Source organism: Spinacia oleracea, chromosome 5 (assembly GCF_020520425.1).
Source record: "Spinacia oleracea cultivar Varoflay chromosome 5, BTI_SOV_V1, whole genome shotgun sequence".
Lineage (NCBI taxonomy): Eukaryota > Viridiplantae > Streptophyta > Magnoliopsida > Caryophyllales > Amaranthaceae > Spinacia > Spinacia oleracea.
In genome coordinates, this window is record NC_079491.1 from 91,233,475 (window position 1) to 91,305,563 (window position 72,089).

Here is a 72,089-nt window from a genome sequence, read left to right on the forward strand (position 1 = left end):
AAACCGTCATGTCTCTCACATTCCACCCCCCAACCGCCCTTGGTAGACATAGAGTATGCCACCAAAGCCTTTTTAGAGGGAGTAGTGTTTCCAGTCCATAGGAAGATCCTGCAAACATTTTGGATCTCTCTTAGCACCTTTTTAGGCAAGAGAAATATCTGACACCAAAAGCATGTAAACAACCTAAAGCTCGAAGTTGAGCTTAAGCGATCGGAGCGAAGTTTTTGGATTGAAGACTCTGAAGAATGGATTTGACTAATTGTAATCTCCCAGCATAGGCAAGGTGTCTTGCAGTCCAAACTTTAGCCCTAGCCGTCACTTTTTCAATCAAGGGCCTACACTGATTATAGGTCCGCTTTTTTGTAGAGAGAGGTACCCCTAGGTACCTAAAAGGGAAATCACCTTCAGGAATCTGCAAGGTACTCAACATTCTGTCTTTTTCATGGCCCCTTATGCCTCCCAAATAAATATGACTTTTGTCAAGGTTAGCTTCCAAACCCGAAGCAGCAGAGAACTGGCAAAATGCTTGAAACAACAACTGGATTGACATATCATCAGCTCTACAGAACAAAAGAAGGTCGTCCGCAAACATCATATGTGTAATAGCCATTCTCTCACACTTTGGGTGGAAGTTGAAATCTGGAATATCCTTCAACTTATTCAACAGTCTAGTTAAAAATTCCATGCCTATGGCAAATAAGAAAGGCGCGGCTTGTCTTAACCCTTTCTTAGCATTAAAAGGTGAGCAAGGCTGCCCATTGATCAAAATGCTATAGGATACAGTAGATACACAAGCAAACACCCACTGCACAAAAGTCTCAGGGAACCCCAACTCCTTCATCACATCCTTTAAATAACTCCATTCAATGGAATCATATGCTTTTTTTAGATCTACTTGAATCATACACCTTGGCGAAATGTGTGTCCTATTATAGCCCTTGATCAATTCAGTGGCTAACATTGTCAGAAATATTCCTTTCAGGAATGAACCCGGATTGAGCTTCATTGACCACTTGTCCTATCACTTTCTGCATCCTTGAAGTCAAAATCTTAGAAATGATTTTGTATATAACATTACAACAAGCAATTGGCCTGAAGTCTTTCACCTTTGTTGGATTAGGAACCTTAGGAATCAAGGTGACAGAGGTACAATTCAAATGCCTAAACATCGCTTTTGTAGTCAAAAATTCCTTTACTGCATCATACACCTCATGTTTGATGATGCCCCAGCTCCAAAGAATACTGCATTCAACCCATCAATTCCCAGAGCCTTATCATCTCCAATTCCAAGCAAAGCTATATCAATCTCCACATTTGTAACAGGTGCACACAAACTGTTTCTAGCTTCAAGTGTAAGAGATGGCCCACTCCTTAAGTAGGGATATGAACAGTTGGAAGCAAGGGAGTTGCGGAACCAAGTCACTTTTTGTAGAAAGAGATGATTTCACTCTTAATATGATCAAGATCCTCAATTCTGTCACCAGCATCAGAATACAAAACTGAGATTCTATTGGTTCTTATTTTTTTTTTCAAATCGAAATTGTTATTATTTACCAAGAATAAACAGTACAACCAAGCACCAAAACACCTAGGCTAAATGGTAAAGCTTCCCCCCACCTTCTAGGAAGGGTTTGGGAAACCCCACAAGCCACCTAAATGAAGCACTTTTTCATCTTATCAGTGCTTCTACAAGCTACATTAAACAAGATCTTATGAGCTACTGTATCACATTTATCTAGTTTGTTGTTAAAGGCCTTAGCATTCCTTTGCAACCACACTGCATACACTGTTTCAGTCAAAGCCATGCTGTGAACCTTGTCTGAATCTCTAACACTTCTACTCTTCCTTGTTGCCCACTGAACTTCTTCTGGGAAAGCCAAAATCTATTCAATCCCACCTTCTGCATCACTGTACTCCAAACTTCCTTTGAATAGTTACAATTGAAAAACAGGTGTTCAGTAGTTTCAGGCTGCTGACAGAAAACACACATCAGAACTTATTTTCCAACTCATCAGCCTATCTTTAGTTGCAAGTCTATTCTGAATAGCCATCCACAGAACAAAGGTGCTCTTAGGACTAGCCTTGTTGTTACAGATAAGATAAGCCTCCTCCATTCCACTTTTGTGCCAACTTCCCTTAGGTGAGCATACATCTTCTGGATTTTGAATTTCCCTGACTGAATCAATTTCTCACCACCACCAGCATTCTGCAGAATGTCTCTACTATGCCAGATTTTCCTCAAAGACCAAGTAATTAGGAACAGGCATAGTCCAGAAATCTTTCTGTTTTATATAATACATGTGTACCCATTTCACCCGCAATCTATCCTGTTTCATAGACAAGGCCCAACAATGCTTGATCACAACAGCTGTATTCCAAGTAATCAAGTCTTTCAAGTTCCACCCACCACAACTTTTAGGTAAACACATCTGTGCCCATGAAATTGGTGCTTTCTTGGAATTTGAATCACATCCTGTCCAAAGAAAAACTCTGCAAATTCTCTGTATTTCTTTCAGAACCTTCTTAGGCATGACAAAAATCTTGCACCAGTAGAGTTGTATACCAAAAAGAACAGATTTGATAAGCTGCAATCTTCCAGCATATGATAGCATTTTTGCAGCCCAACTTCTAACTCTAGCAACTGTTTTCTCAAAAAGGGGTTTGCAATCAGTATAACTCAGCTTCTTTGTAGTTAAAGGTACTCCAATTAAAGGGGAAGGTACCTTTGGGAATACCTAGACTACTGATGATAATGTCTTCTTCAGAGGGAGGAATGCCAGCCAAGTAGACATCACTTTTGTTCCAATTAGCAACAAGGCCAGATGCATCAGAGAATTTGGTAAAAGCATCAAATATGACTTTTACTGAATGTTTATCAGCCCTAGCAAACATCAACAGATCATCTGCAAACATCATGTGTGTAATACCCATTTTCTGACACCTTGGGTGGAATTTGAATGCAGAATCAGATGAAGCCTTCTGTAAGCATCTAGATAGATACTCCATTCCAAGTGCAAAGAGAAAAGGCGCGGCTTGGTCCTTTTTTTGCTGGAATAGGATCAGTAGGGAAGCCATTAACCAAAATTGAATAAGACACAGTAGATAAACACTGCATAATCCAATGAACAAACACTGCAGGGAAGCCCAACTCATGCAACATTTAGAAAAGGCCACTCCAAAGAGTCATAAGCCTTCTTTAAATCTACCTTGATCATGCATCTAGGGGAGCTGTTTTTCCTAGAGTAGCATTTGATCAGCTCTGAGGCTAGAAGAATAGGTTCAGATGCGGGATTACCGCTGTTTGGAAGAATGACTTTTATCCTGCAACTAGTATAGGCCACTCTCACCATTGCTGATGAAACTCCTGAATAACGTTGTCAGGAAAGGGGCTTCCATTAGCATTAGTAGTTGGCACTCATCCCGCTCTTCCTTTCTCGAGCATCGATGCAGCAAGGAGTTTCTCGATTGAATCGTTAAGCTCTTAAAAAAAAGAAAACTCTACTTGTGGAAAGTAAGGTAGTGGAAAGCGTTTACGCTTTACGAAACAAGTTGTTTTCAAAGCTTGGTAGAGCTTCGAGCGGGAACTTATTGAAAGGAGTGTTGGCAGATCGACCTAAGGGCACGTGGCTAAGGTAATTGAAAAACAAATCAAAAGTCAATAAGAAGGAAGTTCAGTTGTCCATTGTTGGACCACAGGCCTTTCATGTTGAAAGGGTTGAAGAGTCCTTTCCTACGGTGTCTGCCGTTGGAGAGCATTTATCCATAAACAAAAGTATGCCACTGGCGGGGTCCTCCCCTGCAATGTATGTTGGAGAGTAGGTTTCCCTAGTCTTAGCGGAAAGCTAGCGATCGCTAATTCTTTTGTCATGGGCAAAGTTCTTTCAATCCAATCTCACGGAAATAGCTTATACATATCGGGGTACTGTAGGAGTCTTTCATTTCGTAGAGCTAAAGATTTGCATTTCCGACCATATTGGACTTGATGTTATGGCGAAGGGGCGCCAACAAGGTTCAAGGTCAGAAAACTAAGAAATTGATCCCGAGGGTTATGCTTGCTACTTAGGAAGAGCCCATTTCAAAGACAGGCGAGCCAAGACTTATTCTATTTCTATCGTTGTTAATATTATCATATATAGTTTGATTATTCGAAAATAGGAGGTAGTTGACTCGCTAAAGCTCTTCGAGCTTTTGAGCTTAAGCGATCGGAGCGAAGTTTTTGGAAAGGTAGAAACGGACAAGAACCTTTAGAATCTCTCTGCCTTATAATCTGACGATCAAAGGCAGGTCACGTGGAAGGCTAACGGCATAAGATAAGGGAGGGTGATGGTCAAAAGAACCGGCATAGTACCACAGACCGCACACGCTTTTAAGTAAAGTTCAGTGTGAAGCCAACCCCGTGATTGTCGAATTGACTTGATAAAGAGCTTTCTTCGATGCGAAGAATTGTAAAGAAAGTAGCCATATTCACAAGGAAAGGAAGCCATAGACCAAAAAAATGAGTTGGATTTCCTGTGCTAGCAAGAAGCAATTGGGAGGATTCGGGTAGCTCATTAGGATTCAACAAGCAGAGGTTATACACTCACTTAAAGCCAAAGAGGAGATAGTGCGCAATGAAGACCAATCCGAGTTCGTGCTATTTTATGAAACAACGTATTATAAGGATAAATGCTTGACCCTTACCTACCTACGAGACATTTCAATCGTGCCATTTTAGAGTAAAAGCTCCATCCAAGACTGAAAATTGACTATTTCAAGAAAGTCAAATAGATGCGAATCTTAGGTTGTAGATGTTATTTTCAACTAGTAAGCCTCTCCCAAGTGCTATGGCTTTTTCAAAAGTCTCTTCCAAAAGCATAGCTTTAGCTATTACAAATCCGAAAGCTTCGCTTAAGCTCAAAAGCTCGAAGAGCTTTAGGTTGTTTACATGCTTAAACTTCGCTTTAGCGACTTCTTCTCCTTAGAGCATGGGCTTTGGTCAAATCTTCTATGGCTATCTTCTAGTATGCGGTTAGGGCTTTCTTTTCCCATGGTTGCAGTAAGGATTTTTCTAGCACTTGAGAATGAGAATCAATTTTCGCTTTACCTCACCTCAAGCCTATAAGAAAGATACCTAGGAACGAATCTCCGTAGTGAAGGGTGAAGAGGAGTCTTTTATCAATTCATTTTTTCTGCTTTGAATAGCTGAGATAAATGGTAATGAGCTAAGCAAGCAAGTAAACCACTTCTCTTCCTTGCGTAGGCGAAGTGAGTTGGCTGTTTCGAGCTAGTTACCGCTCCGTGGGATAGAGTCGGAGAATCTACTTCTTCAAGGGCTTTAGAATCGCCTTCTTGTTACAGAATCCATTTTGAGGAAGAATCCGCTGCTTTCAATATCCGCTCTTTGTACGTAGTCGCTAAAGCGCAGCTTTTTTTTACTCGCTTAAGCTCGAAGAGTTTAAGCATGTAATGTAAACAACCTAAAGCTCGAAGTTGAGCTAAAGCGAAGCTTTTGTTTACACGCTTAGTGCGAAGCATTAAGAATGAAGCGATCGGAGCGAAGATTTTGGATAGATCACTATCTCGCCGGATGGAATCGGCTTGCCCACTAAACTAACAATGATTCTCTACCAGTATAATCCACAAAGATTCTATACCAACTAATAACTTATAATATAGATGTCGAATTCTATCTATTCGATATCTGTTCTCGAAGCCATCCTTTTGTTCTTGAAGAACCTTGCTATCGAGACCCTGTGAGACGGCTTCGTAACTATTAGTGTTGACCGCTGATATCCCAGTTCACATTGCGTGCGGGATGTGTCGACCGGCAATGCGAGGTCGTTTAGATCATCTCTCGTTCACAAGTTCTGGAGAACAGGGGGAGCTTCACATAAGGCAGGAACGAGCGTAGACAAAGAGGAGAGTGAAATAATATATCCAATATGACAGAAAAGTGCAACTGTTCATTTTCCCGGGCATGAAAGACCGTAAAAATGGCATAATCTAAATGGCAATCCGTGGGCAAAGAGGAACCCGAAAGCTCAGTCTCGTCTCCGGCGGTGGAAGCTTTGACTTTTTTTTTAGGCCGGTTTCAGTCCAATCCGTTAGAGTATGAAGCCAAGCCGCTTTCAAGCTTCAGGAGAAACGGAATTCAAATAGAACGATGTGAGCCAGTCAACTGATTTTAGAACGAGTGTTAGGTAGATAGTAGAGTAGCTCAAAGCGTCAACCATTCCAAAAGCATAGCTTTAGCTATTACATCCCTCTCAGCCTACTATCTATCTCTTTCAAGTATCAATGATAGTAAGTAGCTCACCAGTCAATTAGCAGGTTCAGGATAAACAGATTTTAGAGTGAATAGCCCGTAGCTCACTTCTGGAAGTGTTCCCGTATATTCATCGGCGGGAAGCGAAGCAACTACTCAACGGTGTGAGCCGGGTTTGTCGTTAGGTGTCGAAGTAGGGGGAGGAAAGCTAAACTAACTAGTAACTTAAAGTAAAGAATGGAGTAGCCCATAGTTCTCCTCGAGTAGTTAAAAACTATAGTACGCCCGTATAGCTGACTGAAGAAGAAGACCTTATATAAGAAGCAATTGAATCTGAACCAGCCCACCCACCAGCACTAGTAGCTGATTACCCACCAGGCGATTCATATCCATATTCAGTTTATGCCGCAGCAGATCGAAATCAAGGCCTATCTGCAGAAGGTAAAAAAAAAAGCATCGGTTGAAAGAGGGGCAGATCTGACCCCGGTTAGACTTATTTAGTAAGAAAGATTTTCATTATAGAAACCTTCTCTACTCAAAGCGAGCGCTAAACTTAGATTCTTATCAAAGCGGCACAGGAGGCAGAAGAAAAAGTAGAAGCAGAAGCTATTCCTGACTCCTTAATTGAGTATAGGTATAGGAAACTGGCCTTCACTCAAGATGCAATGTCTGACATTCCCTGGTATAGTCTAGTATACCAGGTTAGCATACCCTAAACTCATTATAGTCATATACTTTGAGAGCAATACATTCCCTTCTTGCTAGATATTTTCTTTTGACTGACAGTAGTCGTGGACTACGGGAAATTATATAGCACTTAGATCTACCCTACCTGACCCAACCAAATTCATTCATTTCCCTCCAAAAGCTTCGCTTAAGCGACTTCATACCTTTTATGTGGAAAGAATTTCGTGAAGAAGCCGATTCGAATGTTCTCAACTCCGCCCCGGCATCCTGATCAAAGGTCGTAGCGTAGCCTTGTTCTAAGGACGATGTGAACAAGGGGAATGCACGAGAAAGGGGAGCTCTATTCTCTTGGTTTGAGTTCCGTAGTTTCGTTTACTACTAGGATAGGTGAAACTAAATGATTATGTGATGTAGTTTCAGTCGTTACAGCTTGCTAGTCAACTTATAGTCGTTAGCGCTAGGAATTGCCACTAACAAGGAAAAAGTCGATGTTGAACAACCACCAAGATGGGTACAGGATCGAGAATCCATGAATGGAAGCACTGCTCGGAGAAGAAATGACATGAACGAACCATCTCGAAGGTCTCGGTTAGACCTGTTGGTGTACCGTATCACATGAAAGGATTGCTCGGGCTCTGCTAGGGATTGTTCATCCCCACCTACCTATGCCTATGGTCCACTTACTATCAACCCTCGAAATCCTTTTTTTTTTTTTAACGGGATGTGGAAGCATATTCAATCTATTACAGATGTAGATGTGAGTCGCTTTCGAAGCCTGAAAAAAGGTGTCCAAGTGTAGAAGCTAAGGAAGCTCCGGAAGAAGTTCATCGACAACACCAAAGAAAACGGATACCGAATCAGAAGTCAAGGCACAGAAGAAATTGTTTCAATGGAAGTCGTTTCTAGCTTACGCCACCCCCAGTGAAGTAGCTCGCTCAATGTTTATTTTATACTGAAGGAACATCTTTATGAGATGAACGTAATCTATATATCCTTTCTTTGGTTAAGAACAATTCAATAGCTTGCTTTAGGGGGATTAACATTGGTGAACCAAGCTATCAGCTTTCCAAAAGCTTTAATAATCTAGTACATACCGAAAGCTTTGCTTAAGCGACTACGTTCCTTATTAGAATTTACTACATATGGATGTGAATGATCAATAGGGCTCCCGTCTAGTCCTTGTGATAGACGAGGGCTTTCTTTCGTTTTCTTTACTGCTTCACTCCTTTCCTTCTCACAAATGAATGTATTTGAAAGAAAGTTGTTGACAGGGACTCTTTTTTAGAGCTTGCCTACGTACCTACACCATAAGCTTCGCATAAGCTACTTCATACCTCTCAAAAAGTGGGCAGTATGTATTCTGCATGAATATGCTTCTGTACTGGGAATATATCATAGTGAGAAGTCCTCTCGAGTCTCAAAGGGCAGCAGGAAAATTGGATTCCAAAGAAGGAAGATTGGCTTAGGTTACAGGAAGAAAGAAAGTGAAGGTCTAGGCCAATATAATGCTATTGTAATCCAATTTCTATCGCTTTAAAGAATAGCTAAAGCTATGCTTTTGGAACGAAGTCGCTTAAGCGAAGCTTTCGGGTTGTAATAGCTAAATCTATGCTTTTGGGTCGATCGAGCCTTGAGAAAGGGGATAAAGATTAGGAGTAATAAAAGGTAGTTTAATTACTTAGTGCTTGCAAAGCATTAAGGGCCTAACCAATCCAAAAACTTCGCTTTAGCGACTTCATACATCTATATACCGATCGATATCATCCAGATAAACATTCAATAGGATATCAGATAGGTATGGAAGATGGGGAATACCTGTACCAATAGAGTAGTCTTTTCCGCTACTATCATGGATAGGAATTTGAAGAAATAACTCTAAAAGTTTATATATATCTTTATCATGATTAATGATCAATTTCATTTTCTCTAGTAGTCTAGTACGAGATAAGTGTTGAACAGAATTGGAGCAATCAATAAGAATTAGACCTTCCAATTCACTCCATTTACAAATAGAAGAAAAGAAATCAACAATAGCATCTTTTTCACTGATACGATACGTATCATAGTTGCTACTAAGAAAAAAGGATCTTTTACGTATTTGAATCAATATTAACAGACCTAGTGTCATAAGCACCAATTCGTCTTCTTTGGTTGCTACTAAATAAAATTCCGAAGTATAGTTTGAAGGATCATCTGGATCTATCATAAAAGGATCGAATTCATCTGTATTACAGTACATACGTAGAGGAGATAAATTAGACGGATAGTAGACGCTTTTTAATATCAGCTGTCACATTCTCCGGTAGTTTTTATTGATTACCAACATCATTGGCTACATCAATAAAAAGTACTAAACTGTTTAGGGAACAATCATACTGCATATATTTCCTACTAATCTTCATTGTTCTTTCTTTTTCCTTTTTTCTTTCTGTAATAGAGCTAAAAGAGGGTATCTAAGTCCTTATCAGCCAGATTACCATGCCACTCAGGCCCCAGGCATAGGATATTCTTTCATTATAAATGGATAGAGTGAGTTCACATCATAGTAGTATAGGTTTGTACCATAATGTTTGTATGCGTCAGTATTACCTCCATAGTATCCACGACGAAGAAATGTGTCTTCATTCTTATTTGGAATGTGGATAGGGAATTTATCAGCATCGTAATACTTCATACGAAAGATTGTTAGAGCCATTGAGGAACAAGTTATCACGCTCTCTATGTCTACATTGTAGTGCTTCCAATATAACCTTTGAGCTTTTTGCATTACACCCCCAAGGAGAAGAATATCCTGCTTCAGATATTCGATCACTTCATCTTTCTTTTCCTTAAGGGTCTCTAAGTTCATTTATTTATGGTCCAAGGAGCCTTTATTTCCTAACTCCGGGCATAGATTCCTTGATAGGTAGTCGAGACTACCCGGAAGTAGATTTAAGGAGTCTCGGAACCGGAATTCGCTTCTTAAAATAGACTATCACCTCATATATTAATTTCTCATAAGAGGTCTTATTTCATAGGCATCATTATGCAGCACGAGGTGCCTCAGCATGATTATTCCATCGAAGCGAGAAAAGTTGTGAAAGTAGACAGTCTGAATCTCAGGATTCATCTTCTGAATAGAGATTAGTCGGCGAATAAAGTCCGTCAGTCACTTTTTCTTTCCTTATGTTATGGGTTGGGAAGATATTAATAGGATAATAAGAACTGTAGTAGTAATCGATATTACTCTCATTTACAGGCACACCTGGACGAACAATCATAACACCTATAGCAAAAGGCGAATGAACTTTGACTTTCTCATCCTTTTCATCTTTGACTTCGGGAGTTTGAGCTACTCCCATGAAAAACCTTTCCCTTGAAATAGGATCTAAATCCATCCCATCGTAGAGGATTGTCTCTGTATCAGCAACCATGAACGGACTCATACCTTTCGCACTGTTTTTAAGGCAGTGATACGATCTACTGTCCCTACAGGGCGAGGAATTATAGTCTCGACCTCCTTTAAGAGGGAAGCTGAATCCTTGCTTTCCAGTATGCATTTCACCCTCTCTTCTAATGAGAGAGAGGACACATTTTCTACTTTCCCCTCAACAAAGATTTGTAGAGTGAGCGCAGTCACTCTAGCGGTTTCATACTTCTCAGCATGGGAGAGTACCAAACTCTTAATGGAAGAATCTAAATTTCCCTTAGGAATGAGACTCCCATCTTTCCGCGTCAAAACGATTGCTTTTCCAAGCGAAAATCCAATATCATCTCTCTCTGAGACCTTAACACTCACAACTATTATGAATTTAGCGTATGAACCTTTTGCCAAGCATGGATAAGCATACTTTAAAAGAAGGTCCATAACACAAGTTATGAGAAAGTCAATGGAAAAAAAAGAAGGGAAAGGTTCACGATAGGTATGTGAACAGACAATAAGTCCTGGATGAGGATGCCGAACTAAGGATTCTTCTATCCTTTTCATCAACAAAGAGACTATTTCCCTCTGTTGGAAGCCCATAGGTATAATATATCTCATCTAATGATGTAAACAATACAGGCCGTTGAGCCGGCTAGAAAACATCTCCCATTTCTTCATATGATCGTTCCATTTCATATCTTTTGACCCACTGCTAGGATCCTCACAGCATACAAAGCGGGTATAGCCGAAGTAGAACGTTTTAAAACGACTGATGTTGGCACTCCACACTTTAAGCTTCGCCTTGTCCTTTTTAATGGTTTCTGGTACAATACAAGCAAATAACCGGTCTATCCAGTCTTCTGTAAGAAGCATCTGTGTGAACCGTTTTTCTTCCAAGCCAAGAATCTCTTGGTCATCACCACGATCTTTAGCGAGTCTAACTAGATTTTCATAGATAAATGAATTAATGAATCGAAGGGGTGGGCCCAGCCCTCTCAATACTTCCAGGTAAATGTGCGGTAAGTACAAGCTTACTAAGGCGTTACTAATGAAATTATCATGAACGGTGTAAATAGGTCCATTTACCTCATACAATTTGGAAATGACACCCATGGCTATTAAAGCATCTTTTTGATGGATGAAGTCGCTAAAGCGAAGTTTTTGTTTACTCGCTAAAGCTTCGCTTAAGCGACTACGTTTCATTGAGTTTTTTACGTGGCCTGACCTGAAAAGGGATCAAAGGAAGGAAGCCTTTCCAATTATTGCTAACAAACTCATCAAAATCCTCATGACTCAGCCATGCTGCTTGAAAACGAAAGGGCTTGATGGCCATAGGTAACGGAGCGAAGCCACACGTACTAAGAATAATAGGGCAATGATCCGATTTATTCTTTGGTAGGTGTCTCACTGAACCCTCATCAAATTTGAAACGCCAGTCCTCCGATAAAACGATCCAACCGAGCAGACTTGAAAGAATTAGCAGTCTCACCTCGACACCAAGTATAGCTCGAGCCTGAGAATCCCAAATCAATAAGGCCATTAGCATTAATCCATTCTGAAAATAACCGGCACCTCCAAAAGCATAGCTTTAGCTATTACATTCCTTTGCATTTCCGATCCTCCAATACCAGTGCGTTCCTCCATCGAAGCAGTATCATTAAAGTCACCCCCCAACAACCAAGGGCCTGAGTACGAGTTCTTGACATTCTCCAACTCCATCCATAATTCACGTCGAAGGGCCGAATTAGGACTTGCATATATGGCCGAGAATAACCATTATCCATTCTGCATTTTTTTTCCTTATTCCCCTGTTGTTGCCTATTCTGCACCGACTTATTTCTATTATTGACTCGTCTAGGAGCTCTCTGAACCAGCATCCACATCCTCTGGTCTCGATTGACCATGCTTGACTGTTACACTCCCTGGAATCATTGTTAACCCTTGGCGCATCCTGCCCTTCTCCATTTTCTCTAAAGATCGTGCAATCACTATCTTTCTAGGTGGCCGCACTTAAAGCAAATCTGGCGTAGTCCTTCGTACTGTATCTTCCACACTCGACCATTTAAATGAAACTTAGATAGCAGAGGCTTGGTTATATCCACTTCTATACACAGACGAATTCCCCCTATCCATGGATTCAGTATTCCTATCAATTCGCACCACTCTGCCAATTTTTTATAGGAATTGTTTCTCAAAGTATTCCACAGACAAGTTGGGAATTCTCACCCAAGTAGTTAGGGTTTTAATCGGGGACTCATCCGGCACAAAATATTTTCGAATAGTCAAATAACTATCCCCTATCATCCAAGGACCTTGAGTCATTACAAAATCATAGTCCTCCATTGAAGTCAATCTCACCACATAATAGGCACACCCAACGTCAGTTAGAGAGATATCTCCTTTCAGGCTCCATTTAAGCCTTAGACGTCTAAACCGCATAACTCAATTTCTTATAAAATAGCTTGATAATCAGGGCATTTTTCCATACGAAGCCGCTTTTTCTCTTCCTTAGTAAGGAGAATGGTAGGGCAGTTTTCCTCCGTTTCCCCGTCAAAAGCTCGGTCATCATCCGATACCACATCGTCATCCTCTAAGAAATTCCCAGCCCCATGCCCTAGAGATGAACTAGCATTTCCCCTCGCAACCATGCTATACGAGGAACCATTAATCCTCCTGTCTTCGGCACCAGGGGTATTGGAGACGTGGGACACATCCATTCCGAGGGAGGTTCCTCTTCATTCATCGAGTCCATGAATCCTCGTTTCACTTTCTTGTTCGATCGTAATTACATCAGGAATAGACTCAGAACAGATGATTTTGTCCCGAGTTACAAAGCTGTGTATCGAACCAGACGCACATCACTGCATGAGATGAACATATTTCCCGGGTACAGGCACAAGGAAGAGTACCAGAACTTACCTCCTCTTGACAAGTTCGATGGAACCGGGTATCATATCTTGCATCTATACAAGTTCATCAACACTTTCTCTCGGTGTGCCGGAAGAACACTTCCCTATGCTCTTTGCTCGCAGTCTAGAAGGACCTGCATTATCCTGGTTGAACATTCACGAATGCGTTCAAAAGGAAAATATATACAAGAGCGATCAAAATCTTACGCCTCAAGGTATGTTCCTCGGGCCATATAGACTCGCCCAACTACTGCAATAACTGCACGCCTTAAGAGTGACAGTCCCTTTAAATAATCTCTCAAAAATGATAAACACCGTAGTCCACCAATCGGCTACGGTTTCTCGAGAAATAATTGTTATTCACCAATCAACGGTGATCTCAAATGAACGGTTCGTTCCAAAAATTGAATCTCTAGAAGAAAAGAAAAAAAGAAAACGAACGAACAAGAGGCCAACTGTGTCATCAAGAAACCTCGCCAGAAATCATTTTCAGCGCCCAGAGCTGGGCGCCGAAATCTTTAACGCCCAGGCATGGGCGCCGAAAATGATTCCAGACCCAAAAAAGGCCCATGACTTCTATGGGGCCCTGCCGTATCCGTTCGACTTGAAAATTGCCGATTTCTGAAAGTCGCACCTCACGGCTTTGTTAAGAGTAGCACACCACTACAAAGGTCGCTCGCACTTACGAGCACAATCCCAAACACGATCAAGGACATTACAGAATGCGTATCCCCAAAGAACCTCTTTGACAAGAACTGACCGTCAAGCATGAGTGCTTGGGGGCTCGAAAGAAAATATATATTATGCAAAGGTAAAACAATATTTCCAGACTACGCTGTACGAAGTCCCGTGTCTGGATGTCTCAAAAGATAAAACTGGTTTACGACCTCAAGACAAAGGTCGCCATTGATACTTATACATAGTCCCCTAATCAAGGACCCAGGTAGTGGCAAAATTGAGCCGTAAAGACTAGCTCAAAACCATAGAAAGATGATGACCACAGGACAATGGTCCGTCTAAGCCCGTTGTCAACCCACATTCAGGTTGCAACTAAATCCGAGCATCCCTCGAAAGAATTCGCCCTGCGAGAATGAATAAGAAAAGAAATTCTCAAAAGAAATCACGATGAACAAAAGAAATAGGAACTTGCCCATCTTCAGCGGGCAAGATCGCGTCACGAACCACGCGAGTTCCAAATTGCAAAAAAAAAACGAATTCAGGGACGTCCACCCTAAGCGGACAGGGCTCGCCCACCTTCAGCGGGCGGGGTCTGCGTCACTAGCAGCGCAGGTCCTCAGTTTTCGAAAATCTTCAAAACAAAAAAACAGGCTCGCCATCTTCAGCCGGCGGGGTCTACGTCATAAATCGCGTAGGTCCTTATTTTCAAAACATCAAAACAGATTCGTCCACTTCTATCGGATGGGGTGTCCACCCTTAGCGGACAGGCTCGCCATCTTTAGCCGGCGGGGTCTACGTCACAAACCGCGTAGGTCCTTATTTTCAAAAAAAACAAACAAGCTTCAAAACAGATTCGTCCACTTCTATCGGACGGGGCGTCCACCCTTAGCGGACAGGCTCGCCATCTTTAGCCGGCGGGGTCTGCGCCACTAACCGCGCAGGTCCTTAGTCGCTGCAGCGATAACTTTTTCTGGTTTTCCCTTTTCCAAAAATTAAAGGATTGGTTTTCCGTTTTTCCAGAAAAGAGTGATGTGAGTAGTTTTCTTTTTTTCCAAAAATTAAAGGATTGGTTTTCCGTTTTTTCCAAAAAAGAGCGATGTGAGTAGTTTTCCTTTTTTCTAAAAATTAAAGGATTGGTTTTCCGTTTTTTCCAAAAAAAGAGCGATGTGAGTAGTTTTCCTTTTTTTCCAAAAATTAAAGGATTGGTTTTCCGTTTTTTCCATAAAAGAACGATGTGCTGGATTTTCCTTCGTTTTACGTCCCATAAAAACAAGGGGGTTTTCTCGTTTAGCTAACCCTGAAAATGAGAATCTTTAAAAAAAACATTTTTACCTCGTGATTGGGCTTAGCCAGGCCCAATTACACTTTATAGCTTTGATTTCGAAAACATCTGTAGCTACTCCCAATGACAAAGTGAGGGAGTTTTCTACGCCTCTTTAGATACTTCTAAAGACATAGTGAGGGAGTTTCTATACTATCCGTTGACAAATCCCAATGACACGTGAGGGATATGTCGACACTTCAAGTGATGACCCTTAAGTCAAATGTTATCACTCGGGGGCTCGTGAGACCCTCGCAAAACAAGTCACATACACTATGGCTTGTGTGACGCACTCCGTCTAGTACTTTGACCATCGTCTCATCCCGAGACTCAGTCAAAGAGGGGGCTAACTGTAGACACCTACTTTTGTCCCCATTCCCGAAAGGGAAGGTTCGATGATGAGAACATAAAATCTCCACTTGGAAACGCATCTCCTATAAAATAACGAATCTCGATCACCCTTTTTATTTCACCCGAAACCTGCTATTTATAGAAACCTGCTATTTATGGAAACCTGCTAAAAATAGTAACTGTCGTAATGGGTAGTTGTTAAAAGTGGCAAGTCATAAAAGATAGAAACCTGTCAGAATTAGGTGTTGCACTCCAACATAAATCCTAAATGAGATAGAAATTCCAAGAGGAATCCTATTCCTAATATGATTCGAAAATAAGAGTTACGTATTAATTAAAATCCTAACGAGCCTAGAGTTCGTAACGGGCCCAGACGCATTCCGTCATAAAGTTAATACGCGCTAAAGGACTCGGATAAGTCACAAAGACTCCGTATTCCACGAGTCCAAATCTGACAAGGAAATACGGCCCAGACCCTATTTTCAACGCCTGGCTCTGGGCGCCGAAATCTTTGGCGCCCAGCCCTGGGCGCTGAAATTACCTGGGTACGTGTTCTTTCCTAATTCTTCTTGGATTAGAGCTCTAAAATTCTATCTTTCCACGAACTCTTTTCTATAAATACAGCCTCAAAATCGACGTGAAGGGACACACACAATTCATATTCTGAGTATTGACTCCAACCCCTAAGCCTAAGCCTCACGCTGCGAAATTGATCCCGCGTTCTGTCGCAATCGATCCAAAAATCGAACAGAACGTATCCTGTCCCTTGTAGCTGAAGAATTAAGCCTGGAAACTTGAGATTAGTAAAATAAAAGGAGAAATAGCAAAGCCAAAGTGGTTAGTTTTCTGAGAACCGTGACGCACCTCTCAAGGGTGCGTCATAATGTGTCCCTTCGCATGATTTAATCGCTTTCCACGCCCTTTTATAAAACTGTTAAACTATTAAATCTGATTGTTCTATCACGCCTAATAAAGATAATATCTTGGGAAATTGAACTATCATGCTAGGTCCCTTCAATCAATCTAAACAAGATAAGCACGATCGATCTAGTATTATGTGTTGCATATTGCTAAAATCAATTTAGATTAGTTTAATAGTTAACGCATGTCCCTTCAATTATTTATGCTGAGCTAGTAAGGATATCCTGCCTCTGGAGTTATCGAAGAGCGAGTACTCCTCTCGGTAGTTACAGTCCCCCGAACCCTCAATCTCTGCCCTGCGGGTGTACGTTGAGCGATCCCCACACCAGGGATCACAAGGGAACCTATGGCCGTCGTGGTCAAACATAATTGCACTCCCTTTATATAACGATAACCGGGTTTTGTCAGTTTTTCTTATTGTCGTTAAAAACTGAATGGCGACTCCTATATTACTAGTCAATTGGGTGTAAACTCACAGGAATTCCAATTACACTTGATTTGACAAAAAGAAACGTCACGCCCACGAGGGACGAGGTCATGCATTAGCCTCGTGCTTTTTCGACCCCCTCACAGGGCTCGGGAACGAAAATGCTTATTCGGCGAGCTTTAGAAATATTCAAGTACGTTGGCACAACATTATTTCGAAAATAAACCCTAAGATTAGACTATGTGGGTTTGAGATTTAGGGAAAAATAGAATTTCTAATTGTACGGTGGTCACTTTGCTTTAAAGATTGATTTAAGGAACCTAATGCCGGTTTGTCCAAAAATATCTTCGTTAAGCGTGATGTAACCTTTGTATTTTGTGGTATTTAGCATGTTGGTGATGAAAGCGATAAAGCACATAAAGCAACATCACAATACTAAATAAAGTGCGGAATTAGTAAATACAAGACCCCCTAGAAAAGGACTAGGGAGTAGGTCCACATTGCCTAGAAATGGACTAGGCAAGTAAAGGTGCGGAATTGAAAGTGCAAAATTGAAATTGCGGTATTGAAAGTGCGATATTGAAAGTGCGATATTGTAAGGTACGATATTGAAATTGCGATATTGAAAGTGCGATATTGAAAGTGCGATATTGAAAGGTGCGATATTGAAATTGCGATATTGAAAGGTGCATAATTGAAATTTGTACTTGGGCACATGAGATTCGAACGCCAAGCGGCTCCTTAAAAATAAGTGCGCCCGACACGAATTCAAAGCCAAAAATCTCAACTTGGGAGAGGTTTCTCAACCCAAATATCCTAGATCTTGCATATTATACTTGAAATTGAAAGCTTGAATATTGAAATGTTTGAACTTGAAATGATTGAAATTTGAACTTGAAATGATCCTAGTTTAGACAGGTAGTTATGAACAACCCTAAACATGGTGGGATCTTTGAAATTTGAAAATTTGAACTTGTATATTGAAAAATGGAGTCTTGAATCTCAAAAGACTAAACCTTTAAATGCTAAAAAGGTGTCATCTTTGATTACTCCACACTTAAAGGTGATTCTAGTTCAAAAAGATGAATGTAAGCAACTTTGAACATCCTTGAATCTTGAAAGTTTGTATTTTGTATTTTTTAAAAATTTTGTATTTTTGAAAAAGCATGTATGATTGTTGCAAGTGGTGTTTTTTATGGCAAAAAACACCAACTTGCTAATCATTTGAAATCAAAATAGCATGATTGATTGAAATGGGATTCGGATTTACCTAGTTAGGCTTAGGCACGAGCTCCCATTTGCTTTTGAATTTAGGAATTTTGTATGTGTTTTTGAGGAGTTTTTGAGTTTGTATTGTGAGGAGTAATGTCGAAATTACGACGTTGTATGTGTTGTGCTCCCCCTTTTTCGATGGAAATGAGGGGTATTTATAGGAGGGAATGGTGCAAAATGCTAGCACACGCCAGCGCCTAGCGCCACTAATTGAGATTGTACTCGAATCTTGAAGTTGGATTTTGGAAGTTGTATTTTGTACCGAGTTCTGGGAGGGGAACGGCCTCGGGGATTGGATTTTGGACCTTGGATTTTGGAGGTGTTCTTAGCAATTGGGATTTTCTCCTGGAGTTACTCCAATCGCCTAACAAGGATAATGGTATCGTCATCCTCCCAAAGGGGAGACACAAATTAGGTGTCTACAACATATCACGAGTCATTTGTATTCTCATACAACAGCGTTTGTCCATTAACTTCATAAGATTGAATTGAGTGACCCACTTCATTAGTGACTAAACATTTTTTTATGGTAGATAATAGGGGTAAAGTTGAGGAGAATCAAAGAGCATGAGGAATATGTTATGCTCCTTTGTTCCCATAAAATTTTGTTCCTTGTTTGTCTATATCTTTATGGATTTTAATATAGTTTTCAGTGCTTCGATAAATATGAACATAAAAAAAGTTAGTGTCATGGGAATGCCCATATTTGTATACTTCATGTTTGCCCAATCAATTAAAAAATACGGGTTAAAACACTCAAAGGGGGAAAAATGGCCCAACTCTCGGTGACTGAATCGTCTCCCGAGGTTGCATTTGCACAACATAATGGTCATCACCCTATGTCAATATTTGTGCTTGTTTGTTTGCCGTGACAAATTAATTCCCCAAGTTCTACTTTAAGGGAAGATATTTCTCGGGTTTTTAAGGGAAGTTATTTTTTTTTTAATTATTATTTTTACATTCAGGAAAAGTACATGAAAATAAAATAAAAAAACTAAACTAAATCAAATCAATTAGGCTCTCTAGCAAAAATAGCACAAGAAAATCCCTCTTAAATTTCCTTGCACGATCATGCGCCTCCTGCACCTGTTCTCGATTAACCTTATAGATAACGGACCTGCAGAAAAACCTACCCAATTGTCATTTCTGGTCAATTGTCCACTGCTAAGAATATCATGTGTTTGATGCTTTTGTAAAGACGAGACTATGATTGAAAAGTCAGTTAAAATTAAGATCGAGTCAATCGAGCAAGAGATAGCTCATTGCATTCCATTTAGACACGATGTAGCTTCAGTCTAACCAACATGCATGTTAACTAATCAATTACGATAAATTGGATCGGGGCCGCAGAATGTGACATGTCCCAAACATAAGATTCAATGTGAGCTATTGTATACTCTATAGCTGATGCTAAACACCACCCTGTTCCAGTAAGGTGATTGTCTTTATTCTAGGCTTCATCCACCTGTAAATGAAAAGGAGTATGACTATCCGCCTGTCGCCCTATTTCAACCTTCCAAAAAGCCGGCGGGTGAACATGAGTTATTTCAGTAAGACCAATGTGCAAACCCTGTCGTTGTCTAAACTTGAGAAGGGTTGCCAACTCCTACAGACCATCTTGAATATGGGTGATCGCAATACCAATATTTCCTATCTGATTCAGGAACACTCTATTATTCCGAGTAATCCAAAAAGCCTATAAAGTGCAAATAAAGTAGGACAATCTTTGACCATTCTTCCCATCCAAGATGATAAACATCCGGATATACTAGAGAATTCATTCATGAAAGGAAAGATTCTCATCATAATTAGAGTGAGAACCTAAATATCCACACATCCAAACATGTTGTGCTAACGAACAAAAACGAAACACATGTTGCAAGTCTTCCTCACGCAACCCACAATGTGCACACATAACCTCAGTACATATTCCACGAACCCGAAGATTAGTGCTAACTACTAGTCCACCTAACAAACACTTCCAAAGGAAAAGTTTGCATTTTTTTAGGATTAAAATCCCCCACAAGATTCAAATTCGATGTGGATTCAGGGGTATCCCGAGACAGGTCTTGTTCCTGTACGTGAATCACACATGAAACTATGAAAGCATAACGTGACTTCACATTGTACTTACATGACTGATGTTTTTGCCAGAAAAGATAATATTCCTTCACGCTACTAGAAATTCCGTAGACAAGATATCCCTTGCATCATTCCATTGAAAATTTTCTCTCACCATTGCAACATTCCATTGAACTAGATTTTGATGCAAGAAATCACAAACTTTCTAGTGCAGCGCATTGCCTACGCTTATTGTGGAAGAGAAAATAGGTACACTACCCTCAACCCATTTATCTCCTCATGTTAATACTCTATTTCTCGAGCCAATTTTCCAAGCACAACCTTGCAACAAAAGGTTTTCTACCTTCCTTATACCCCGAAACTCCCAAGAAACACGACCAATGATACGAGTTTGAGCATCTATTGTTAACGAAGGGAAACCCTTGGCTTGATAAAATTTTTAAAGTAGAAGTTGGGGATGAGTATGAAGATGCCAAGCTTGTTTCATTAACACCACATAATTGAACATAACGACTTTCCTAATACCTAAGCCTCCCATCTCTTTTGGTAAACGGAGAATTTCATGTCGAATCTAGTGCATTCCCCTTGCTCCTTGCTTAGCCCTAAAGAACCGAACTACATCGAATCTATCTCATTTGCAATACTTAAAGGGATTTCCAAGCAATATACGATATGAGACATCATGCCGATGACAATTGAATTGATTAAAATATGATTATCTGAGTGGGAGAGCTGGATAACATTCCAAGAAACTAGGAGATCAACAACCTTGTCAATCAGAAAATTAAAATTCAAAGACTTTTTCCCCACAATGTTAACTGGAACTCCCAAATGCGTTTGAAACTGAGTTACTTGCTTCATTTGTAAAGTAGACCTGAAGAGTTGTTGGTTCTTAACAGACATGTTAGGATTGAATTTGATAAGGGAAGTGTTAAGTTATTAAGAATTCCATTAAATTGGTTTTTAGGGAAACTTTATTAAATTGTTTAATTGATAACATGAAAATTAGAAAATCTCAGTCATTTTGTTTGATTAAAAAGGGTTTGATAATTTATTTATCATGTTTTGCAGGAAGTCAAAATTTTCACAAATTCTCACTTTCTAACCAAATAAATACGCAACTTATGAGTTCTCATAAATTTTCACTTCCTCTATTTTTATTGTCAACCAAAAAACTTATGAGAGTAGGGAGGTGATAAGAAATCTCCACTTTCAAGCACAAGCATGTGTGTAGTGGCGGAACCAAGGGGGGCTGGGTTAGGCCATGGCCCCCCTTGGTTTTGGATATTTATCAAATAATTAAATGTTTCGCAATATTGTAGGGCTTTACAATTTAATACATAACATGATAACGGAATAACCCCAAATCCAGGAAGCATGTATAAAGTACAGATTAAGCATAACTTACGTTTGTAGCGTGTTTTCCCCTTAGTTCAACGAACACGAACAAGAAATCCAAATGTCGTTCCTCTACTTGGTTCACCGACACGTTCGGATCCGTCTTGAGATTGAGGGCTTAGATCTCCTTCAAGATATTTTTCTTTTGGGAAGAACACTCTAATGGAGCCACAAAGAGAATTAGGGTTCTCTATGTCCTTAGGTTAGAAATGGAATAATTAGGTTAGTTGGAAAAAAAATGTAGAATAGGTTATTGAAATAACCTATCTAATAAGCCAAGCCAACTGGCCAAGCAAGGAGCTCAATCGGCAGCAAGGCCCACGACAAAGGTTCCTGTTCCAAACTTGGAGGTCTGATGATATTTTTGCAAGAGTTGGAATTAAAGGACCATTATCATCCCATTTTTCATGAAGGAAACTTTTGAAAATTTCATGGGACAGCCAAGTTGCTTGAAAACTGAAGGGGCGATGTACAGCTTGTAGCGAAACAAAACCATTCGGTTAGATAAAGATAGGAAAGTGGTGTGAACCCACGGCTGGGAGATGGCGCACTTTGGCTTGCTCAAATCTCAAACCCCATTCTGCATTACATAAGTCTTGATCGAGCCTTCCACTCTGGCGCGTTTCACGGGACAGACCTCTGGCCCAGGTATGACCAGCCCCTACAAATTCAATTTCTACGAGTTGCATCTCATCAATCCAATCATGAGCAGACCGGCGGTTGGTTTCTTGACAGGAAGTGTTTCTTTCAGAGGTTGTACGAGTGTCGTTGAAATCACTGGCAACAAGCCATGGTTTATTGTGGGTCGAGGCAAAGTTTTTAAGATCATCCCATAATTCTTTACGTTTAACCGGGTCTAGGCTTGCGTAGACAGTAGTAAAGTACCAAGGGGTGTCCCCAACTCGAGAAATATCAATGGTAATATGCTGATTATGTTTGATTATGGGCTTTACTTTAACCAATTCTGGTTTCCAAAAGACCCAAATTCCACCACTGATCCCCATAGCATCCACCCGAGTATGGCCCATATAACCAAGAACATAAGCTATTTTTGTTGCTTGAGCCCCTCCCATGTGGGTTTCAACCAGTACCAGAACATTCGGGCGGTGTGTACGAACTAGTTCTTTGAGAGTGTTGACAAAGGTTGTGCTCCCTGCACCATGCATGTTCCATACCATACAGGATATGGGTAAGGGTATCCGACGCTAAGTTTGGTAATCTGTCTTACATTAAACTGGGGACTGAGGGAAGTATGTGTTAGGTTATGAATAATACAATAATATAATTCATGCGGAAGAACCATAAAGCCAGAATCCAGATTAATTGCCACATAGTCAATTAGCATAATTTAGGTTACATACAATGTGATGTGTTCCTTTCCTAGCTTCTCCCGAACTGAACAAGAACAAGTCTTTAGAGCCCCAAACATTGCCCTTCCATAGAAAGTCCACAGCACGTTCGAATCCGCTTTAGGTTTAACCAACTAGGATTTTACTTAAGGTTTTATGTATTCGGGTTAGGCTATATTATGTTCTCCCTTGAACATAATGAGAGTAAAGAATATGATTTTCTAATGTATAAAATTATGAGGGCCTAGCCTCATATTTATAGGGTAGGAAATAAGGAATTTGAGTCTTACTAGGAAAAGAATCACCAACCCTACTAGGATTGAAATTGTTATCCAATTATAATTGTAATATTAATTAAACTCTTAATTAAATCAATTCCAGTAGGACTAGGAATACTTAATCCAAATTTATTTGAGAATTAAGCAATCGGACTTTTATTGGAGCCCAAGACAAAGCAACCCAACGCAGCCACAAAGGGCCACGTTGGTGCGCGTGCCTGCCCAGGCCCAGCCGCAGCCGCAGCTGGCCGAAGGCCCAGCGCGCTACAACCTTTCTTGGCGGGCTTGCATTGCTGTTGCTGCCTTGCTTGCTTGGCGCAGCCCACGGTGTTGTTGCTGCCTTGCTTGCTTGGCGAGGCCCACTGTGTTGTTGCTGCCTTGCTTGCTTGGCGTGACCCACTGTGTCGCTAGCCCATTGGCGAGGCGCTGGCGCTGGGCTTTGTGCTTAGTGCTATGCGCTCGGCCTTTGCTTATCGAGCGATGGGCCGGCTTGCTTGCCGGCTTGTCGCTCGTCGAGCTTCCGTTTCGTTTTCCGATTTCACAATCCATTTCCATTTGGAACAAATATTTACGTTTTCGTTAATATTTCTTATTCCGGAAATAATTTCCTTTTCCGACAAAATTTTCGATTCCGGTAATATTTTCGTTTCCGGCAATATTTCCAATTCCGACAATATTTCTATTTCAGATAATATTTTCCGATATGAACCATGTTATGTTTCCGGCAACATCTATGACTTGGATAATATTTATATTTCCGTCATGAACCATATTTCTGTTTCTGGCAATATCATCATTTCCGGAGTATTCTTTATTTTGCCTTTTGATGATTTCAGCTCCCACTGTAACCGAGATCCTTCGTTTCCGAATGATCATAAATGGAGTACTAAATGAATAATATATTCTCTTAAATACTTGATTCGTTCGCGTACTATTTGTGTGACCCTACGGGTTTAGTCAAGAGTAAGTTGTGGATTAATGTTATTATTAATTCCACTTAAACTGAAGCGACCTCTATCTAGGCATCCAGTTCACTTGATCTCACTGAATTATAAACTTGTTAATTAATACTGAACCGCATTTATTACACTTAGCATTAAATACGTACTTGGACCAAGGGTATTATTTCCTTCAGTCTCCCACTTGTCCTTAGGGACAAGTGTGCATTTCCTAATACCTTTGTCGCTTGATTCCTGCTCATGAATATAAGGTAAGAGTAGTCATCCTTATTATGTCCAGAGGTATTTCTCGGTTTTAGAGTTCAACTGATCAAATAAACAGATAATCATAGCCTATGATTCATTTGAGCAATGCCATGCATTTTTCAGTTTCTAGCTCTCCGAGTGGCCTTGTACAACTTTCGGCATATTATCCCGATTTATGGGAGGACAATCCCAATCTTGTAATCTTGAGGTTAGACTTCGTTTGATAGGTGATTACCTGAGCGTTGCCGTTATGGTCTCCTTTTACGGTGCGACACTTGACAACGTCAAGGAAACCGGTTCTACAACAAATTATCTCAAATCACTCAGGTATTGAGGATTAGTGTCTAATAATGTAATGAAATTTACTTGTGACATATTTCATCTCTTACAGTAAAGTTTCTTAGGCCTGTCCAATACTATTCTTCTCAAGTAAGTATATATGCAAATGATTGCGACATTGCCATGTCCACGTAGTTCAAGAAACCGAATTACTAGTCATGCATCTTGCATTCTAGTCGGCTAGCGTTTTCTATGCATCCACCTTTATAGAAAACTTCCGACCAGGGACTATTTTCACCTTTTGACATTCAAGTTCACTTGATATACATTTCTTGAATATATTGTCAAATTGAAAGGGCTCATCATTTAATACTAAACCAAGATTAAATGGAATATGAAAATACATTTCATATATGATAAATGTTCAACCCCAGTGTTTTACAACCATGGACCCCTAACCCATCTTTAAAACAACTAATGGAATTCACTATTCTTGATTTCCAGTGCCACAACGTGAGTGTTGTTTCTCACTCGTTGCATAGGTTTAGTTATCATGCTTTGCCAATCTTAATATCCATTTCATCGAATGCCTTTCGAGATAGGATAATAAGATCTTTTGAGTATGTTTATTTTGTGATCTAGTCTTTCTTTCTTCAAGAGTGGTTTTACCCATTTTGCAATGAAGAACCATCAAGTCAGCAGACATGTGATCTACCCAAGATCAACGAAGAACTCTTTATCATAAACAACTCTAGATCTGTTTCATTGCTTCTTAGGCAATAATTACTTTTACTTCAATTGTATAGAATGCTAGTAACGCTTTGTTTGGATTTTCTTATCCAAGCAGTTCACGGATATGTGGAAGACTTTCCAGCTGTATCTTAGAACATAGAAATTAATACTTAATTTCCCACGCATTCAATCTATGTTGCCATTTCAAACCACGATGCATATAGCTCGTTCTTGCCAATGGTTAACTCCAAAGGGATCTTGCTTGATCCTTTGCATGTGTTTATGCGTGTAGCATCAATATTTAGCATATCTTCATTTCCTTGAATCAAGAACTATTCCTATGTACCTTTTGAAGTACCATAAGTTTTTCTTGATCTCAATCTAGTTTATCTTTACTTAGACCAATAGATGTTGGTATATGTTTGTCATGCCTAAAGCCATACGATACCGTTTTGCGATCCTCATATTATATCATACATGATAAATTATTTTGCAAAATAATTCCCAATTGAATTCTATTCATGTAACTTTGGCTCATTCAGTTTCAGCAGATACTGAATCCAGCTAAATTCTTTAATATAGGTGAAGAATCTCATCTAGATCCTTTTATATTTAACTTAGTAAATGCTTATACATAGTTCAAAAATTCTTTACTTAGATTTATTCATATGGGTCGAATATATCCAATGGAGTCTTTCGTGTTCGATTTAGTAAATAGCATTACTTAATCTAAAATAATATTATAAGATCTTTGTAAATAGATCTTAACACCCAGTATGTACTAAGTTTCTCCTTGGTCCATTATTGATGAATAATTTCAAATCTAAGTCTTTATCATTTGAATGTTATTTCACAATAGAGAGATATGTGTGTGATACACATAGGACCAATTAAGTTTTTACGTACTCCCACCAAACTTCTTATACATCTATAAGAATCATGTACATTTTATGAAACTAAAATGCTTATTAGCTTCACTAAAATACAATTCCAATTCCCAATTTCTTGCTTAAATTTGTACTTAGATTTCATAAGCTAGCTTTCCTTTTCAAGTATTTATTTGGATCCACAAATCCTATGACATGCCATGTACATAGTTTCTTCCAACATTTGATTGAGGAAGATGTTTTGTCATCCAATTGCCATATGTACCAATATGCAATCAATGTTTGATTTATAGACTTGCGCATTACGATTATGCATGAGGTTTTAACACAATCCACACCATGAATTTGATTGTAACCTTTAGCAACTAATCTAGCTTTGTGTGTGAACAAAATTCCATGTTTGATGGTTTTTATCCTTAAAACCAATTTGCAACCAATAGATGTAAACCATTCTTGCAAATCAACAAAATTTCAATTTTGTCATCAAAACATTTATTCTGTTTTTTGGCCTTTAACCATCTAAAATATTTGAGTCTATATATGGCCTCTAACCATTTTAGGGAATCTATTTTCTTCACTGCTTTCTCATAAGTCACAAACTCATTAATCTACATGATAATAGTTTAACTGCAAGTTGTAGGGTTCATCACTATCTAATAGAAGAATCTCATAGTTTCAGTGACCTGAACTCTATGCCTACGTGGGTATAGAATGTCCGTTTATGTTTGTTGTTTGCCTCGAAGACTTTAAAGGTCTATTTTCTCCCACTTTTCATTTTGGAAACGAATCTCCAAAAGGACATTATTTTGAGTAAACAAACATTATGTTATAAAAAAATTCGTGGTAGAAACAATACCCTTGTGTCTCATTTGAATAAATCACAATTAAACATATATCGAACACTTTCTATAATGGCATTTTCGTAATTTTTTTAAACAAATTAACTAATTTAATTATTTTATCACGTTTTTTTTCCATTATTTGTAGAACTTTTCTCTCTCTTCAATTCCCCTCTCTCTCCTTTCGAACACCACCAACAGCTTCCTCGTTGATCGCTGATCGTCGCCACTAGCCACCGCCGCTGCTCGCCTCTCGTCGTTACTTCTTCTCACCACTTGTCGCCGCTTCTTCTCATTCAATCGCCGCCGGTCGCAGCAAGTCGTTGTTGTGTTTGAAATCGCTGGTGTTCGAAATCGCTCGTAGCCACCACCAACATCCGGCTCACCGCCGCTCTCCGCCGCTTTTTGATCTCCGCTCGCCGCCGCTTTCTGATCTCCACTCACCACCGCTCTCTGATCTCCACTCACCGCCACTCGCTGCAATTCTAATCGCAGTCGCCAAACCAGAAAATCAAAATCGATTTATCAATCGATTTAACTGATGGTAAGTCGATTTGGATTTCAATTTCTATAAGATTTCTTCGATTTCGATTTCTGTCGGATTTCTTCAATTTCTTCTATTCCAAAATCAGTCGATTGATATTTTCTGAGATTCTAAAATCAATCTATTTCTTTGATTCTAAAATCAATCGATTTCTCAATTCAAAAATTAAAATCGATTTCAAATTTGGTGGCCGCGAATCAGATCTTGTTTGAACATATATCGGGATTTAGAACACTGTTTGATGAAGTTAGAACATGTTTGAATAAAATTTGAACACGGTTGAATAAAGTTAAAACATGCTTGAATAAAGTTAGATCATGATGGAATAAATTTATAACATGTTTAATAATTTTAGAACATGTTTGAATTAATTTATAATATGCTTGAATGAATTCAGAAATGCTTGAAAATTTTTTGAACACTTTTGAATAAAGTTAGAACATGCTTGAATAAATTTATAACATGTTTAATAATTTTAAAACATGCTTGAATTAATTTAGAACATGCTTGAATATATTTAGAACATGGTTGAATAAATTTATAAAATGTTTAATAATTTTAGAACATGCTTGAATTAATTTAGAACATGAGCTTGAAATTTCAGAACAAGTATATATGTATATGTGTTGACTAGGTTCCATGTTCTAAATTTAGAACATTGTTGGACAAATTTAGAACATGTTTCAATAAAATTAGAACATGGTTGAATAAATTTATATAACACGAGCTTGAACACATATTCAAGCTCATGTTCTAAATTAATTCAAGCATTTTCTAAAATTTAGAACACGAGCTTGAAAATTTAGAACATTTATATATGTATATGTGTTGACTTGTTCTAAATTTAGAACATGCTTGAATAAATTTAGAACATGATTGAATAAATTTAGAATATGATTGAACAAATTTAGAACATCGTCGAATAAATTTAAAACATGGTTGAACAAATTCAGAACATTGTCGAACAAATTTAGAACATCGTCGAATAAATTTAGAACATGAGCTTAAAATTTAGAACATGGGCTTAAAAATTTAGAACATGGGCTTAAAAATTTAGAAGATGGTTGAATAAAATTAAAACATACTTGAATAAATTTAGAACATGGTTGAACAAATTTAGAACATCGTTGAATAAATCAGAACATGGTTCGATTAATTTAGAACATGAGCTTGAAAATTTAGAACATGGTTGAATAAATTTAGAACATGGTTGAACAAATTTAGAACATGGTTGAATAAATTTAGAACATGGTTGAATAAATTTAAAACATGAGCTTGAAAATTTTGAACATGGTTGAACAAATTTTGAACCTGGAGAGTGTAAAAGTGTTCTTACCGTAAGAAGTGTTCTTACATAAGGAGGTGTTCTTACCGGATCCCTCTCCTATATATATATATATGTATATATATATATATATATATATATATATATATATATATATATATATATATATATATATATATATATATATATATATATATATATATATATATTATTGAAAAGATATTATGAAATTACTTTTCAATAGCTTTGACGAATTTGGTTTAGTTTGGTGGTAGTTGAGCATTTTGTTTAGAAATTATAGGAAAAATCTTTATGATTCATCATTGATCGAATAGATCAAGTACTAATTGACTTCGATCATTCCAATTTAGATAAACCATATCTTATGGAACTAGATTGTGAAATTACAACACACAATCGTTGATGATCATTCTTGGTATAAGTAATCATCAACATGATCTAACCTAGATCTTTATAATTTCTTGCCAAGTGGACGTTTTTATACTTTTCTATGAATCTTTGAACTAGCCATACAGATTCAAACTTATATCACTTTGAGTAAATAAATCCATATTCACTCTATTGTCTAGGTGCTCTAACAATAGTTCATATCTTTTGTTACTTTCAACAAGTAAGACTAGCTTGTCTTGAATTGATCTAGAAATCAATCTACTTTCAAAAGTCCATCAAAATAGAGCTTTTGTATGTTACCTTGTTGATATGGTCTAAGAAACAATGCTAAAGGTTAGTGGTACTCAAATCAAGAGATTCATTTGAACTTAGTAAAGTTCTTTATTGTTAAAGTGTTGTTTGTTTTAATCAAGCATATTGACTCAACCCGTAAATGACCATTTCATTCAAAAAAACAAACACACATTGTTTTTGTTTTTCTTGAATGTGAGTCTTTCTGTGTTTGAAAGCAGAAATTTAGGTATGCTGATTTATGGAACAAAATAGCCATTAAGTTCCAGCCTTGAGAGGACTTAAAACAAACTAGATGACCCTACAACTAATGTAGCATTGCCATGCTTCATTTCCCACTTGTAGGTCATTAGTGTAGCCTATCTTCCATAGTTTGAGTTATTACTGAAGTAAGAACCTCAAGCGGTATATGATAGCAAAGAAGTTTGATTGCTAGGTTATTTTTCTTTAAACATAAGCAGAAATTGATTTCTCTAATGTTGACTTTTATACTTTATTAGACATGTCCAATGTCACTCCAACAAAGTTCTTACCATTTTATTTATGTTGAATATTATGTTTCAATGAGATGATACTGTTAGGTTATGATACATATGATATTACATAAATCATGCGGAAACAACCATTAACCCAGGATTACATATTATTTACACATAATCATATAGCATAATTTAGATGCATACTCTTTGTTGCGTGCCCTCCCTAGCTGCGCCCGAACCGAACAAGAACAAGTCTTTAGGACTCCAAGTGTCGTCCCTCCGTAGATAGTCCACAGCACGTCCGGATCCGCCTTAAGATTGACCAACTAGAATCGCCCTTAAGGTACTAGAATTTTCGGCACTTTTGAGCAAGATGTGTGACTGAATTTTTCTCTCAAAAACTCACTTTGAATACTTTTAAAACTCGTTATAAATTGTGAACCCAGGCCACATATTTATAGGGGTATGGAAAGAGAATTGGAATCCTATTAGGATACGAATTAATTAAACTTAGAATCCTACAAGAACTCTAATTAATTAATTTATCAAATAGAATTAGGAATTTAATCATTAATCGAACTCTGCACGTTTTAGGAATCGTGCATGAACACAAACACTTACGCACACACACACGGCAGCCACGATGGGCCGCCCATGCGCGTGCGTGCGGGCAGCAGCCCACGCAGCGAGGCCTACGCGAGCTACAAGCCCACGCAAGCACCTGCGCGCGCTGCGCGCGCTGTGCGCGCTAGCCACGGCCTGCTGGGCCTGGCCTTGCGCTGGGCCTGGCGTGGCCTTGGCTGTTCGTGTGGCGCGCTTGGCTTGCTGGGCGATGGCCTGGCTTCGTGCTGGGCCCTCGTCCGGCAGGCCTCGTCCGATGCTTATTCGTACGATACGCTTCCGATTAAATTTCCGATTCCGGAATTCATTTCCGATACGAACAATATTTAACATTTCCGATTCCGGAATTAATTTCCGTTTCGAACAAATATTTAATATTTCCGTTTCCGGAATTATTTTCCGATTCCGATAATATTTCCGATTCTGACAATATTTCCGTTTCCGGCAATATTTCCGATTCTGGCAATATTTCCATTTCCGATAATATTTTCCGATACGTACCATGTTTCTGTTTCTGGCAACATCTACGACTTGGATAATATTTATATTTCCGATACGATCCATATTTCCGTTTCCGGCAATATCATCGTTTCCGGAGTATTCATTTCTTGCTTGTGACGATCTCAGCTCCCACTGAAACCAAGATCTGTCGATTCCGAATATCCATAGATAGAGTATTTAATGCCATTAAATGCTTGATCCGTTTACGTACTATTTGTGTGACCCTACGGGTTCAGTCAAGAGTAAACTGTGGATTAATATCATTAATTCCACTTGAACTGAAGCGGCCTCTAGCTAGGCATTCAGCTCACTTGATCTCACAGAATTATTAACTTGTTAATTAATACTGAACCGCATTTATTAGACTTATCATAGAATGCATACTTGGACCAAGGGCATTATTTCCTTCAGATCTTACCAGAAGCATTTAAAGTTCTCTAAGCGCCGATCTATTCGAATGTCTAGTAGCTAGACTCATTCGAGAATTCAATGGATAAAAGGTATTAGGTAGTTAACCATTGGTAAAGCTGATTGTTAAATTCAATGCTTTATGATCTCAAAACTACATTGTATTTTGAATTTACAAGCACCAATCGGTTTTCCATTCGACTTTGATACTCGAAAACAACCATAAAAGTCACTATAAGAAACGTACATTTAAATTGCTCATTTTCTCTCATTTCTGTGAATCATTCTTGGATTCACTACCAATCGAGGGAATTTAATGTTACCCTTCTAAAAGAATTTATTGCAGTAAAAGATATTTAATTATAAACAATAATTAAAACATACATTGAAGCATGCAAAGTCTAAACATTTATCATGAGTAATAACTTGAAAATTAAACCAATCATGCAATTTAAACAAGTCATTGGCATTTTATTCGAAATATTTAGTTCCGGCAGGTGTGAATAAAATGAATCCAAGATCCTTAAATTATTGAAGAATTAAGCACATTATGTATTTAGACACAATTCTAAAATATTTTAGGTAAGAAAATCCTTTGCTAATAGTCTAGAAGCTACTCTTGGTTGATAGGTATGTCTAAGAACTTATTAGGTAAACCTATCCCATTATCCACGACATAAAAGGACTCCTTACATATATCGTTGAGTTCAACCAAAATCAACTTGTACTCACAACTAATTGTGTACTACGATCAGAAGTGACACCTCGGTATGGTGGAAAACTATCACTAATTGATCGAAAAATGTACTTACAACACTGTGTACCTTACCCCTTTAGAATCAATAAGTAACACCTCGCTATGGCGGAAAACTATTACTAGATTGATGTAAAGGTTATCCAAGTAAGTGTTATTTTAAAGTTTGGAACTTAGGTCTCTTACTATGTTGGTTAGATTTTAAGTTAACTAAAATCCTTAATCATGCAACATAATCAAGCCACAATCTCATGCATTATTAAGACATATATAAAGCAATAAATAACTTCAAACATGAATAAGATTTAAATGTGATCTAGTATGGCCCGACTTCATCTTGAAGCTTCAACTTCAAACTCCGTCTTGAAAATGGATTGGAAACTCCGTCTTGAATTTCACCATGGGAGGCGCCATTTTCTTCAAATAGGATATGCTATAATTAAACTAATTATAACTATTTGATGGTACGCAGATCATATTTAAATAAAAAATTTGGTGCATTAGACCAATTTTACATTGAAATTAATGGTACGCATACCATATTTACTATCCTATTTGGGTCATACTAGTCACTTTCCATAACCTGCAAAACAGTACATTTACAATATATCATTCATCCATTCATTTATCAATGAATGACCCACATAGCAAGTTAGTAGAAAAAGCATGCATCACATAAACATTTGCAGCAACTAATCAAAGATTCCAACAATCTACAAATTATTCAACCTTATTAGTTCTAATCGAGTTGTTTTAACCTTAAAGGAATAAAGACCTAATAAAGAGTTTAATGACTAAAATCTCCCACTAAAACCAAGCATTTACTTGCTTTACAATTTTTTTTTTTTTTTTGGCAAATAAAATTCTTTATTACCAAAGAGGGGAAGCTAGCAAGCTAGCAGCAAATAATACAGACCAACAGGCCAACCAACAAAACAACATCAGCAAGAAATAACACAGCTAAAAGAAAGCTAGCCTAAAACAGAAGTAACTGCTTCTGATCATCAGTAGCTTTACAAGCAACTCTGAATTTGATCTCCTTCAAGACATCAGCAGGGCTCAGGCAGGTTTGAGTGAAAACCTTAGCATTACGTTGCAGCCAAATACTATAAATACACTCAGCAAAGAACATCATCAGCAATTTGCATCTGGCACTAGTTCTCTTTGCTACTGATATCATCCATCTTAGCTCCAAATCAAAAGTGCTAGGGGTCCTGCTGAACTGAAGAGCTACTAACACCTTCTGCCAAATATCAGCTGAGTAAGAGCATTCAAAGAACAGGTGTTGGACAGACTCAGGGCAGTTAGCACACAGAGGGCAAACATTTGTGCTCACAACTTTCCAAGTGAACAATCTATCTAGAGTAGGCAGCCTACCCCATAAAGTAAGCCAAGTAATAATCAAGCTTTTGGGAGTAGCCTTGTTATTACAGATCAACCTTCTCCAGTTAACTTTCTCATGGGATCCCAACAACTTTTGGTACATACTCTTAATAGAAAATCTTCCATTCATGCTTTACAAATTTTAAACATAAAATTGTATTTCCTAGTCCAACCGGAAACTTACAAATTTATTTAAAATTTAAACCTCACATAAATTAATTTTTAAATCCCTTTTATTATTTTCAGTTGATTAAAATTAATTAATTATAATTTTACCAAGGTTTTAATTTTATTACAATAATTAGTATAAAATAAATTATAATAATTAAATTAATCAAAATTAAATTCCAAGAAAAATTAAATTACAAAATTAAATTTAATTAAAATCGTTGTTCAACCGAAAATGAAAAAACGAAACGAAACAAGATAATCGGCCAAAGCAAGGAACATGGGCCTTGGCCAAGGCAAGGCATGTGGGCGCAAGGCCCATGCCTCGCCAAGGCTTGCAGAGTCGCAAGAGCTGACCGCCCGCATGGCCGAGGCCATCGCACAACCAGGCCCTTGGCAGCGCCTATTGGCTCGACGCCATCGCTGGCTACCGCTGCTTGCTTGCTTGGTTTGCGCGCAAGGCACGAGGGCATCCACCGATGCCTCGTCGCCATCGCTTGCTGGGCACAACGCGGGCTGGCAGACGCGCATGGCTTGAAATCCATTGCACGCTGCCTCGACACCAGCACTGTTGGGCGTGTGCAGCGTTGCCCTTTCGGCTCGATCACTCGCATAGCACACACTGTACAAGCGATGTGCCCGTGTGCGCGCGCTCGTGCCTTGCTCTCTGCCTTGTACCACATGGGGAACGAGCTCCCTTGCTCGTCGTCGCATGCCCGCACTATGCAACACCCCTTGAGGGTAACACTTAACTTACATTGCTTCGTGCGTGCAAGTTTGTGAACGAATCATAAAAATCAAAACTTTTATATTTAAATTTGACGACAAATTAATAATCTTTATTAATTTCACTAAATTTAGGCGAAGAATCAAAATTTTATTATTCAAATTAATTTTCGATTACATGATTTCTTAGGGGTTAAAATCTAGCTCATAAAATTTTAAAATATTTCGATTTTAAAAAATTTTATGGTGGTTTTTAATCATATATAGGATCCTAATTAAATTATCAATTAATTATTAAAATCAAAACAAATTCTAAATAATTTAAATTCAACAAATTAATTATAATTACAAATTAGGTTGTATAATTAACAAAATTAGAACTTAAAATTGTTAAACATATAAAGTAGGTCAATCATAAATTCAAGATTTACATACAAGATTCGCAAATATTTAATTTAACATCATAAACAATACAAATTTTGCATTCGAAAAACTAAAACCCCCGAAAGGTCATAGTTAAGCTTCGAATTGGGAATTTTGGGTTAGGCATCAAATCTTTGATTTTTGTAAAAAATTTAAACGTCGTTTACATCCGATATTCAGTATAAAAACATAATATTTCGACCATTATTGACAAAACTATCGAAAAATCCTGCGAATATATAATCAAATAATAGCACGAATTTGCAATCAATTATGATGTGGCCTAAAACAAACGCCACCTAGGCTGTACCATGAAGGCCCAAAAAGAGGGCCTAAAAGGCCCATCAGAAGATCCTGAGACCCACCTACTCAGGAGGAGCCCATTTCTGAGGCTTTCAAGAAACCCAAACGCTTAAAAGGCCCACCAAGTTCCAATCAAATCCCCAGCAAGGCACGTGTCCTGATCTTGCACAAACATCCAATCAATGCAGGACCAATTCCCAAGAAACCCTTGCACTATAAATAGTGCAGATCCCTAGGTAAACGGGACAATCAATTCATTCCCACCAACCTAAAACTATCTTTTCTCTGCCTTCTCTCTACAAATTACTTCTCTCTCTAGCTTATACTTACTTAAGCATCGGAGGGAATATTCCTACGGGAATATTCTTGTTTTGCAGGATGCCAGAGGTTCGTGCCAGCTCGTACTTGATACCTTCGAGGAATGTGTGACACGTCATCACCGTAAAAGATCCCACAAAAAATTACATTTACGAAATTAATCACCCCTTTAATTCATTGCAAATTTATAAAATTTAATCCATGTTAACTATAATTGATTCTGGAATTAATTAGAGGTTCGTGATACCACTGTTAGGTTATGAATAAAACAATAATATAATTCATGCGGAAGAACCATAAAGCCATAATCCAAATTAATTGCCACATAGTCAATTAGCATAATTTAGGTTACATACAATGTGATGCGTGCCTTCCCTAGCTGCTCCCGAACCGAACAAGAACAAGTCTTTAGAGCCCCAAATGTTGCCCCTCCGTAGAAAGTCCACAACACGTTCGGATCCGCCTTAGGTTTAACCAACTAGGATTTTACTTAATGTTTTATGTATTCGGGTTAGGCTATATTATGTTTTCCCTTGAACACAATGACAGTAAAGAATATGATTTTCAATGTATAATTTTATGAGGGCATAGCCTCATATTTATAGGGTAGGAAATAAGGAATTTGAGTCTTACTAGGAAAAGAATTACCAACCCTACTAGGATTGAAATTCTTATCCTATTAGAATTGTAATATTAATTAAACTCTTAATTAAATCAATTCCAGTAGGACTAGGAATACTTAATCCAAAGTTACTTGGGAATTAAGCAATCGGACTTTTCTTGGAGCCCAAGTCGAAGCAACCCAACGCAGCCACAATGGCGACGTTGGTGCGCGTGCCTGCCATAGCCCAGCCGTAGCCGCAGTTGGCCGAAGGCCCAGCGTTGTAGCCTTGCTTGGCGGGCTTGCATTGCTGCTGCTGCCTTGCTTGCTTGGCGCGGCCCACAGTGTTGTTGTTGCGTTGCTTGCTTGGTGCGGTCCACTGTGTTGTTGCTGCCTTGCTTGCTTGGCGCGGCCCACTATATCGCTGGCCCATCGGCTGGGCACTAGTGTTGGGCTTCGTGCTTAGTGCTATACGCTCGGCCTTTGCTTGTCAAGCGATGGGCCGGCTCGCTTGCCGACTTGTCGCTCGTCGAGCTTTCGATTCGTTTTCCGATTCTGGAATCCATTTCCGTTTCGAACAAATATTTACGTTTCCGTTAATATTTCCGATTCCGAAAATAACTTCCTTTTTCGACAATATTTCCGATTCCGGTAATATTTCCGTTTCCGGCAATATTTCGGATTCCGACAATATTTCTACTTCCGATAATATTTTTCGATACGAACCATTTTTCCGTTTCCGGCAACATCTACGACTTGGATAATATTTATATTTCCGTCATGAACCATATTTCCGTTTCCGGCAATATCATCATTTCCGGAGTATTCTTTATTTTTCCTTTTGACGATTTCAGCTCCCACTGGAACCGAGATCCGTCATTTCCGAATGATCATAAATGGAGTACTTAATTAATAATATATTCACTTAAATACTTGATCCGTTCACGTACTATTTGTGTGACCCTACGGGTTCAGTCAAGATTAAGTTGTGGATTAATATTATTAATCCCACTTGAACTGAAGTGGCCTCTAGCTAGGCATCCAGTTCACTTAATCTCACGGAATTATTAACTTGTTAATTAATACTGAACCGCATTTATTAGACTTAGCATTAAATGCATACTTGGACCAAGGGCATTATTTCCTTTAGTGTGGATATATAGGCATGGCTTATGTAACGCATAGTGCGCTGAACATCATTGGGTAGTAACATCGTTACAACTAGCTCCGATTTCTCCAGTGGCACAGGTAGCCATGAGTCGATCCTCACTTCTAGAATGTTGGTCAGAGGGGTCGCTGTGACAAGGTAGGGGAGCTCCATGGGTTGCCCTATGAACAATGTCTTCTCTAGGGTCACCTTCAACTTGACCACGTGGGGGGGGGGGGGGTGGATGTCCATGGGGGACGATGACTGGTTGAGAAGGCATGATTGGCCGTTGTCCATTAGCTACTGTGGGATTGTTGGGGTCTTGTGAACTGGCATGAAATACAATGGGGTAGTTTTCTTTGCTTGGGGGGGGGGGGGGGGGGCGTTAAAGGGAGTTTCAATGGTGGGCCTTGGGATAGAATTAGAGTTTGTTGTGGTTAGGGATTTTTTATTGCCTTGAGATAGCTTTTTAGACTTTTCTTGATATATTTTGGTTACAATCCTTTCTCCACTGGGAATCTGTCTAGGTAAGGAATTTAGTCCTAAATTAAAGGTGACAATTCTAGGAATATTGCTACTATTAAATTGAGAATTTTGACCCAAATCAACTGTCCCATAATTAAAGGGATTTGCATCTTGACTGGCTCCAACAGAATCCTTCTCTAGACCAGCGATTTGTGTATCCTATTCCGTATTAGTCTCCTTGAGGGCCAAAAATCTCGATCCATTACCCTTATATCCGCCGTGATTATCGGTAGGGTTGGGGGCCAAACATTTGTTTCCATTCTTGCTGGAATTAACCGCTGCCTTGGCACCACCACCTGTGGTGTTTGTATTGGTCGTAAATGTCTTATCCACCCTATGAGGTCTTTTGCGGATTGGCTTTTTTACAAGCATCCATGAACCATAATTCTCCTCTTCCTCTGGTCTGTTCTTTGGTTGGTTTTGGTTGGTGGTAGTGACTTGTAGTTATGCTTCTAATGCTTGCACCTCTGTGTTTCTGGCAAGCAGGATGCCTGGACATTCAGACTCACCGTGACCCATTCGACCACACTTAAAGCATATCATACGAATTCCTTCGTATTGGACCTTCCAAATCTTGCCCTTCAACCAAAACTTTGAAAGAAGAGGCTTCGATAGGTCTGTCTCCACACTGAGTCTCGTAAATTTCCCCCTATCCGCTTAGGCGGTGGATTTGTCAACTCTGAGAACTTTTGCGATCTTCGAACCTATTTTTTTTAGGAAGTTCATAACAAAGTATTCCATCGATAAATTAGGTATGCGCACCCATGCCGTTAGAATTTTGATGGGGGATTCGTCTGGTACGAAATTAGGTACCCATTTAACAATAGTGAGATAGTTATCATCAATCTTCCACGGCCCCTGAGTGAGGACAAACTGGTAGTCCGATGAGTTCGTAAACCGAGCAATGAAATACTTACAACCAATGTTTGTGAGTGAGAGTTCACCACGGATATTCCATTTTTTCTTTCGTCTTCGCATAAGTCCCATGTACCCAATGCCTCCGTCGAACATCTTGATTATCAGTGAATTCTTCCAGGGATTACGCATCCGACGTTTCTCCTCCTTGGTCAATAAAATTAATGGGCAGTGTTGATCATTAGAGATGTCTTCCGGAGTCGTATCATCATCTGAGATGTCGTCCTCTTCTTCATCTGAGCAACTGTCCATAGGAGTTACTTGATTTATGTTGGTTTCCCCACGGACCATGTCACGGAATGACATGGGCGGCAGGGGGACCTTTGTTTGTGGTGCTGGACCTTCCTGCAAGTCTTCATGACCGATGATAGTGTTTTCTCCCTCCACTACCTCATTCATTACGTCATCATCTGTGACTATTGGATTCTTATTGAAAATAAGATGTGTAATCGTGCGCTTATACTTTTGTTTTTTATTGGATCGATGCAGTTGTCTTGCTCTTCTATTGATTCTGCAGTAGCTTGGTTTTCATGGTTAACACGAGGGTTTTCCATAGAGAGAATATTTTTAGTAAATATATTTGAGTTACAAAACATACCTAGAATCAGCAAACCATACACTCCCAAATTACGTCATAATTATGAAATCTGGTTATGAAATTGATTCACTAACCATATAGAGTTTAATACAGATCACATAAGTACATCTTAACATATTTTTCATTTTCAAACAATACGATCATGAAACATTAGTATAGTTTAATACTTTAATATAATGTTTTACTCACTGTCACTCCATCCCTCAAAACTCAAAAATCACCAATTTAAAAGTGACTATGAAGCTCTTAGAACATTAAGCACATGAACCCGATCAAGGTAGTTCAATTCAGTAAAATACTTATTTTAATAAAATGAAATATTCTAAAATCTATTTTGCGACCCTCAAAATGCCAAGCTCTATATGAAAAGCAATCAGGGTCCAATCGGATCAACTCTAATCAACCCAAGTCCAACCTATTAGACAAGTTGAGCCAGTCCAATGTCAAGATCTCTATTAAACCGTAATTTGGACTTTGTTAGAACTCTTTATTGGGCTATTTTGGCCTTTATTCTTAGTAAATACGGAGTAGGTATTATTAGAGTGAAAAAATCAAGCAAGGCTTGGGTGTTTTGGATAGAAGACCAAATTCTGTCATGTATCTCTATTATATAAAGGAACAGCTGAGGTTAAATAGGTAAATACACTTTTCGTGTCCCCAAGCAAAAAGACCAAATTACCCCACCCTCACTTTAACCCCAGCCCCATTCCAAACCCTAAAAATGTTGTGCTCTCTCACCGACGTCACCGCACACTCTCCTCCCCCTCTCTCTTCTCTTCTGATTTCTTCTACTCCCCCAAAACCTTCTCCTCGCTTCATCCTCTCCTCCGTCCATCGCCATCACCATCACCATCACCATCACCGTCTTTTATTCTCTATCTTCGTCACGAAGCCGTTGAAAACGCCGGAAACTTTAAAGCGTGACGGGAGGAGGTAAACATGGATGAGTCGCCGCCATTGAAAAGACGACCTCCGCATTAGGATCCTGCAATCCAAATTCACCCTCCTCCAAATCACCGTTGTCGCTCAGTCGCCGACCACCGTATACTCCGCCGCTTTCTTAGCGCTGGGCAGTTCTGCTGCTGCTTTTTGGTAAATTGTTGGATTAATATTTGAGAGTGACCATGTAAATTAACAATTAACAAAGAAGATGTAGTTTTTTTAGTTTTTCACGGGTTACTTATGTTAATTAGATACAAAGATGATTTACTTTAATGGGGTTAATAAAAGGTAATCTGATTAGTTTGATTGTGTTTGTTTGTGCAGCGTTTGATCGGTGATGCTGCTAAGAATCAGGTTGCCATGAAGCCTACGAACATTGTTTTTGGTATATGTCAGTCTTTTACTTCTCCGCTTCTTTTAACTTTTGAGTGATTCTTTGATCAGGCTTATGAATTTTGTGTTGGGAATTTGAATATAGTCTATCTGGATGTTTTGGTTGTGATTATTTGGTTAATTATATTTAGTGTTTGGAAAATTGTTGAAGGTTGTGTTTCTGGAGTATCTTCGTTGTAGAATTCGAGTAGGATCATTTATTCACGTTTGTATATTGTTTCGATTTTCTTAACGAGATTTTAGATTTCTTAGTCATTGATTTGTTCTTAGTATGACTTTTGAAAAATAGTAGTGTTTCAATTAGATGGGCTGCTGTGGAATTTAAAATCAATTTTGAGGACAAATTACTACTTATAACTTACAATTAAATTTGAATGTTCATGCTATATGTCACTAGGAAGGATCAACCCTAAAATAATTAGGAAGGCTCAATCGAAATTCAAAGTAATTATCTCTTATTTTTTATTTTTCGGGTTTTATTTCAGTTTTAGGGTTTTTATCCAAATTCCAATTTTAATATTTTATTTCAGTAGATGGAAGCATGAGAATAAAATATAAACGGGTTCTTATACTCCAATTGATTCAATTGATTTAATTCCTCTTCTTGCTAATTCCTGTGAAGACTGACTCCTCTTTCATGTCTTAATTAGCTTATTGAATCCTCTTTCTGGACATTGAGCTAATTCCAATTTATTCTGAAATAACAGCCACAAAATTCAGTTTTAGGGTTTTTATTCTGATATGGTAATTTGTTGATTTCTGCTCAGTTTCTTCATAAAGAGGTTTCTATTCGAATTGCGCGCAAGCTATTGAACTTGATAATGCGTTATTGAATTCGGGTGAGATTTCAACAATTTTTATTAAATTTTCATTTTTTCCGAATTGATTCTGGAGATTTTGTTGATTTGATGTGTTTTTTTTCCTATTTTTGTTTGAATTTCTTAACAGGCTCTTCAATAATCAAATGGTATGACATCTTACCTAATTTAAGTTTAAAATCTAGCACCCACGATTTAGATCTTTATTAAATTTTTATCCGAACACTCAATTTCAATGATTTCAGTACGTGAACACCTTCTCGATGTTTCAACTTCAGATACCGTCTTTATGCAAGAAACTCCCATAAAAGTGTTGACATCCAACTTGATGATTTTGGCGCGATCCTGGCAGTTCAGCTGCTGCGGGAATTAAAAGAGGCAACTACGTGTCAATACTCTACACTCCTGGTAAAGTAAAAATCTCAACTACTGAGCTCAATAATTTTGTCATTTATGAATGCCCTCACCCCGTGTGATAGGTCTAGATGACCTTCCACCTGTTTGGAAAGACACGTCTATTTGAGCTGCAAAATTACGCAGTAGCTTATTTCACTACCTCATTTTTATAATCCCAATTTGCTGAAGATATACAACTTTTCTTTCATGTTTTTAAGTTGATTATATAATTTCTAATTTCTCTGGACAACGTATTATATCAGAAAGTTTGTGATATAAAGATGATCAGAAGTTTGTGACAACGTAATAGAGATCCCAGATTAATAAGTTTGTGTTAGTTTGCTGGGAGCTTAATCTGATACTTGGGGGATTCAAGGTATCGGACTTTCAAAAAACAAATAATATAAAAAAGGCAAAAGCAAACAGCAGGAATGAGATTTCTTATTCCAACCTGATTCAGATATTTGCTAAACAAATAGGCTTATTTGTAAAGTAAACTCATGTCTCAAGGCATGGACTAGATTTCTAAATCCTAAAGTTGTTACCAAGTCAGCGAGTCCGTCACAAATAATTTTAATCACATCATATCAAATTTTGTAAGGAATGAAAAGCGTCCGTAGTCTAATATATGGATAGGACATAGGTCTTCTAAACCTTTGGTATAGGTTCAAATGCTATTAGACGCAAATAATTATATCGCGAATCATCTAATTATATAGTTAGATGATTCGCGATCTGTAAACTCATAATTAGATATGACAATCTAATAGGAATCTAATAGTCATCCTCAATAATATAAATTAGTGATATTAATGTCCAATCTAATAGTGATATTAGATTGGCTTCCGTAAACGAATTAAAATCTCATCTGGAAGGGTAAACCTAATGTACACCTAATCCTCTATTAGTCTTTATCTGAATGATGACTTTAATGGGCTTGGTTTAATCTCCAACTATCTATGCATCGTTAGCTTATATAATAGAGATAGAATAAGAAGCCAATCTAATGTGAATCTAATGCATAAAATACGAATAAGAAGCCAATCTAATGTATAGAATAAGAAGCCAATCAAATGTGAATCCTTCTCCTGTGTAGATACATATCTACTTAAACAAAAAAAAATTAAATTTGCAGATACCCAATGAAATATTTGTCTGGAAAATGCTTAAATTATCAGTCTTATATGCAATTACGTATGAAATTTATATAATAGCAAATTTAATTTCAAAAAAAAGTGCATGAAAACTGGTTCTAAGATGTTGGGGAAGAAGATTCTGCAGAAGTACACAACTGGGTTCTGTAGGTGCAGTTTGATTTTCAGATTTCTGATATGTGCAAATTGGTTGTGCTGTTAGTGTTTGCAAGCTGTTTGTTGTGTTGTTACGGTCTGCTGCTATGAGTTGTTCATTGCAGCTCTACTTTCTGTTGCTAGGTTGTTCCTGCTGTACGCAGGTTGTTTCAAGTGTTGTTTTTCTTTTGTTTTTCCCAACAGCAGCTATTGTATTCTGCTGCACTGTTCTGCTGCTGTCTTAGCATTATTGTTGCTAGGTTGTTCTGTTTTTGCTAAACTGTTTTTTTTTTTAGGGTGCGGTTTGTGCACCCTTCTTTGTTGGTTGTTGTTTCTTTCCTTAACTCTGTTTTTTCCACCTTTTGTTGCAAAATCCCTATTAGTATTTTTTTGGTTTTAGCCAAATTATGTTGGACCGGTTCCTTATGTACGAGTATAGTGAGCTTTTGTTGGTTTTAGATTGTGTTGAATTTAAGGTAAATTGAAGAAAGTGCATCTCAAGAAAACTCCATGGTATCTCATTTTTATTTTACACAGGGGTGTCGATGACTGATTGATCTTCCTAAGTAGGGAGTGATAATTAGAGGTTTTTGAGGGTCTTTCGGGGAAAATAAGAGTGCATCATATTGATCTTCCTTGATCTAATTCTAGCTCCTTACTTTTGTGTTTATAGAGGTTTTTTGGGTTTTATAAGCTTTGCAACATGCACATAGCTCATGGATGCAACTTTCAGTGACATCAACACTAAACTATATTGTATGTATATAGGTAGCTCAGTGGAAGGATTGCACTAGCAAAAGATTGAAGATTTGAGCTCACAACTTCAAACTCGGGCAACAATTCAAGCCTTCGGACTTGACCAATGTCATCTCCAAGAATGAAAATTCATTGAAATAGATTCATAGATTTGAGAACAATTGCGAACATTTTCCACTTCAGTAATGAAATTTTGATCTACCGTTGTGATATATTAGTTGTAACAACACAATATTAAGTTTTTATAAGATTTCGCACACATCGCGTACATATAAGACTAGTTTGGCTATAATATAAGACCGCAATAGATAAAAAGCACAACAATTATGTAGTAAATCAAATCATACAGAAAAATTAAGTACTTGACAAAAAAATGTATTTTATTTTAATAGATAGATTATTTTATATGTGATAACATGATATTTGTAATTAATGTATTTATTAATTGGGATCCTATTAATAGTGCATTTGTGCTAGAAGATTATCAGTAAACGCTGTTAATTTTTTTTCCCATTTTTATGTATTTATTAATTGATTTTACTAATCTAGAAGGTTATACGGAGTTGTATTTTACCATTTTTATGTACTTATTATTTTTGACAATATCATCGGCCGGTCTATATTATTAATATTTTCAAACAGAATATTTACATACCATGATATATAAAAAGAAAATACTACAGAGTATTTCATTCGAAAATACAAAGATTAGGCTGTCTCGTAGAGTGGTAGTAAAATTAAAGTCATTATTCATATATTACTCTAATCTAATCTACATACATATATATATATATATATATATATATATATAAAGAAGACATATTTGCTGAAATATTAGAGCGCCACCTAGGATTACTATTGGTTTCGGCCAAAGAAAAATAAGATTTCTAATTTATTTTTGAATTAATAATCAAGTGTCAACTAGATAATTAATTAGGAGTCACATAGATATTTTAATTAATTAATTACTAATATATACAACTCCATCCAAAATCAAACACTCTTATAATTAAAAAATAAATCTAAAATAAAATTCATCCAAAATAAAACACTAATCTAAAATAAAATTCATCCAAAATCAAACACTCTTATAATTAAAAAATATATCTAAAATAAAATTCATCCAAAATAAAACACTAATCTAAAATAAAATTCATCCAAAATCAAACACTAATCTAAAATAAAATTCAATCTAAAATTAAACATTAATCTAATATTAGATCGCCATGTAGAAAATCTAATATTTTCGGCCAATGAAAAATAATATTTTGAATTAGAATAGTCGAGTGCCACGGGATAAATAATTAGGCTCCACGTAGATATTTTTATTAATTAATTATTAATATTACGCGTATACAATTTCATCCAAAATCAAACACTCTAATAATTAAAAAAATAAACCTAAAATGAAATTCAATCCAAAATCAAAAATAATCTAATCTAATATATATATATATATATATATATATATATATATATATATATATATATATATATATATATATATATATATATATATATATATATATATATATATATATATATAAAGGAGGCATATTTGCTGAAATATTAGAGCGCCACCTAGAATTACTATTAGTTTCGACCAATGAAATAAAAGATTTCTAATTTATTTTTGAATTAAAATAATCAAGTGCCACATAGATAATTGATTAGGTGCCACGTAGATATTTTAATTAATTAATTAATTAATTAATTAATATATATACAACTCCATCCAAAATCAAACACTCTAATAATAAAATAAAAAAATCTAAAATAAAATTCATCCAAAATCAAACACTAATCTATAATAAAATTCAATATAAAATCAAACACTAATCCAATATTAGAGCGCCACGTAGGAAATTCAATGCTTTCGGCCAATGAAAAATAATATTTTGAAATTATTTTTGAATTAAAAAATTCGAATGCCAAGTAGATAAATAATTAGGCGCCACATAAATATTTTTTATTAATTAATTATTAATATTACGCATATACAATTTCATCCAAAATCAAACACTCTAATAATTAAAAAATAAATTTAAAATGAAATTCAATCCAAAATAAAAAATAATTTAATCTAATATATAAATATAGTACTTGGTATATACAAAAGTTTTATTTTAACTTTACAATTTATTAGAATCCGTGCATTGCACGAGGAGGCATATTTGCTGAAATATTAGAGTGCCACCTATGATTACTAATGGTTTCGGCCAATGAAAAATAAGATTTCTAATTTATTTTTGAATTAAAAAATTCGAGTGACACGTAGATAATTAATTATATATTTTAATTATTTAATTACTAATAAATACAACTCCATCCAAAATCAAACACTAATCTAAAATAAAATTCAATCCAAAATATAAAAAAAATGTTATTTTATACAATTATAAAACTTAAACTTATTTTCTAAAAAATCAAAAAAAATCACAAAAATTAGAAAAACTGTCATTTAAATGATTAATTTAAGGAGGTAATTAAACTTACTGGATTGTCCTTAGCAGGGCAGGAATTCCCAGCATCTAAATTGTTATCAACCAATTTAAATTTCCAGCAACACAAATTCTTATTTACAAGGGTTGTACAATAATTATTGTACACCGGAGTAAAAGTTAACTCAAAATGCTTAAAAGTTGGGCTTATATATGTAAAAGTTATGTATTTTTTAGTGATAAATTTTTTCATTTTAATAAAACTTATTTCAACAAAATCACTAATAATGTATAAAATTAATCATTTAATCCTTTAAAATGTTTATCTATCAACATTTTTTTTACTAATATAAAAGTTAATCAAAACTAGGTTAAAGTTACAAAAAAAATGGATTAAAGTTATTTTGGTGTACAATAAATTTATTGTACACCTGTTGCGCGCAAGACTTTTTGTTCCAGCAATGTAACCGAGATATTTGATCATCAGAAGCCCCCTTTTCAGCAGAACCCAGGTTCATATTATAGCTAACGCAGCTACTGATTAATGGAACACAAATGCAAAACAAAAGAAAAAGAAGGAAAGGACAATTAAAAATAAGAGTTCAAAATTATTTTTGAATTAAAAAAGTCGAGTGCCACGTAGATAAACAATTAGGTGACACGTAAATATTTTTATTATTTAATTATTAATATTACGCATGTACAATTTCATCCTAAATCAAACACTCTAATAATTAAAAAAATTAATCTAAAATAAATTTAATCCAAAATCAAAGACTAATATAAAATAAAATTCAATCAAAAATCAAACATCAATCCAATATTAGAGTGTCACTTAGGAAATTGAATGGTTTCGACCAATAAAAAATAAGATTTCTATTTTTTTTTAATTAAAAAAACCGAGTGTCACGTATATAATTAATTAGTGCCACGTAGATATTTTAATTAATTAATTACTAATATATACAAATCCATCCAAAATAAAAACACTCTAATAATTGAAAAAAAATCTAAAATAAAATTAATCCAAAATCAAAGACTAATCTAAAATAAAATTCAATCAAAAATCAAACATTAATCCAATATTAGAGCGCCACCTAGGAAATCTAATGGTTTCGGCCAATGAAAGTAAGATTTTGAAATTATTTTTGAATTAAAAAAGTCGAGTGTTATGTATATAAATAATTAGGTGCCACGTAGATATTTTTATTAATTCATTATTAATATTACACATATACAATTTCATCCAAAATCAAACACTCTGATAATTAAAAAGTAAATCTAAAATGAAATTCAATCCAAAATAAAAATAATAATATAATATGTAAAATATAGTAGTTGGTATATATAAGAGTCTTATTTTAATTTAACAATTTATAAAATCCGTGCATCGCACGGGCTAAAATCTAGTCTATTAAAATAAAGTACTCCATAACATTTTTTTGTAAGGAAGTCGATTAAATCAAAATTTAATTGACGGAAATTTCTTAGTTACACAGTATTAATGAACATAATTACATAACCCAATCATGATTTGGGCCCGGACTACACAACCGAACTTCTATTGTTTGTAACTCAAATAGTATAAAAGTGTCACTTTAGCTTCTTTCATACGAGACCAGAGTACCCTTGGAAGAACTATGAAAGGCTTAACCATTTAGCTACATAACATTACATGTCGTCCCATTTCAAACTTAGTTAACTATTGTTTCGGTGCTCAATTGAATAGCAATTAGGCCTGCTGATCAAAAGTCCACTTGGTCAAACACAACATAAGCCAACATCTACTAAAGGCTCCTTGCCTTATTCAAGTGGCCAAAGACCCATTAGTAATAAATTCCCTACCTGCATTCATTACTCGAATACTATAAGCGCATATATCAAGTTTCGTCCATTTATTGCCTTCACACTTACAATTCTCTAGAGAACTCTCTCTAGTCTGAATCAAGTGCTTACTTAGACATCGAAAGGGGCTTTCCTCGAAAACACCCCCGAGGCTAGTAATCTTACTCTTGTGCAGATATATTTGGGCTCCATACAATTAAATCAAGCTAGATCTTCCACATCAACGAAAAGTTCTTCATCCGAAACCCATTGTTTCACGTGCAGAACAACTATAACAAATGTCAACATGATAAAGAAAATTCAATGAGGAAATAACCCGACCATAAATTTCAGTCAACTATAAAAAAATGTCAATATGATAAAGAAAATTCAATGAGGAAACAACCCGACCATAAATTTCATTTATAAAGTTATCTATGCTATTTTGGTGTTAGTACCCGGTTCACCCTTAGGCTAATCCAGATTCGCGGCGAGTTTTGGGTGGATAGGTTCTCGTTCCCTCTCAATTGTTGTTGCGGGGGATCGAACACGGATCATTCCTACCAAGTTCAGCCCCAATCACCACTGAACCAACATAAAATTGGTTATAAAGTTATCTATGTAACAATACAACATCATATGAACCCTACCAAGTTCAGCCTCAATCACCATTGGACCAACAGATAATTGATAATAAAGTTATCTATGTAACAATACAACATCATATGAACCCAAAGACTAAACGACCTTGGACTTGTTTAAGCTTACCATTTAAATTGTAGGTTTTGACTACATACATGAAATAACCCCAAATTCATTCAACAAAATAATAAAGTCCCTTTTTATTTAATATCCGCGTATTAAGACTATTAATTTGTTTTTACTAACGAAAAAAGGGTCAAATCATTACAACCGTAAACAAAAAAAAAAGGAAAATCTGATGAAAGTAGCATGACATTTGAAAGTAACTTGTATAAAGACGGGTTCGTTTTTTCGCATATCTGATATGTGGAAACACACATATCAACTAAAAGACAAATAGCTAAAAGACAAAAAAGGAAGTATCATTCATGTAAAAAAGTACCATTCTGTAAAAAAAAAGTACCATTTGTGTTTAGAAAAGTACCATTTAATTAATTTTTTGTCCTTTTTTCTATTTTGTCTTTTGTTCTAATATGTATTTCTCCATACATATCTGATATGTATTTGTACTTCCTCGTATAAAGACTTGAGGTTGAGGAATGAGGATAAGGTGACAAAAATGCTACACACATTTGCTGAATTCAAAATCAAGACACTTCGTTTTAAGGAAGATATAAAAAGTAATCGACGTGTTTGACAGGTTCTTGCCTTGTCTAATATTTTTGTTTGAATGCTATTAAATGACATTTTTTTTTTGAATTTCTTTTTCTTCTGAACTTACCGAACTGAAATTAAATTTTCTTGTCTAGTCATACAAAATTTTATAAAACTAGATTATGTGAAAGTTGCTTCCATGTTAATAGGACTCTAATTAATTAATTAGTTAATTCCAAGATATCCAACTTAATAGGACTCTAATTAATTAACTAATTAATTCCAAAATATAAAACATATTTATCTTATTAAGAATCCTAGAGTTAGTCAATTACCTATTTATTTAAGGACTTTTAATCAAATTAAAACTCTTAAATAATCTATCCTAAATCACGTTTATATTCTAAACTTACTGACAATTAGATTAATGCATACTGACATTATATTTAGGATGCAGACCAAGTTCCTAGACATGAGTTCCACGAGTTCCTTTTGATACCTTGTTCCATTACCTTTCACGTTTCCACATACTCACATGAATCCTAGAAAATAAACTCTTGTTTCTTGTCTTCATGTTTCATGTTGCTCCGCATGTTGGTGGTTCCTCGGGAACAAGTGCTCTGCATGTTGGTTGTTCCTCGGGAACAAGTGCTCCTCATATTGGTTGTTCCTCGGGAACAAGTGATCCTCGGGAACAATGGTTGATCCTCAGGAACAAGCATCTTTAGGAACAACCATCTTTAGGAACATCCAACTTTAGGAACAACCATCTCTAGGAACAACCATCTTTAGGAACAGCCGTCTTTGGGAACAGCCGTGTTTGGGAACAGCCGTCTTTGGGAACAGACGTCTTTGGGAACAGCCGTCTTTGGGAACAGTCGTCTTTGGGAACAGACGTCTTTGGGAACAGCCATCTTTGGAACAACCGTCTTTGGGAACAACCTTCTTTGTGAACAACCGTCTTTGAGGATCAACCACTTAGAGGATCAACCATCTCTTTCGGGATTCTTCTAGCTCATCTGGAGTTCTAGTTCTTCCGCAGGAACTTTATAACTCCCAGCTTCTCTAGAGTTCATCCTTAGGAACTGCTCTATAATTCTAGCTCTGGATTTTATGCTTCTTTGTTATAAGCATCTCACAATCATCAACTTCCAGTCAGCTTTATTATTGATGACTTGGGCACAACTATTCATTAATGATACTTGCACACATACAACTTGAAAACCACGTTAGTTGATTACGTTAGTTTGTCATCATCAAAACCATATTGGCTCAACAATTCCCCCCTTTTTAGTGATGACAAACCAAGGCAAAGTAATAATAAAACTAACAGGAACTTAGTAGCAAGATCATTATTTAGTAGAGAATAAAACATAAATAACTATTAATCATCTTATAAAAGTAGGAAATAAGTATCTTTGCCTTTTCTCTTCCCCCTTTGACATCATCAAAAAGTGTACTTCGTTTCAAGGATTTATATACAATCTTCCAGATGTACATTGACACCACACCACCAAGAACATATAGTTAATGGTCAAACATGAGGCAAAAGAAAGTATTAATTTGCTCAAACGTCAATCTAGTAATATTAGCCATCCTCACGCATACATCAATAAATCAGTCATAGAAGCTAAAGTGTAGTTGTCAACAAGTATAATCTCATTTTCACCAAAGTGCAACACATTAATAAGAATAAGTCAAATGTCTAATAAGTTCCAAAGAAAATAGATAATTGATGGAAAAATTTATGAAGAGATAGGCAGGCTAATGGGATGAATAGATTTATTCCTTTGTCACTTGTTTCTCAAGCATGCCTCCTTTTTTCTCGCAAATTCAACTGAAGTTCCTCCTCATAAAATACATTGTTGTTCCTTCTCTTTCTTCTTCTTTAGCAGTACATAGTTTCCTTTTCTTCTTCGTATAATTTATTTAAAGCTTTTTGATAGTTCCTTGATTCAATAATTTTTTTGTAGGAACTTACGTTTATGGTGTAAGTTCCCTTGTGAACCATTAAAGAACTTAATATTTTTGAAAGATAATTCTTTGAGATACTGACAGCTTCATTTGTATTTCAACTTGCAAACTTAACTGCTTGTAGGAACTTCTTATCCCTTCTATTTCTTCCTTCACATAGCTCTCCTTTTGTTCCCCTCTTTTTTCATTTTGATTACTTTTGTCTCCATTTTTTTTTCATCTCCTATTGTTTTTTTTTTCTTTCAAAATATAAATGAACGCTCTATCAATCACCTTCCTCATTAGTTCCCCCTCAACTACTGCTATATTGATTAAGTGATAAAGGAGGAATATTTCGTAGAGGATTTTTGTATAGTGATGAATTTTGAGAATGTTTTGAAAAGAAAAAGAAATCAATGTGTGATATGAATTGATTTTGTGATCTATAATATGTTGTAGAGATACGGTAGAAAATGTGTAGGAAACATTTTTGTGAGGAACAAGAGTTTAATTGGTGGATATCATGGAAGAAATAAATTATCACACATTACAGGATTTGGACATTCTTAAGAGTGCACATGGATCGAATGAAAAAGCCTTGTTTTGATCCATAAGGAAATGGAACTTCACTTTTGCTTCTTTTTCCTTTTTATTAACGCATAAGCAGTTTGGAAACTAAGGGTGATATTACAACGACATCAGTGAGTCCTTAATTCAATTCTAGCTCATGACTACGTACAAGACATAGAAAGATTGTGGTGTCAATTTTATAAGAAAGACTATTCACATAAACTATACACATATAATACACAATTCAATGAGTCTTAAGGGAAATTCGAGGAAACTTCAACGAATTTCAAACTTGTATAATATTTCCCTACATTATTAATAAGCCTTTTAGTGAGAGAATAAAATATATTGCTAATGAATTACTAGGAACAACTAGTGCCATGCGTTGTTCCCCCTCACTTAGGAATTCATAAAGTCTAGTTATTAGATCTAGGAACACTACTTTGCTTGGGTTCCGTATTGAAACAAATAACAGATTGTTGAAATAAACATACCTCAGATTCGACTTAAAGTCAAAATTTTCCATTAAACATAGTTGTGAATCTTGAGGTGTTCCTTTGTCCAAAAGTTCCTCTCCGAATTTTGATCTATGTTCCCATTTAAGGTGCTGATGTAATATGCCATCTAAAATGCCGCACCATCATGAGTTCCTAAGCATAACTCACGGGCCACCAATGAACCAGCGACTTCCTCAATGTTGAACTTGAACTCGCAGGAACAAGGAAGAAACTAGTACGTCAAGTTTCTGACAGATTAGTGTGCACCTTTGTTTGTTCCTGTACCAATTGAAGGAATTATGTCCTTAGACATTTCCGGCAATTACTAAATATAAATAGGAATTAATTATGAAGATAATAAATTAATTATTTTAGTAATCATATTTGCTTGCTAGAGAATAAATGTGATTAGTAGGACAATATTGATTGGACCTACAACTAAAATATATTAATCCTATAAGGTCACACATATAAGCACTAATTGGAATGGGCCCAAAAGGTCCTATGGCAACCGGCCTGCTAAGAGAAATAAGGTTGGGCTTTGTGTTAACTTAAAAGCCCTAAACATTATAATAGTTATAATGTCAGGGATTCAGTAACTACGTTCATTGAATATCTGACACAAAAAGAAAACACAAAAACCCTAACTGTCATTCTCTAAACGCCGTACATCCCAAACAAAGCAAGAGACAGATTGTGATCGTTCTCTTCCGTACTAGCATACGTGGGATTCAATTCGTGCTTGTGGACTGAGTAGAGGAGCAACAAGTGGGGCTCTAAGATCTTCGAAGCTTGCATACGAACGGGAGAACACGCTTCAAAGGTGATTATTCTTTCGACTTAATCTGATCTATACTATTGTTATGCATGAGATCCTGTGATAGATGTTAGGAAATTGTTTCCTGAAATTCCGCTTTATGCATCTATATGTTCCTACAGTGGTATCAGTTTTAGCCTCTTGCATAATATTTTATGATCATGATTGTATGCAACATTATTATTTTGATTCAATTAAGGGAAGATTTATTTATGGCTTGAATTTGCAAAATTAATATATGATATTAATTGATTGGAATTAATAAATCGTGATTTATTTAATTTTTGCTCAAAATAAATTTATAAATTCCGAAAATTTTAACCTAAGTCCGATATTAACAGTTAATATCACACAAAAAAATTTGGATTTTTTTAAAAATTAAATTCGATAGATTTTAAATTTTTTATTGGTTAATAAGATTAATCATGGAAATAATTTGTTAACAATTAAAGATTTGATTTTTAATTGTTAAATAAATCTACTGATTATCCCCTAATTTTTATACAATAGCCGAAATTTTTTGGTAATTGTTTAACTATTTTTCGGAATTTTTGTATATTAATCATTGAATTTGGTTAATTTTTATGTTTAATTCGATTAATCATAAAATTTAAGGATAACAATTAAATTTTTTGATTTTATTTGTTAAGAAAATTCAATAGAACCTCCTAATAATTTAATTCGAATTTTTCGGATTTTAATTGTTATTTTTCTGAATTATTTGAATAAAATGAGATAATTATGCCTTGAATCTTGAATTATTATTAGATTTAATTTTAATAAAGATTATAAATTGAAATCTGATTCTTAACAACCCTAAAATTCAGTTTAAGGTTTGTTGATTTATTCAAAATTTCTAGCATTATTTTCGGATAATTAAACCCTAATTAATTTTGTTAATCTTTAACAAAAGTTGAATAAAGATTAATTTAATTTAGGTAATTGTTACACAAATTAAAAGAACAACCCCCATGGCTGGGTGGCCACCGCCTGCGACGGTGGAGCCACGGTGGCGGGTGAATTAGGCGACCTTCCGGCAGGAATACGGGCGGCGGCAGGGTGGCAGGACAGGCGGCGTATTGACGTTGCTTGCGCCTGGCTGTTGTTGCGCCTGAGTCGCTGCAGTTGCGATGTATCGCGGGTCGGCCGATTTTCTGCTGGTGGTCGGGTCGGCCGGAGTGGCTGCTGGCCGGCGACTCTGGTGGTTGCTGGCCGGCGATGCCCGGTAAAATAATCGTGAGCTCCGTTTAAACTGTGGTTCTGTCGAGAGTTTTAAATGGTAATTCACAGCCTTTGCTGCTGCAATTATCATTAATTAAAAAAAAATAATTAAAAAAAAAGTAATAATAATAAAATAAGAAAACAGTTTTAAAATCAGTTGCATTAAAAGGAGCTCACGATCAGTTTTAAAATCAGTTTTAAGTCATGTTTTTAGTGGTGGTTAAGGAAATTGACAATCATTTGACTTTTTCATTAAAAGGAAAGTCTAATTTTCCTAAACAAGATTCGATTTTGTTAGTATGGTAAAGGTCAAAATTATTTTGATTTAGTTTTCTAAATTTAAAATATTGTTATTTTGAGTAATTTGAAAATATTTTTTTTGGGAAAATTATATTTTCAATGTTGAGCATATCATCAATTTCCTTTTAATGCAAATTATAGATTGATGAGATTATTCTAGCCATATTTAAATAAGTAATTGAATTAAAATAATAAAGTTTCCTAAGTAATATTGAACTTAAATTGTTTGAGTTTTTATAATTATTTTGGAAAAGTTATTTGCTTATTAACAGTTAATAAGTAAATAATTTTTTGTTTAATATAGTTTGATATTATATGCGTGTATGGAATATATATGATATTTTGTTACAGGCAAGTGACTAGTATGGCCCAAAATAGGATAGAAAATACGATCTGCGTATCGTTTTGTATTCTTGTAAATTTTAAAATACGATCTGCGCATCGTTCTGTATTGTTGTAATTTAATTTAAAAGTTTAAATTAGATTATAAAGTTCGTATTATAAGCTCGATGGAATAAGAAGGTTCAATCAGAAATTCAAGGATAGAGATCCAAGAAAAATGAACAGGAACCCAAGAAGATTTGAGCTTATTTTTTAAGGCCATACTAGGATCACATTTAATTTTTATGCATTTTATATTGCCTTAAAATGCTTATTGAGTTTATGTATATGGTTATTTAAAGCAATGTGTTCACTTTTAATTAACCAACATAGTAAACTTAGGTCCCAAAATAATATTGAGTTTATGTGCTTTTCCATACAACACCTATAAAGCCTTAGATCATGAGTAATAGGTTCTGCCAAAGCAGGGTGTTGCTTATAATTCCGGGGATAGTAGGGTAGGTTTTTGAAACTTACATGTTAATGTTTGGTTTAACTCAACAAAACTATCAAAAGACAAAGTTTTGGGTTTTGAAGCTTAGAGATAGGAAAATACAAAGAGTTGTTAACCTGTCTACCAAGAGTTATAATCAGTTATAATTAGTAAAATGTTTACTTACCTCAAATACTATAAATTAAAGTAGCAGGGCCAAAGTCCGTTTGATTGTAGTGGGAGGGGATCTTGGTTAATTCCTTATTCAATGGGGACCTCTAATTTTGAATAAAGGGTAGTAGTGAATTGAATTTGTTTAATTGCTACTTTTGATAAATATTATATTGAATCTTGCTTTACTTTTTATTGTAGTTATCATGTCTGGTGCAAACAACTCTACTTTTAACTTGCGCCCTCTAATTGAAAAAGACAAACTGAATGCTACCAACTTCCTACAATGGCAAATGGCTGTGAGAATTGTTCTCAGAGCATAAGGAAAAGAAAGTGTTCTTGACAATCCTCTCCCTGAACCCCTGCCAGAAAATGCTACTGCAGCTCAAAGGCGAGCTAGACAAACTCTAGAGGATAACTCCCTGCAAGTAACATGCTTGATGCTTGCTTGCATGGAACCAGAGTATCAAAAACGTTTTGATGGTCTGGATGCCTATAGCATAATCCAGCAACTGAAAACTTTGTTTCAGAAAAATGCTAGATTGGAGAGATTTGAAGCAAACTGCAAACTTCTGGATTCCAAGTTGGAAGAGGGGAAGCCCGTTGGTCCGCATGTGTTCGATTTGATTGGACATTTTCAGACCATGGAGAAATTGGGCTTCCCTTATCCTAAGGACCTGGCAACTGACATAGTCATCAGATCCTTGCCTGAAGATTTTCATAACTTTAAGTTGAACTTCTACATGCAAGGAGGGGAGGCTACCCTGCAAAAGTTGCATGGTTCACTAATTCAGCTGAGAGAAACTTACCAAGTAAACCTAAACATAAGGATGTTCTAATGGTTAGTAAAGGTAAGCAGTTCAAGAAGAAAAGGGCTCCCATGAAGAAGAACAAGGGCAAGGTAGTTGCCAATGAGAACTCTTCAACCAAGCCAAAGGCCACTCCCAAGGCTAAGGTAGCTGCTCAACATGAGTGCTACCACTGCCACAAGATTGGTCATTGGAAGAGGAACTGCCCCAAGTATCTGGAGGATAAGAAGACTGGTGCTTTAACTTCAGGTATCTATGTCATAGAAGTTAATTTAGCTACAACTGCTTCTTGGGTATTTGATACCGCTTGTGGATCTCACATTATTGGTAATGTGCAGGGACTAAAAAGAAGTAGGAGCTTGAGCAAAGGCGAAGTGGATCTCCGAGTAGGCAATGGAGCAAGAGTTGCTGCTTTAGCTGTAGGAGATTATAGTTTAGGCTTGCCTTCTGGTTTAATATTAGAACTTTATAATTGTTATTACGTTCCAGTTATTACCAAGAACATAATTTCTATTCCGATTTTGGATTCGGGAGGTTTTTCATTTCAAATTATGAATAATTGTTGTTCAGCATATTTGAATGGTATGTTCTATGTCTCTGCTTATCAAATGGTTTATATGTACTAGACTTACAAAACCATATCTATCACATAGAAAACAAGAAACACAAACCAAATGATTTGAACCCTACTTACCTATGGCATTGTCGATTAGGCCATATAAGCTCAAAGCGCATAGAGAAACTTCATAAGGATGGAATTCTCAAATCATTTGATTTTGAATCATTTGAAGTATGTGAGTTTTGCTTAATGGGGAAAATGACAAAATCTCCTTTCACAGGCTCAAGTGAAAGGGCCAATGATCTTTTAGCCCTCACACATACTGATGTGTGCGGACCTATAAGTACTTTGGCTAGGGGAGGGTACGGGTATTTCATTACTTTTACTAATGATGTGAGCAGATTTGGATATGTTTACCTCATGCGGAATAAGTCGGAATCCTTTGAAAAGTTCAAGGAATTCCAAAATGAAGTACAAAACCAACTTGGAAAGAAAATTAAAGCATTGCGATCCGATCGTGGTGGTGAATATTTATCTCAAGAGTTTGGTGATCATTTGAAACATTATGGAATACTTTCGCAATTGACTCCACCAGGGACACCACAGTTGAATGGGGTTTCCGAAAGAAGGAATCGAACTTTATTAGATATGGTTCGGTCCATGATGAGTCTTGCTAACCTTCCTGCCTCATTTTGGGGATTTGCGCTTGAAACAGCGGCATTCACACTCAACAGAGCTCCGTCCAAAGCAGTAGAAAAGACGCCATATGAGATGTGGACTGGAAAAGTTCCGAAATTGTCTTTTCTAAGGACATGGGGTTGTGAAGTTTATGTAAACTGTTTACTTTCTGATAAGCTTTCACCCAAGTCCGATAAGTGTCTTTTTGTGGGTTACCCAAAACAGACTAAGGGATACTACTTCTACAACCAAAGCGAAAACAAAGTGTTTGTTGCTCGCGATGGTGTCTTTTTGGAAAATGAGTTTATTTCCATAAAAACAAGTGGGAGTAATGTATATCTCGAAGAAATTCGAGATGAGCAACAAATGGATGAGGTTCACACCTTGTCAGAGACGACCCAGCATGAAAATGCTCAGGAGGCGGTGCATTCCATTCATGCGCCTTCTACCGTCCCACTTGGAGATAATCCATGCGAAGTCCCTCAACCTAATGAGGTGGAAACTTCTCCTGTTGTTCCCCAACGAAGGTCTAGTAGGACCGTCATTCCGTCAAAGAGATATATTGATTTCCTTTTGACTGAAAGTTCTGAAATAGAGATTTTAGAGCATGAGGAACCTACTAGCTACACAAATGCTTTGACGAGTCAAGACTCCGAGAAATGGCTTGAAGCCATGAGATCCGAAATGGATTCGATGTTTGAAAATCAAGTATGGGACTTGGTTGCTTTGCCTGATGGGGTTAAACCCATAGGTTGCAAATGGATTTTCAAACTGAAAAAGGACAAAGATGGAAACATTGATGTCTTTAAGGCAAGACTAGTGGCAAAAGGTTTTAGACAAATTCATGGTATTGACTATGATGAAACCTTCTCACCAGTAGCCATGCTGAAATCCATTAGGATAATTCTTGCGATTGCTGCCTTTCATGACTATGAGATCTGGCAGATGGACGTCAAAACCGCTTTCTTGAATGGGTTCTTGAAAGAGAATGTGTACATGACACAACCACAAGGTTTTGAAGATCCAAACAGTCCAAGAAAAGTTTGCAAGCTTAAGAAGTCCATTTATGGGCTTAAGCAAGCATCCCGGAGTTGGAACCTCAGATTTGATGAGGCAGTCAAATCTTTTGGCTTCCTCAGAAATGAAGAGGAATCTTGTATATACAAGAAGTTGAGTGGGAGTAGTATTGCTTTCCTATTCTTGTATGTGGATGACATACTTCTCATAGGAAACGACAAGACCATGCTTGAGTCAGTCAAGGAATGGCTTAAAAGTTGTTTTTCCATGAAAGACCTAGGAGAAGCTGAATACATCTTGGGAATAAGGATCCATAGAGATAGATCCAAAAGGCTGATTGGACTTAGCCAAGAGACTTATATTGATAAGGTTCTTGCAAGGTTCAAGCTGGAAAACTCCAAAAGAGGTTTCATTCCCATGCAACATGGCATTTCACTTGGCAAGACTCAGTGTCCTTCGACACCTGATGAGGTCAAGCGCATGAGTAATGTTCCTTATGCCTCTGCAGTAGGGTCCATTATGTATGCCATGGTATGCACTCGACCGGATGTTGCATATGCTTTGAGTATGTGCAGCAGATACCAGTCAAACCCAGGAGAGGCGCACTGGATGGCAGCAAAGAATATCCTTAAGTACTTAAGAAGGACTAAGGATGATTTCTTGGTCTATGGTGGAGATAATGAGTTGGTTGCCACTGGATACACCGATGCAAGCTTCCAAAGTGACAAAGATGATTTCCGATCACAATCTGGTTTCATATTTTGTCTCAATGGAGGGGCTGTGAGCTGGAAGAGTTCTAAGCAGAGTACCATCGCAAATTCTACAACAGAGGCTGAGTATATTGTAGCAAGTGATACAGCAAAAGAAGCTATTTGGATCAAAAAGTTCATTAGTGAACTTGGTGTAGTTCCTAGCATTGAAAATGGCATTGAGTTGTATTGTGACAACAATGGTGCCATTTCCCAGTCCACGGAACCCAGATCGCACCAAAAATCCAAACATGTGCTCAGGAGATTCCATCTTATTCGAGAGATCGTTGAAAGAGGGGATGTGAAAGTAAGCAAGGTTCATAATGAGGATAACGTGGCTGATCCTCTGACTAAACCGCTTGCTCAACCTAAGCATGAGAGTCATACTAGGTCTATGGGGCTTAGGCATATGGGAGAATGGCTTTAGTTTGTTTACTTTATGTTTACAATTGTAAAGACATTTATTATGCTTTGAATGTTTATCAATAAAAGTTCATTCTTATTTAATTGTTTGGTTTAGTATTAAATAAAATGTCCAAATAACTTGTGTTTTCAAATAGGATTATCGAAAACGTTTTGATAATGGAACCCTATAAAGTGAACTGAAATCACAACTTATTAAGTACCTAGTCTAAATCACTAAATTGGACATAAGTGATTTATGTGAAGACTAGCATGTAATTAATTGATAGTGCAGTTCCATGGGCTATGGAGACATAGGGATGTCTAATTGATTATATGGATGTATACTTGATGCATTGGGAGACTTGACCTAACTAGATTCTAAAAGTAGAATCAAACTTCTATATTTAGTGGATTCCTTAGACATGAGTATGTCTTAATAACCACGAGACAATTAGTTTAACTTTGACGTTGTTAAACGCCGCGCCGTAAAAGGAGGTTATAAAGGCAGTGATCAGGTGGGCTAAGAATTAAGTGGGAGTTATGGTCATACAAGAGTGAATAAGTCCTCCTATTTGATAGGAATGGTGTCTGGGCCTCTTGATGAGCGAGAACTGAAAATTGCATGGCCATGCGGAATGGGATTAAAAGTTAATCTTTATTTGAACAGTTTGAACTCGGCGATCAAGAAACTAGAATTTGAGAATAACAGTGTGTTATCAAATTTTGACATTAAGAGACTTAAGGAATTTAGCATTGCGTTCTTGTCTTCGGACAAGTGGGAGATTGAAGGAATTATGTCCTTAGACATTTCCGGCAATTACTAAATATAAATAGGAATTAATTATGAAGATAATAAATTAATTATTGTAGTAATCATATTTGCTTGCTAGAGAATAAATGTAATTAGTAGGACAATATTGATTGGACCTACAACTAAAATATATTAATCCTATAAGGTCACACATATAAGCACTAATTGGAATGGGCCCAAAAGGTCCTATGGCAACCGGCTTGCTAAGAGAAATAAGGTTGGGCTTTGTGTTAACTTAAAAGCCCTAAACATTATAATAGTTATAATGTTAGGGATTCAGTAACTACGTTCATTGAATATTTGACACAAAAAGAAAACACAAAAACCCTAACTGTCATTCTCTAAACGCCGTACATCCCAAACAAAGCAAGAGACAGATTGTGATCGTTCTCTTCCGTACTAGCATACGTGGGATTCAATTCATGCTTGTGGACTGAGTAGAGGAGAAACAAGTGGGGCTCTAAGATCTTCGAAGCTTGCATACGAACGGGAGAACACGCTTCAAAGGTGATTATTCTTTCGACTTAATCTGATCTATACTATTGTTATGCACGAGATCCTGTGATAGATGTTAGGAAATTGTTTCTCGAAATTCCGCTTTATGCATCTATATGTTCCTACACCAATTCCTTAGGCAAGGGAACCCAACATGATTTGGGTCCCTTCTTGTTAGTAATGACTGTTCAAATATAATTAAAACAACTACTACTACCAAGATACAATATGCATTCATATAAATGATATTCAATATATTCATGAAGCATATAAAATAATAATTCTTAGGCAAAAAAAAATTAGCAGTGTATAACGTTGCCAAAAATTTAAAAATTTCAAGTTCCACAGATTCTTGTGTGCATTTTCTCAAAAGTCGTTTCCTTGAACTAATTTAAATATACTGGAGTTTTAAAATAAATTGAAAAATTGTCTATTGAAAACATATTTTAGATTTTTCAAATTCGATTTTAAATCAAAATAAAATAGTAGTTCCATTAGAAACAATGCAAGGAACAAGCAATAAATTAATGTATGCACACAAAGAAGATCTCAAGGATGAGATACGTACCTCAAATATTTTGTTGTATATCCTTGAGTGACTTTTATTCATCAAGAACAAGTCCGCCTTCGTTTTTCCTTGTTCTGGAACAACATTGGGTTGTGTTCCTTTCTTCAAGTTTCTCATTAGTGTTCCTCCTTCTTCCAGGAACTTTACTCAGCAGGGTTGCCAGCTTATCATCGAGTTCCGGCTCTGATACCAACTGTTATTCGGATGGAACACGTACAAGAGGGGGGGGTGAATTGTAATTTGGAACTTGCTTCTAACTTTTTGCGGAATTATAAAAGAAACTTAAAAGCAAGTATAGAAAATAATGCAAGAGAGAATTTAGCGTGGAAATCTTCTTGAAAATTATCAAGAAGACAAAACCACGACCACGGGGGATTTTAACGACGAGCTCTCATTCATCAAGCGAACGACCCTGTTACTAACTTAATTGGAAACTCTATCAACCCAAGTTCCCCGTGAACTTAGGATCCCATACAAAGAGTATAACATTCACGCTCAGTTGTGTTTAATACTCTCTCAAGACTTCACTCAAAGCCTTTCCAAATATAATAGGAACTCACTCAAGTTCCTAACCCAAACTTGTTACAATATATGAGAAGCGTAGAAGAACTGTAAAGGAACAAGAACTTTATTGTAGGAACTGAAGGAACTTGGAACTGAGGAACAGACTCATAAACGTGGAACAAATATATTTTCTTTAATTACCTTCCATGTAAACCAGACTATGTGGAATGACTGTGAAGTCAGACACCTTGGAATGAATGTTAAGATCCTCTTTTATAGTGTTGGAACTCCTAACTGCTTTCCCCATAATCTCTTCAACTAACAGCCATATTCCCATGTTCCTAGGCATGTACCCATGATCTCTATAGTTGATGAGAACGTGGTATATGAACGTGCATATAATGTACTTGGGGAACAAGCTAATACCAAGTAATGCATCCTAGTTTCTAGGCGTGATCCTAACATCAATAACTAATATGTCAGTTATATTAAACGTGATATATTAAACGTGATTTAATAACTTATTTCATAGGATTCCCAAGTTAATAGGAACCTACCTAATTAATCTACTAATGAACGTAAATTAATATTTGACTAACCTAGGATACCCAAGTTAATAGGACTCTAATTAATTAATTAGTTAATTCCAAGATACCCAAGTTAATAGGACTCTAATTAATTAACTAATTAATTCCAAAATATAAAACATATTTATCTTATTAAGAATCCTAGACTTAGTCAATTACCTATTTATTTAAGGACTTTTAATCAAATTAAAACTCTTAAATAATCTATCCTAAATCACGTTTATATTCTAAACTTACTGACAATTAGATTAATGCATACTGACATTATATTTAGGATGCAGACCAAGTTCCTAGACACGAGTTCCTTTTGATACCTTGTTCCATTACCTTTCACGTTTCCACATACTCACATGAATCCTAGAAAATAAGCTCTTGTTTCTTGTCTTCATATTTCATGCTGCTCCGCATGTTGGTTGTTCCTCAGGAACAAGTGCTCTGCATGTTGGTTGTTCCTCGGGAACAAGTGCTCCTCATATTGGTTGTTCCTCGGGAACAAGTGCTCCTCGGGAACAATGGTTGATCCTCAGGAACAAGCATCTTTAGGAACAACCATCTTTAGGAACAACCATCTTTAGGAACAACCATCTCTAGGAACAACCATCTTTAGGAACATCCATCTTTAGGAACAGCCATCTCTAGGAACATCCGTCTTTAGGAACAGCCGTCTTTGGGAACAACCGTCTTTGGGAACAGCCGTCTTTGGGAACAGACGTCTTTGGGAACAGCCGTCTTTGGGAACAACCGTCTTTGGGAACATCCTTCTTTGGGAACAACCGTCTTTGAGGATCAACCATCTCTTTCGGGATTCCTCTAGCTCATCTGGAGTTCTAGTTCTTCCGCAGGAACTTTATAACTCCCAGCTTCTCTAGAGTTCATCCTTAGGAACTGCTCTATAATTCCAGCTCTGGATTTTATGCTTCTTTGTTATAAGCATCTCACAATCATCAACTTCCAGTAAGCTTTATTATTGATGACTTGGGCACAACTATTCATTAATGATCCTTGCACACATACAACTTGAAAACCACGTTAGTTGATTACGTTAGTTTGTCATCATCAAAACCATATTAGCTCAACACTATTGGCCTATTTTTTTTGTTGAATTTTAGGAAAATCCACTTCAGTTCGGTTCAATTCATTTCAGTAATATTCAATTTAATTATTTTATCATTTAATTTAAATCTATTTATATTATTATTGTTATTATTAATATTCCCCCGTTCTTGTATATTAGTCCTCTTTCCGTATTGAGATGTTTTTTTATTAGTCAATTTTACAACCTTTTCTTATTTGTTCTACAATTATTCTTCTTTTACCCTTATATTGCAATTGTAATTCCCTTTTCGTCATAAATAAATATGCAGCTTGTCCCTTTATATTCTAATTTAACAACACTAAACACTCCACCTACCCTTATTTTCTTAAATTTTCTCTCCTAACCACATGTGTGAGATTCTTTAAAGATTCACATACAAGGTGTTATTTTAGTGGATTGTTCAATATTCCATAAGGGACTAATACACAAGAACGGAGAGATTATTATTATTTAATTTTGATCATTAATCATTAATTAAATAATTAATTATTAATATTATTAGTTATTTATTATTATTTAATTATTTATTATAATTTATAGTTTTTTTTGTGTGTTACCACCCGGTTCACCCATAAGTCTAATCCAGATTCAGAACGAGTTTTGGGTGGATAGGTTCCAGTCCCCTCTCAATTGTTGTTGCGGGAGATCGAACACGCGGTCCTCCCTACCAAGTTTAGCCTCAATCACCACTGAACTAACAGACAATTGGTATTATTTTATACTACATAGTTTATAATTATTTATTTATTTATCATCGATCATTATGTTTATTATTTAGACATTCTATTTAATAAATATTTATTATTTATTATTAATTATTTGAGTTCATTAATATTCAAATCAGTTTAGTTAAGTTAAGTTATAAAAGAACAGGGCCTTGGAGTCTTAGTATACCTTTCTAAAATAATTACCGCAAGTCTACAACCACTACTTCTGTCTAATATAGCGCTGAGATGGTATTAAAAACGTTAGATCAAATCTCGTCTATAACATTATATTAGGTTTGTGACACTCTTGTTTCGTAAACTTTTTAACCATTAGTTTCATAGTTACCATTTTCCTGTTCTCTTGACTTACTTCTAGAGAGTGTTTGGTTTAATGTAAACGTGCATTTTCATGGAAAGTGAACTTCTCCTTTCCAAATTTTTTCCGTCATTTGGTATTATAAGGGATATAAAGTAATTTTTCAAACACGCTTTTAACTTTTTAAGGATATGAAACATTTTTCATTTAATTTGAAAGGAAGGAAACCAGTTTTCCTCCTTATTTTCCTTTTTTTCCAACAATTCTCACCCATCTATTCCAATTTTTTTCCCTAAGAATTTTTTTTGTAACAAACCAAACAAAGGAAAACTATTTTGATTTCAACGCGTCTCCTGTTTGACCAGCCACACCATCAACTTGATGGTGTGACGCGAGCACGCAACTCCCTCACATGCAATTACTTTGGAGAAAGTAATGTCACTTGACTTTCTATGTTGGTGCGTGTTAATTACTTATACATTGTATTCTCTGTTACTTTTCTTGTTTAACTGCAGTTTCTTTAATTTCGTGTTAGATTTTCCTTGTATACACTGATGTTACTTGACTTTCTATGTTGGTGTTACTTATTTATTGCATTCGTTGTTACTTTTCTTGTTTTATTGCACTTTCATGTTAGAGGATCCTTGTATAGACTGGTTTTACTTGACTTTCTATGCTGGTGTTACTTATACATTGTATTCATTGTTACTTTTCTTGTTTTCTTGCAGTTTCTTGACCTTTTTTTATGTTGGTGTTACTTATACATTGTATACGATGTTACTTTTCTTGTGTTATTGCAGTTTCATGTTAGAGGTTTCTTGTATAGACTAGTGTTATTTGACTTTCTATGCTGGTGCACGTTACTTATACATTGCATTCGCTGTTACTTTTCTTGTTATATTGCAGGTTCTTGAATTTCATGTTAGAGGTTCCTGAAGGAAATGTGTCCTTCACCCAATGTGCATTAGTCTAAATACCAAAAGGTTCAGATTAGTTACGAACAATTAATTCAGTGAGATCAAGTGATCGGAACAGCTGGCTAGAGCAATACTTCTAATCCTAATTAAGCTCATAACTTACAATTGACTGAACCTATTAGGTCACACCATTGGCATGTAACAGATCATCAGATTAAATGAATCGGGAATTCATTTAATATCTTTTCGGGAAATTAGTTCGGAAAACATAATTATACGATTCAGCATTGGATCGTAAAATCGTATATCGTGTTCCGTATATTCGTAGGCTAGGGGAAACGAATAATCGTATCGTACGACAATGGATCTTAAAGTACGAAACGATAAATAAATTATCGGCTGATAATTTAATAGTAAACACGAAATCAAACCCACGAGGCGCAAGGCCCATGGGCGCAGCGCTGGCCCATGGCCTTGGTTGTGTTGGCGTGCTCGCAAGGAAGAGCAGCAGCAGCGACAACCGAAGGCCCAACTGCTCGCTGCGTTGTGGTTGTATGTGTGCATGCGGTCGTGGGCCTTGCTGGCCGGTTGAGCCTTGTGCTTGGCCGGTTGGATTGGCTCATGAGATAGGTTATTATAATAATCTATTCTTCATGTTCCACTAAACTAAGCAACCTAATATTCTAACCTAAGGACACAAAGAACCCTAATCCTCTCTATGCCTCCATTAGAGTGTTCATTCCAAAAGCTAAAATATCTTGAAGGAGATCTAAGCCATCAATCTCAAGACGGATCTGAACGTGCCGGTGAACCAAGTAGAGGAACGACATTTGAAGTTCGTGTTCGTTGAACTAAGGGAAAACAGGCTACAAACGTAAATAATACTTAATCTGTACTTTATACATGCTTCCTGACTTTGGGGTTATTCCGCTATCATGTTATGTATTTAACTGTAAACCCCAACAGTTTCTGGTATAGACTGGTGTTACTTTTAATTATTGTATTTTATTCAATTTCATGTCAGAAGTTTCTTGTATAGACTGGTGTTACTTGACTTTCTATGCTGGTGTTATTGTACATTGTACTAGATTAGGTCCCGTGCACACACGGATATTATAAAATTATTATTTGATCATCTCCTCCTAAAGTTATTAGGTACTCAGTAATTAATAAATTTTGAACATACTAATTTAATCATATAATATGCAATTCTTGTCATACTACATACCACTAGTGGAAAAGTATTCATTTGCGTCGGTCTTTTAACCTCATTTGCGTCGCACATTGGTGCGACGCAACTGGCATCAACGCAAATGACTAAAGTCATTTGCGTCCCACTTTTGTGCGACGCAAATAGCAGTCATTTTCATCGCACATTTATAAAACTGTGACGCAAATGACATTTTTGGCACCATTCTAAAAAGTCATTTGCGTCGCAGTTTTAACTAATGTGCGACGCAAATGACTTTTTTTTTTAAAAAAGCTGAAAGTATCATTTACGTCATACTTTTGTTAAAGTCCGGCGCAAATGACTTTGATTTTTTATAAAAAAAATTAGCTCCACATTTTTTTATTTAAATTAGCTCCACATTTTTTTATTTAATCTACACTACATACGTATAGTGCAAATTAAATAAACAAAATGAGAAACTCTTAATTTTATTATATATAGTAAAATGGACAACTCATTATTAGATAGAACCACCTCAAATCTATAAGGCTTAATACATAAAGACAATACCTTTATAAATCTTACAATACAAAAACTTGAAAATTCTAAAAATTTGCCCAGAATCACATTGAAAGGCGATAGTGTATATTGTACAAAAAAGATATTTACTGAATTGGATTGGTTGAGAACCATTACTGAGCACGTCAATGTACAAAAAATCTACAGTGGTCATTTGTTGCCTGAAAAAAGGTTACCTTTGGCTGCAACTTACTATTGCTGGATCCCTGTTGACTTTTTAGGAGTTGCAGCACTAATACGCATAGGCCTTGACAAACAGTATTGACCATTCATTTCAGTCATGGCCCGGTTTCTCTCCATTTCATCGGCAAATTTAACAAACCCGTTACAACCTTTGTTCCCCTTACTGAGGGATAGTGAGCTCTAAAGGTTTCTTGCAACAAATAATCTGAAACATCGGGGGCCAAATCACCCACAAAGATAGAATGCTCGGGACCCGCATCAGGTTTTCTTTCTCCTATCCCAAATGATGCCCAAATTAATCTGAATGGTTGCTCAATTCCTGGCATGAGAGTTCCATTATACGATTGCAAAACACGTTCAGTAGCTGCATGCGAAACAAACTCGACAAATCCATACCCCTCTGGATGGCCAGTAAGTTTGTTACGGGTGACCTTCACAGAAACAACCTACATAGGTAATACACAAAAGTATATTACTATGGCATCAACATCTACAGTAATAGTAACAATTAAAACAGACATCACACTCAAATAAGTTTTACTTAAACAAAAACTTGAGGAACAAAGTGTACACTGCCGTACCCCTCACGCACTAATTCATCATAAAAACTATCAACTATTTTCAAGGCTACAACTAAAAAGGCCAAGACTGAAGCATTTTTCATCTAAAAAAACGTAATGAAATTCGTTGAAACTTGAAAGTGTAGGTGAAACGCCATCATAGTACTAAGAAGAAGAATAGGAAAATATTTTAATGATGATAAAACAACCAAACATCAACAACTATAGGTGAATAAGGGGGGAAATGTGCAAGCAAATTAAACTTTAATTTGTGCATGCATGCATATGCAGCATAGGGATTAATTTTTATACATTACATATGAAATCTAATTAATCAATTAAAAAAATGAATCCAAAAATCACTTGGCATATCCCCAGAAATCCATTTCCCCGCGTAAAAAATCACGGTCAAGCATCGCCCACTGGTTGATCCCGGCCTGATTATGATGATGAGGATCTGACGACTCACACACGGTTACCTCTAAAGCAGTGGGAACACCACCACCACTCGTTGTCCTATTAATTTCTATCATGAGAGTCTTTTTGAATTTTCAAAGAAGTACTCCATATATCTAACCTAGTTTCCACATTTATGCAAAACTTCAATGAATTCATAAAACTTCAAACAAACTAACACTTACGAGCCAAATTTGTATTGTAGCTTAATCAACAAACAAAAACAATTCGAAGTTTGAATAAGTTAGAGACCATCTCATAATTTTCTGGAGACCCAAGATTGCAACTTAAAGTATAGACAATCCACTTTTCCTGACCCCTCGTCTTCATACTTATACTTTTCCCAGTTATATGCGCAAAAATAACTTAGGTGCAATATATTAATACAGATCCTTTCACCAATCACTAGTCAGAGTAGTCACAGACATGCTAACTATAAAAACCATTAGCAAACACTAGATGAAGAAAGGATATGAACATCAAGAGTTCGGTGCTGCTCCCTCGCACAAGAGCTACTTACCTTCCTTGCATATATATTGTGATCTTCAATCATGCGAACAAAACTAGCAGCTATTAAAGTGCCATTCAAGTGGATTTGCTCATGTACTCTTTTATTTCTAATAAACCATAGTGCCCATGTTATTCCCATGATAGTTCGTAGCTCCGTAGTGCTAACCTTGCTAGCCAACCATAAAAATCTAGCTGCAAATGAAGTCCCAGGCCCCTCAGTAATAATACTCCCAAAGTTACTTCCTTGCCAAGTTTTACCTCTACCATTATTTCTCACTTATGAAACCTCTCCATCAAAATTTCCGCCTCCCTTCTCTTTCACTCTCATCTTCCTCTCTCCAGAACTCCATCTGTAAAACATGGCACAAAGAGGTAAAATTGTAAATTCGCCGTCACACGTCTCGAAGCAGTAAAACTCGGGTTTCCAGTGCGTCGCCATTTCTACAAATTAGTTCTTCATCCTCAAATCGTATGTTTATTGCAGCAGGTATGGTGAGAATTCGTTTAATGTTAGGGTTTTTAGATGAAAATTCTGGTTTTATTGGGAGAAAATTCATTATTCTTTACTTGTGGGGTCTTATATTTTAGGGTTTTTGGTTGGGAATTTTAGGTTTAATTTGTTGTTTGATTGAGTTTAGGGCAATTTAGGACTAGTAATTTGATTTGTGTTAATTAATTTGTCTAAGAGGTTATTCGAATTTCTATGGGATGAGACCGCCGCCACCGCTGCAAAGTTCTGTGTGTGAATTGAGATCCAAGGTATTTTGTTTCCTCCTCTTCTCATATTAGGTTTGGTGGCTGTTTCGATTGTTATTCAGTTAAATTCTTGTGGATTAATTTGGTTAATTTTATGTAGGCTTGAAATCTGATCTGGTTCTAGATTTTGGTGACGGAAGCTGAAAAGGCGGATAAAAGGGGTGTGTGTTATTTGAGCAGGATCCCCCTAAAATGGACCCTTTGAAGCTCCGTCAAACTGTTTCCTTATAATGAAATCTTGCACATTTATTTGGCTCTTGAAGGTTTATACTTCTATTCTTGCTCATTGTTTATCAATCTTTGTTAAATGTCTTATTTGGGTAATTTTTTTGGATTGATTACTTTCTTGTTGTGTGTATTAGCTTTAGTTTTATTCTGCTTCTTCTAATTAATTGCATTATACTGTGAGATTCTTTTGGAGTTGGTACCTCTTAAAGGAATGAAATTGATGTCCAGTTTCTTTAATTAGTTCTTATGTACACAATGATTGACTGGGCTGCTATGTGCCTATGAACTAAATAATGGATCTTTACATGGTATTTATTAGTTTCATTATATGTGTTTGAAGACTTTGAACATCACAAGTAATACTTTTTGAATCCTCTTTTGTGCTAAAAAGCCCCTAAATTATTGAATTAAGATTCATTTGGAAGTGATTTCAAATTAAAACATGCAACTTTTTTGGGCCAAACCCCTCCTTTTATGACTGCCATATGAACTAGTTCTCTGAATGAACCTTGAATGCTGCCTATGCTGGTTTAGTCTGTAGTATTATTCGTTTAGAAATCAGTATAATCTGTTTGAATACGGAACTCCATGATTATGGTAAAAAACTTACCCAAGTTTGTTTTATTGCTAATTAATGAAGCTGCTTGAAAGTGTAGCACGACTAGCACTATCCAATGCTAAAGCAATAAAGCTAGCCTATCTGCTTTCCAAAAAAAAAAATTGCCTAAAGGTGCCTTTGTTTTTCGTTGTGCATATGCAATTCCCCGGTTTTGTTCTCGTTCCCGCCTCTTCACTCTTGAAGTTTTGAGTAAAGTTTTCCAATTTTTATTTTGTACTTCTCTTTCTTTGTTGAGTTTCCTGCAAATGTCTAAAATATAATGGTGGAACTTTTATATGTATGCTGTTTGAGTACATTCTATTGGCACCAATTCGTCATGTAGTGGATTTTCACTATCTTCTTGAAATAATGTGTAGACTTGTTTTTTTTAGATTCCTTTTTTAGGGGTGGGGATTGGGGCAGGGGTTGTTGGTAATGTTGGCAGTTTTTATTCTGTTCCCTTATCCCGCTTCCCGTTCTTATTGTATAACTTGAGCACCATTGTTATAAAGAACTTATAGTTTTGAATTTATAGTTTGCTTCTATTTGTTCCCATTTTCACAAAGTTCTGTTAGTTGTATGATCAATTGCATGCCTGTTGTCATTGCATATGCTACAAGGCAGCCCTGAATATCTTTACTTCCTGAGAATAACTTTATTGAGGGGTTG

At 36.5% G+C, this 72,089-nt stretch overlaps 2 protein-coding genes and 1 long non-coding RNA gene across 3 annotated transcripts; 1 reads left to right on the forward strand and 2 right to left on the reverse strand.

Annotated features, from left to right (window-relative positions):
- Nucleotides 1–22,193: 22,193 nt before the first annotated feature.
- LOC110777341 (uncharacterized) lies at nucleotides 22,194–22,871 on the reverse strand. Its single transcript, XM_021981946.2, has one exon. It carries the CDS (start codon nucleotides 22,869–22,871, stop codon nucleotides 22,194–22,196), a length of 678 nt encoding a protein of 225 aa, XP_021837638.2.
- A 10,661-nt stretch (nucleotides 22,872–33,532) lies between these two features.
- LOC110777343 (uncharacterized) lies at nucleotides 33,533–34,069 on the reverse strand. Its single transcript, XM_021981947.2, has one exon. The coding sequence runs from the start codon at nucleotides 34,067–34,069 to the stop codon at nucleotides 33,533–33,535; it is 537 nt and encodes a 178-aa protein (XP_021837639.2).
- A 6,572-nt stretch (nucleotides 34,070–40,641) lies between these two features.
- LOC130461003 (uncharacterized) lies at nucleotides 40,642–44,454 on the forward strand. The gene is made up of 5 exons (XR_008921287.1): nucleotides 40,642–40,990; nucleotides 41,766–41,837; nucleotides 41,947–41,965; nucleotides 42,095–42,224; nucleotides 44,270–44,454. It is a non-coding gene; the product is annotated as an uncharacterized lncRNA (long non-coding RNA).
- The last annotated feature ends 27,635 nt before the right edge of the window (nucleotides 44,455–72,089 follow it).

Coding starts and splice junctions, on each gene's coding strand:
- LOC110777341 (XM_021981946.2), bottom strand. CDS start 22,871: ATGGTATGGAACATGCATGGTGCAGGGAGCACAACCTTTGTCAACACT.
- LOC110777343 (XM_021981947.2), bottom strand. CDS start 34,069: ATGAATGGAAGATTTTCTATTAAGAGTATGTACCAAAAGTTGTTGGGA.